The sequence below is a fragment of the Ctenopharyngodon idella genome, chromosome 24 (genome assembly GCF_019924925.1).
Source record: "Ctenopharyngodon idella isolate HZGC_01 chromosome 24, HZGC01, whole genome shotgun sequence".
NCBI classification, from domain to species: domain Eukaryota; kingdom Metazoa; phylum Chordata; class Actinopteri; order Cypriniformes; family Xenocyprididae; genus Ctenopharyngodon; species Ctenopharyngodon idella.
In genome coordinates, this window is record NC_067243.1 from 23,974,181 (window position 1) to 24,046,269 (window position 72,089).

Below are 72,089 nucleotides of genomic sequence, written 5' to 3' on the forward strand. Positions count from 1 at the left end.
GTAGGCTTACTAATTTAATAAAATTAAACAATTTGCACATTATTTAAAACACATAGTCTACTCAGTGACTGATACAATACACTTGTTTGTTCACATAGAAATCACAGTTTGAACGTTCTTAATTCCTTTAGGCTTATTCAAAAGCCTGAGGTGAATTATTCATTGTCCGTTTCATTATAGCTACGAAACTCACTTAAAAATAATACTAAACTAACCAAATTAAAAATTAAATTAAACAAATTTAATTCTGTACAAAACACATCACATGAAATTGAACTGTCAACCGCGACGTCGCAGAAATAGATTTTTTTTTTAAAATAAAATCCCCTGACAATTACAATATATAATTTTGATTTTGTAATTGCCATTATATTAATATTTTAAAATATAATTAATTGTTGAGAAAGATAATCTGCTTTCGAAAATGGATTTTCTTTTCAAAAATTAGGCCTATATTAGCTACATGCTCAAATGCTTTGAAACAATCTGTATTGTATAAAGCGCTTTAACTTGATTTCGAGTTATAAAACTTGATCTAGTTTGTCATCACATTATAAATTAAGCTTTGGCTATTGCATAAAAGTGTTTTGAGCTGTTAAAGTAGCCTAATTAATGATTATAGTCACTGAACTCCAGCAGAGCATGTTTATGGGTTCTGTTCTACCAGTAGAGGGCATAGTAACATCTGTCATCTATTACTGCAACTTGCGACTTTTGCGTTAGCAGCCTAAAACTATAATGTTTAAACTAACACAACCTATATTAATCTATTATTCTACCAATATATTACCAAAATTACAAGGAAATGTGACTGTGACTGATCAAATGCTCATACTGCCCTGCAGTGACACTGTATCATGCAACAAGTTAGTATTAGGCTATACTAACTTAGTTTTAAGTTCAGAATGGAAGATTAATGACCACTGCACTTTTTCTTCAAAAACTGCCATCAGTCAACACCAGCAAAAGAACAGTCTGTGACACTCAGTTGTGGGTGTGACGTAAACAGTGAATGTTTTGTACCCTGCGATTTGCTCTGAGGTACATAGCTGCCCTTGTCATCGCCCAGAGCAATGTGACGTTGAGGTCAAAATTCATAAAATGTTGAACATGCAACAAGAAAAGCTTTGTTATGATTCAAATGTCATCAATACATATTAATCTCAGAATATACAGACATTATCGGACAATCTGTGATTTAGGCTAGATATGTTGTAAATGTGGCGGCTCTTGAGGAAGTTATTGGGTTTGCAGTAGGGTGTGGTAGATGATTGTTCATGTTGAAGCAGAGAGAAAGTATGTAAATAGGGGTGGGTCAACATTAGAGGCGGATAGAAAAGAGCTTTGAAACAGACGCAAAGTGCAAAAGAAAAGGCGGAGTGGGATAAAGACATTTTTAACAATTTTTTGCTGACTTATGAGAAACAAACTGAAATCAGCAGGGATGGGAAATTCTGCTGCAAAACATTGTAAAGGTGTTTTAACAAATTCAAATTAGAATCCCTTAAATATTTTTAGTGCACTGTCCCTTTAACCCTCTGGTGCTCCTTATTTAGGGGGTCATACTCCTTATGGTCAAAAGCAACTAAACACTTCAAATGGAACTTCTGTTTTTTTCAGTAAAATCAATATAATGTATTTTTGTTCAATAATAATTTTTTTATTCAGTATTTTAGACCATTTAACCTTTTCGAATCATGTCCACAATTTGTGTGTGCTCGCATAGCAAGTGCTATGAAAGTCACCAAGTGTCACCATTCTGAAGAAAAAAAAAATAAATTAAATTTAAAAATCTAAACTAAAATGTTTCAGTGACTGAAGAGCATTCTAATACAGGATTTCACAAAATGAGGTTGACAAAAACATGAACTTGCTTTATTTTCTTTTTATTGTTTTACATAAACAACATGATCTATGACACTTACGCACATGCATTTAACAATGAAATTTATGTTGAATTATAAAATATACTAGACATTCAACCATCAAAGGCTTTGGAAAGAGAGCATTCCATGCATTCTTAAAGGTCAGAAAGTCCAAGACCTCTGCAGGATCAACTCTTGATCCAATAAAAGCAAGTCTCAGATATTTAAAGATTGTAAATCACTCATAACAGTCTATTTGACTGTGTTGTATACGGAACAGATTAAATATAAAATGAGAACAGCAACCCAAACCAAAACATTAAACATTTGGCAACCATAATAAAAAAAAAAAAAATTAAAAAAAAAAAAAAACAGTACATGTGAGTAAAGTTGCTTACTGTCAAATTAATGCACATATTGCACCATATACAATTACGAAAACTAAGAAAATTTGTATATGAACAGACGTGATTTATTTGGCATATTTTAATGATCTTAATTTTTTTTTGAAAAACAATCTCTGATCCCTGTGGCATCAACCATTAGTCTATTGATGAAATGCAACATTTCCATTCAAACATTCAGATGGTATTTTACCATGTGTCATCATATCATTATAGTTATTATTAAACCTCCAATCATTTGTACAGGTAATAATGATACACAAATTCTGTACACACATCAGAGTACCAAAAAAAAGAAGAAAACCACTAGAATTGAATTAGCCTAGTAAGAAATAAGCAACTCTATCATGACAAGCAGGCTGATTAACAGCTGGAATCTGTCCAGCCTGTGTTTACAATGTTTATGTGTATTATAAAAAAAAATATGAGTCTTCTCACATCATCTATAATCTTAATTCCAATTTTTTTGCTAAAATGTCTTCCCTACCATCATAATACATGTATATGTTCTACAAATATCTTAAAAAATAAACATTTAAATGCAACTATTTTAAAAAGAGCGATTAAATTCCCAGGATATAATTATTATATCATGGAGAGTCTGCAGTCCTATAATAAACAAAGAATAAAAAAAAAAAAAATACAGGCAAACAGCCAGTAAAAAAGACAAATATTGCAATAAATCCCTGAGGATTTTTGGAAAAAAATAACAATAATACAAGGCTAAATGTGTGTGTTTTACATACATTGTCATGTTTCAAAATATGTTGCAGGCATTCCGGCAGTATTTTGTATTTTCTTTATCCATTGTCCTTATTAAATATCTTCCTATTTCACAATCTGATCAGTTCAGATGCCCATGTCTGAAAAGTCTTCTCTCTGGAACCCTTTCTGTAAAACACGAAGCAGAAAACACCACATGAGTGAGTGACGCTTTGAATCTAACAGGCACATAGTTGTACCAGGTAGCAACACTGGCTACCATCCCAGATTTGAAGTTAGAAGAAAGAACGTGTTTTTGCTTTGTTTTGTTTTTTTTCACCTGTGGAGTTCTATGGTGTGTTTGGACATGTTCACGAGGAAATTACCTGAAATCCACATCTCAGGGTGTGGCTGAACCTCTACCTCCCATATCAACACTTTTTGAGTGTGTAAGTGTGTTTGTGTGTTTTGGAAAAAAGCAACTCCAATATGACTATAAATAAGCAGGCTATTTTGCTTTTGTTTATTCGGTATGATAGGTGTTGTTTGAATGTATTTGTGTATGTTGCTTTTTAAACAGTCTTCAAATAACTGGAAAATGTCTAGAGGGCAGGGAGGAATGACAGTAACTATGATGTACAACTGTACTAATTCCTAATGTGCAAAACACAAACAGACACATTCTGGGGGTGGGTCTTTCTAAGCTGACTGAAAATAAAGAAAGAAATGCTTAAAAGTTTTTTTTGTAAAAGTAATTTTGTAAAGTAAATGCGAGTAGTTCTTGCTATGTAAGTCGCTCCAGACATTGTAAATGGTTTTCCAAGGTGTGGTTGCTAGGGCGATCTGGGTGGTTGCTATGTGGTTTCTAGGCAGTTCTAAGTGGTTGCTAGGGCCTGGCCCACATCAAAAACGTTTGTTCCCCGCCATGTCTATAATATTCTGGTCTCTAGATATTTTTCAATGTAAATTGATGGGATCTTTTCTCTTTTTCAAAAATCATAAGTCTGATCATTTAGAAAACTGCAGTTTTGTCAGTTTGAGCAGCTATGCGCCAAAGTTCAATAATTGAAAATGATGTGGATGAATCATACAAAACCAAACCTTATATTATATTATATTATATTATATTATATATATATATATATATATATATACACATACACAAATATACAAATATACAAATATCTATGTAGTAGAGCTGCACGATTAACTATTAAAAGAGAACGATCTTGATTCAAACACCCACGCAATCTCATTCCTAAATGACAACAATTCGCCTGTGTCTATTAAAACAATTGTATCAATTACATAGTCACGTTGTCGCCACCATGTCACGTAACAGTTAAAAAAAAAAAATCATTAAATCATTCATTCAAGAGGTTCATTCAAAAAACACTGATTTATCCAGTAATGAAACAATTAAGTATTTATGAGTGAGCCATTGAATCATTCATTCAAATTTTAAATAGACTTCAGCAATTAACTTTGTCAGAACCTCTAGTAAATTACATGTTATTTTGTTTAGTTGTCTGTTCACAATCGTGGGAAAATCGTGATCTCTGTTTGAACCAAAAAAATAGTTCTACTCTGTAGAAATGTTTTTTTTTTTCCTGGAATATTTGTCGTCTTGATTAAAAATGATCTGATAATAGCAATAATAGTGAAATAAAGTGATTTGTATTTAGTTGATTGTGTGATGTGATCTCAAAATGGTGATTGACCGCTCCATGTAGAATATCTAAGCCTCATGTAAGTGTACATCAATTTTTAAACAAAATTGTCCAAGTGCTACTAAAGTTTTACTGAGAAAGTAAAAAATTAAAAAAAAAACTTCTACAATTTATTAAGTAAATGTTCATTAATTTTTTACAAACTTTGAAGCAAATTTTTTTGAAAATTGGAAAAAAAAAAAAAATACAAAGATGAAAAAAACTATGTACTTAACAGTTTTAGTGAGGGAAAGATCTACAATCCCATGAAGCCTTGCGAACAAAAAATAAAAACGATGGAGGAATATAAAACTAATTTATGAACGTTGATTATATGTATAAAAACAATATACTTTAAGTTTATTGCAAAATATGCATATTATATATATATATATATATATATATATATATATATATATATATATATATATAGTTATGCATATTATATATATATATATATATATATATTTACAAACATTTAAGTATTTTGAGAGCTCAGAGAGATCAACTTAATTACGTCATACACAGTGCTTCATTGGAGTGGGTGGAGATAAAGCGCTATCTTAAAGCATGTTGCTTTTTTTTACTCTTTTGTAATTTCAGCACGTAATGTAGTTTTTCACCAGGAAATTCACTGTTAAACACGATTATTTTAAAAATGATCTGAAATAATCGATGGTATTTGCTACTGCTGAAGCCGTCAGCCCACATTAACAACGTCGTAGCTCGCAGTAGGTCTGTCTTTAAAGGTTTCTAAGTTACCTTTCAAAATCAATTTCCCAAGTTATCGCAATAAAGTGATTTATATTCTGCTAGTTGTGGAAGCTACTAGTCCCCCCACCCCCCCACCCCCCCCCCCCCCCCCCCGACATGAGGGGACGAACCGCACTATGTAGAACATGTATGTCTCGTGAGTCTTGGCAATTTTGAAAAAGAAAAACTTTTTTTTAAAAATTCCTTTTATGTATATAATTTATATGATCAAAGCACTTACACTCCTGTAATCTTTGTGTAGTTTCTTGTACTGGAACATGTTGCTTAGCACTGTCGCCGCTGCTTTGGCAGCTTTCAGTTTGGCAGGACTGGGTGAAAATTGAAATCGTAACGTTAGTATGGAAATGATATAATTTTTGAGATGTTTGTTGTATAGTTAGATGACTTCTAGTTTTACCTGCTGTCATGGGTGGTCTTGATGCCCACCAGTTTGGGCAGACCATCAAAGAAGGAGATGTCCCGTGCTGCCACCATGCTGCTGGTCACCAGGTTGTTGAGGGCTCCACAGACGTTCACCACTACATCACTTGACGGCTCCTTCTGACGGCCGTCGGAGGGCAGTTTGCCAAGCAAGGGATTTACCACCTTAGTAGCTAAAGTGAAAGAAATTGAGCAATGAGCTTCTCTAATGCTACAGAAGAGTGACTGACTCCAGTTTTGTGGCCAGAGAAGGAAGCCTCACCCATGTCGTTCTTGTCCTTGGCATGACGAGAGAGGTTTCTGAGGAAGCCGGTGAGAGAACGGAGCTCTAGATCGTTGTTGGTCCTGAGGAGATCCAGAATGACAGGCAACATCCTATTCTGCTCTATCACCACACGACTCAAGATCGACGCCCACTGAGATATAAAAAAGAAAAAGAGAAATTTATTCGTTGAAATAAATGTATACAACTAGCCGCAGTTGATAAGGTTTTCTGTGTGATTGTTAATGCGTTGCTAAATGTGCTCACTGTTAAGAGTGGTTTCTAGGGCATTGTCAGACTGTTACTGAAGTATACTCTGTGGTTGCTAGACTGTTATGGAGTGTTGCTAGACAGTTGCTAATGTGTTCTAAGTAATAATTAGGTTAAGAGTTTGTGAATTTAGGCTGATAAAAAAAATAAATAAATAAAAAAAAAATTAAAAACCGAATCGTACCGTTCTTCATCCGCGGTTCGGCCCGCACTTCCACTGTGGTTAATCTCAAATCTGACGAGGCATCTATAATATAATTTGTTGGGGGGAAAAAAAACACTGCGCAAACAGACCGTTAAGGCCCGTTCACACCAAGAACGATAACTATAAATATAACTATAATGATAACTACATTAGCGTCCATACCAGTGGACGATATATTTCTGTTTATCGTAAGCACACTGCAATTTTGTTGTCTGCTGCTTTAAATGCTACAGCTCTTTAAAGCAGAATGGATTCTGATTGGCTGTCAATGTTTTTATCATTTATCAACTGGAAAAAATCATTCTGAAAGTGATTCCAACGATATTGTTCCTCTGTGCCATAATAATTATAGTTGTAGTGTGAACTGCTATTCTTTTACATTTAGAATGATTTTTGGAACTATATATTTATCGTTATCAGCCTTAGTGGGACAAGCCTTTCATGTATGTTTCTGTTGATGGACACGCCCCACATGAGAGTAGCTGTCCTATCATCTGTTAGTATGTAAATCTGTTGCTGACAGCACATTTCTTCACGTGTTGGTGTTCAGCATGGCAAGAGGAGGCAAGCCGCGGATAGAGCCGCTGCCTGCATCATATAAATCTCCTGTCTGGGAACTTGCCATTCAGCTTCCCAATTCCCAATATGTTACAACAGCGTTGGTCCAAAAAAAAAAAAAAATAAAAAAAATAAAAAGCACTTGCACGGACAAATTCACACAAAAATCATGTCGACATGCAACCACAGTTTGTTATGTCTTAAGTGAAAGTAAACAGTCAAGAAAGACAATGCATGTGTACAGTATCAGTGTATTGAATGCATTGTCTTAAAGTGACAGTAGCTGATTACTTTATTCAATTTCTGTACTTCAAAACTTGTTAAACCTGTCTGAAAAACCACTTATTTTTTTTGCTCTATTCTTTGTTATATTGTATTTATTTATGCTTTTTCTTGTAGTTTATTATATTATTATTTGTTATTATTTTCAATATTTATTTTTTTGACAGTAGTCCTTTTTTTTTCTGAACATTGCACATACCGAACCGTACGGAAACAGTGACCCTAAAACCGTTATACAAACCGCACCGTGAATAATGTGCGGTTACACCCCTAGTTGTCAGGCTAAGGTGTTTTAGGTAGTTGCTAATGCATTTCTAGTCAGTTTCTCTGGTGTTCTGAGTAGTTGGAGCCAACATAACTGATGTGATGTAAATCTCTTACCCTCTTCTCTCCGGCAGTGATGTTCTGCAGGGCTCCGGCCGCGGCCTCTCGTGTGGTGGAGTTGATCTCACAACGCTGCAGCACCTGGTTGTACAACTCCACTATCTTAGGGTGCCAGAGCCACTCCATGTCTGCGGGCTGCCGCGACACTTCTGCAAATGTGGTGAGGTCCTGATTTTGTCTCTGGAAGTATAGACAAAATATGAGATTAAGCTGTAATGTGAGAAGGAAATTAGTATATGGAAATAGGTATTTGAAAGCAGCTTCTCCTTACGTCTTTGGCCTTCTTGCTATTAGGGGTGAAGCAACCGATAGCTTCTCCTTTTGAAGAGCTCTGAGCTCGGCTCGGACCCTCCAACCGTGCCAGTGCTGCAGAGGGAATCTCACTGTACAGCTGATAGGACAGATTCCTCAACACACACACTGCGTTCTCCACACCCTGAAAGAGGAACATCAATGGTCATATAAACACAACATTTTCAAGCAGTCAACAACAGAAGCAGAAAGTAAAGTGTGTGTTACACAGTTACCTTCTCCTCCACTTTAGTGTCCAACAAGCATTTCTGAATATAGCCAACCAGAGCATCTATAAGGCCACGGGTCTCTCTCATCTGTTGTCTGGTCTTCTCGTTCACTGAGCTCAAGTTCCTGTACAAGGAAGCAGAAGCATATATGAAAGGCTGAATCTCACGAAAACACACTTTGTTTCACCCAAAATCAAAAAAGGAGTATTACATGTATGTTATATATTCTCACTCCATTCCCATGGCTCTTGGCCCCACCCTGCTTGCCACATACATTTTATTTTTAAAATAAATTTATTTGTACTCACCATTATTCTCAGTGGTGAGTCTCATTACATTTTCTTAACTAAAATATATTTTCAGAAATAATAATAAAAAAAAAATTAATTTGACTGTCATGAAAATAATGCCACAATACAAAAATAGTCCTAATAATAATAAGTCTTAAATAGGATTTATTTTTTAACTTTCTAAAAATAACAGCCCAAAAATATCAGCTTTATTTTCTGTAATTTTCCCAAAAAAAAATAACAATCCTAAAAATAAGCTTCATTTTCTATACACTTCTTTATAGAACATTTATTTTTTAGCACTTTTTTTTAATTTTCTAAAAATGACAGTCCTAAAATATAATTCATGTTCTATAATTTCTTTAAAAAAAAAAAAAATCTATAAACTACAGTCCTAGTGTAAATATAGGCTTCATTTTCTATTATTTTCACAATAAAACAGTCCTAAAAATATAATTAATTTTCTGTAATTTTCTAAAAAATAAAAAATAAAAAAAATAAATAAAAAAACAGTCCTAAATATTTGCTTCATTTTCTATGATTTTCTAAGAATAACAGTCCTAAAATAGATTTTTTTCAAATAATTTTCTAAAAATAACAATCCTAAAAACAGGCTTCATTTTCTATAATTTTCTAAAATATAATTTCTTTTTGGGTTGGGTTTTGGATTGAAACGTGACTCTTAAGTGTTCTTGTTCTCAGGTTTCCTAGCAGTGATGTGCCTGGAGGGCATTATCATTCACTGAAGTTAGATGAAGTTCCTATAGGAACAGGAACAAGTAAAGGGGAACATAAAAAAGTGTGTGTGTGTGTGTGTGTGTGTGTGTGTGTGTGTGTGTGCATGTGTGTATGTGCGTTTTTGTGACATATCAGGACACAAATTTTTATAATGACATGGGTATGACATAGGTATTACAAGGAGAGGGTGACTTATGAGGACATTACCCCATGTCCCCATTTTTCAAAAGGCTTATAAATCATATAGAATGAGTTTTTTTGAGAAAGTAAAATTGTGCAGTTTCCTGTGATGGGTAGGTTTAGAGGTAGGGGTAGTGTAGGGCGATAGAAAATACGTTTTGTACAGTATAAAAACCATTACGGCTACAGAATGTCCCCACAATTCACAAAAACAAACGTGTGTGTGTGTGTGTGTGTGTGTGTGTGTGTGTGTGTGTGTGTGTGTGTGTGTACCTGAGACAGCCAGTGGTGTTGTAGAAGATGTCGGACTCTGAGGGGCTCAGCTCAATGATGTCCTGGTCCCCAGTGCCAGAGAGGGGAATCAGAATCTTCTCCGTCAATTCGGGAAGAGTTTCTCGTGCCAACCTTTCTTTTAGGTTATCCTTAGAGGACAGATTCCACAGAATACCTACAGGGAATGAGAGCAGGAGGGAGAGAGATAAAGAGAATGAGGAAAAGAGCATGGGAAAGTGGCATGGGAAATAGATAAGAATTTGAATAAAGATAAGGAAACAGAGGGGAAAAAGTAAAAGATTTACATCCTCCTTGACTTTCGTTATGATGTCATCCACTTAAATGACCCCATGTTTAGTCGTAGTATTCTTATATGTAGATGTTTATTGGAGTTCCTGCATATCTAGACACGCACAGAGTCGTAAGCGCTGACATAAACCTGACTCACGAACCTTCGCTACAGGAGTCCTCTCATTCCACTGCACATGTTGAGACAATGTTGAGCAATAATTAATGCAGCTTGATGCAATACTGAGAGATCAGTCAACGCCCTACCTGGAGCGCATGCGGATACATATGCACACATCTAGACTGACTTTGAAAACCTATTTTTGTGCTATTTATTCTAATTAGAATATTGAGTCATTAGCTTAGCAACATGCTAACATGTTGTTGATGATGTTTTAATATAGGTCTTACGGGTGTGGAATGACATGAGGGTGAGTAATTAATGACAGAATTTTCATTTTTGGGTGAACTAACCCTTTAAGATGTGAAATTGTGGTAAAACCAGCGGTTTAACCTCATAAAATTGAGGTTAAACCGCTGGAGTCACATGGATTACTTTAATGATGTCTTTACTACCTTTCTGAGGCTTGATAGTAGTAGTTGCGTAGACTGCCAATGGAGGGAGAGAAAACTCTCAGATTTCATCAAAAAGATCTTCATTTGTGTTCCGAAGATGAACGAAAGTCTTACGAGTTTGGAACGACATGAGGGTGAGTAATTAATGACAGAAATTTTTTGGGTAAACTATCCCTTTAAGGCTCAGCTAGAATCTAGAGTATTTTTATGCGGGCCTGTGATAAAAGAGGATGTGAAACAAAAGGCTGATAAACTGAGATCAATCCATGTGATCTACTTGAACCCATTGCGAAATCCGCATGGTGAAATCTTTCGTCCTCAAGCGAAATTCCTGATCACTTGGATTCCTATTGAAATGACTATTTTGCCCACAAAACTTGTCAAACAATGGTAAATGTGACTGCATCTTTAGGCTTCTTGTGTGAAAATTAAGCTTTGTTATGCAACCCAAGAAATTTCTTTCACTTTAAAAGGTTTACGTCAAAATAAACGTAATAAACGTAAATTAAAAACACATGATCCAATGGCAGTAAACTAACTAGAACAACATGACTGAAATGCCCACCTGTGATGTTCTTGCGGAGTTCATCGTCTTGTTCTTTTAGGGCCTGTATGAGCTTGGGGATCCCGCCGGCTTCAATAAGGGCCACTTTGTTCTCCATGTTCTCATAGATGAGGTTCCTGGTGGCTCCGGTCGCGTAGCGCTGCACCTCTTGATTCTCACTGTTGAACAGCTGCACCAGGCGAGGAATTCCCTTCAGCTGGTTCACCTGAAAGAAACACAGACATTCTACTTGAATTGAAAACACACATTTATACACTTCAGTTGAATGTTTCTTCAGATGAAAAGCAACTGCATACCTGTTTCTTTGCATCATTGTTATGGTAACACTCGTGTTGGATGTAAGCAGCTCCCAACATCTGAAGATCAGGATCGGCCTGATCAAGATAGCTAATGGCAGTAGGCATGTCCAAGCTGTTGAGTCTATACAAAAAATGTAACATTTCTTAAGTAAATGTGTCCAGTAAAGATGGTGATATTGCTTAGTTGTATGTTCATGGGTTTTTTCAAGAACATTCAAAATTTTACCCAGCTAACAGGGAAAGTTCTCAAAACTTTAGCTAACATTTTGGCAGGGTTTTCTTAAAGTTATGAACAAATGTTCTTCCAGTAACATTAATAGAAAATTTGTTCAAAGTTATCCGGTCTTTAAAAATGTTCTCAAATCATTAGCACAAAAGGCTGAAATTAGCACAGTGTTCCGAACTCTTCTACCCATAATTTCTTGCCAATGCTCTTCTCAATGTTTCCAAATATTGTAATAAATAAATATAAAAAAAAAACACTTTTAATTTCGATTTGTGCCTAGAGTGGAGCTTGAAGAAAAAGGTTGCTCCTATCTCAAGTAATTGATATACTAGCTTATTTTAGCTTCTTAACTAGTACTACTTCCATTTTAAGAGTCAGCATTATTTGAAAAAAGTTTTTCTTAACAGGACATTCCTGCATGTGTGTTCAATGTGTGCTGGTGCATGTCGCTGGAGTGCTAGGAAGTGTGTGTTTCTTTCCCAGGGTGTGTGAAGTGTGAGGTGGCTGGACTGGTTTGGGTGTGCCTGCACAACAGACTCACTCTTCACTTTTACACACATATAGGCAGGGCTGGGCAACATCATCAAACACACACAAGCACACACGCACTGTTAGTGCAACAAGAATAGATAAGCTACGGGTGGGTGTACCGACAGGCTGTTAAAGCAAAGTATGAATAATTTCTTGCTTCAAAGGTCAGTCCTGACACACTGTTAGCCATACTAGCACAACAAGCTAAGTATTTGAACGAAAATAGCTAACAGGCTAATTTGCAAACAGTAATATGCAGTGTTTGTTGTAAAACATAGTGTGGCTCAAATAGCTATGCTACATAATTCAGGTAAATTTCCACTGACGGTAATAAGGAAGCATTTGGTAAGACGTAATTTGTGGTTAGACACAATATTTGTGCATTTTAAGCAATTAGGCCTACTTTTGAGTGGTGTAATTTTTTTTTTGTTTTTTAAACTATGCAACGACTTTTTTCGAATAATCCAGGAAATTAAATACTTCCGTTTCAATTCGGCAAGTTTTGATGGTGCTCGGCAACTGTAAAAAACTAAACTCTGCTTTGTATTTTGCCTAACAACCCTTAAATTCGGCATTAAAAGCAAATAATCCCTATCCATTTTCTAAATGCATGTTATAGATCTTATATTGAATGATTAATTTATATATATGGTTCTTTTTTTTTTTTTTTAAATACTGTAATTTTGAATCAAAATGTTGTAACATGATCTTCAGGTCAACTGATGGGCTTCTCTCTGGTGACATACACCAGACTTCTCCAATTATTTAGTCCGCTTAGCTCCACCCCTTTCTTACAGTTGACTGCAAGCTTGCATTCAGATCTGCCTCCATCCAATCAACAATCCCGCCCTACATTTTTTTTTTTCCCAAGATAAGCCATTTCACTCGGATGTACCTCACAATACGAAAGAAAAAACTATGTCGCTACTTCCTTCTCATCGCTACTTCAAAAAATTCTTCCTTTTTCTTGTTTAGGATGTTTCGCTCTCTTTTCACACACCTAAGATACATGTTCTTACCCGCTTAGATTGCCCATGCTGCCCGAGAAATCCATGCCATCAAACACATCCTTGCCTCTCCCAACACTATGCATACTCCTCACAGAGCCGGCACGCGACAGCCTTCCCTGCTGCACCATCGCCAGGTTGCCCTGGGAGCCGCTAAATCCTCCGGCACTTCCGTACATGCCAGATGATGAGACGTTGGATGTGCGACTTATTTGCCGATTGTTGATTCGGCTGATGGTGCGGTGGGCGGGGCCTTTGAAGGACTGCCGGCTAACATAGACTTCCTGCTCCATTCCACCACCAGAGGCGAGCGTTCCGCTGAGGGAGCGTTTCATGGCCGGTAGCGTCATGGAACTGACCTGCTGCGGTCCGCATTCAAATCCGTTCACTCTAGAGGTGGAATACATGGACTGGCGTGGGTAGGTGTTGGCAGCATAGCCGTTGCTCATGCTTTGCATGGAAGCCTGTTGTGCATAAGTGGCATCACGTTCTGAAACTATACTGCCATCGCTGTCATCCTGTGCCACCCAAGAAGAAACAACCTGGCGTGGGACGGTTGCCACACGCATGGAATGCATTGACACTGTCTCCGGGTCACCCCCCATTCGGCTGAAAGAACGAGTCATTGCGCCGACCTGCTGCTGTTGAACTTGGCCACCCTGGTAACCGCCACCCACGAACTCTTCCTGGTAATATGCAGCGCCTCCGCCACCACCTCCTGTGTAACTGATTTTGGTTTTTGGTCCGAAATCAATAGCAGAGCGGGATGAGTAACCACTACTAGAGTACTGGGATGGACGCTGGGCCTAGCAGAAACAAGAGAAAATGTATTATTGAATATCTATAATGGTATCAACTATAGCTGTTAATCAATACAACGGATATTAATCACATCGATTTCTGGAGAAAGGCCCCAAATTAAGATAATTCAGATATATGATAAGTGCAAAAATATTAGGGTGATATTTTAAGTTTGAATAATTGATGTTTGACCCTTCCCTTATGCCCTAACCCACTCTTAAACCAACCCGTACCACCAAACCTCTCTCCAACATGACCTGTATCTCACCTTAATAGCAGCAAATGTGTTTTGCAATACAACATGAACACAATAAGTACATTGTAACAAACATTTTTTATGCAAGTACATAGTAGTTAAAGACACCTAATATAATGTGTGACCCATAAATTAAATGCATTTTTAATGCATTAAATAAATAGCCCAACTTTTAACAGAGTATCACTCAACTGGAATGTAACTGAAAGTGATGCTTAGAGATTTGTAAGCTTGTGACATTTCATATGAGGTTGTTGAGTAGAGCTGAATTGTGAAATATCACACCTAACTAACACAATCTCCATTACTCATTTTCAATATTTGGAGAAGATCCATACAGTCACACACGAAAAAGATTTCTTTAACTTAGCTCAATAAGTAATATGTCTTTCAAACAAGTAAAACTACAATAAAATATTTATGTTTAAGAGTGGAAAGAATCTTACCGTCATTGGTCTGCCGGAGGAATAGACGTAGGATTTAGAGCTGAAATTTGGGGTGAAGTTCTGGCTCATTGTTGAATATTTTGTCATGGTTGAATAATCCCCAGATTCTAAGAGAAGAAAAATACAGATAATTAATAGAAATGTACATCTGAATGTGAATTTTTGACTGTGAAAATTAATGAGAAAAATACCATGAACTAGTAATCCTCCCAGTAAACTTCCTCAATGTGCCATCACATTGTACAAGTTTCTGAACACAAGTGTCACACTAAACAGCTAAGCTACAGCGTATTTTAATCAAGAAAATAAGACTCATGATTTAACTGGCAATTAAACTGCCCCCCAGTTAGTGAAGACTGAAACTATTAACTAACCAGCTTAAATAAAACCATGGATCCTCATTCTAAAAAGATGGCCTTTGATTAGCAATTCTTGCCCTTTTAATCTCTAAATGTTTTGCACTTGTTTTTCTTTAGTTAAAATACAACATTTTCTCCAAAACAATATGACCAATCAGGTGGAATTAACAAAGAGAATCAGCTATATTCAACTAACGAAATGCACACAACTATAAACAAAGCTATTGTACGCATCAAGTATTGTAAACATGCATGCAAATTCTTTAATACAATTAAACAAATAACTTTGTTGTTTTGTTTCCCTTTAGCCATGTTTATGATGCCTTTGTACGCAAGTTTGTACACAAACGCATGTTTTTTCTTTGATAGAACAATTAAATCAAACAAATGTGTTTTGATTCACTTTAATCAGGTTTACAATAGCTTAGTTTATTATGTAAACATGCATGTTTGTTCTTTCATTGAGCAAACAAACTGGTTGTTTTGTTTCACTTTAGTCATGTTTATGATAGCTTTTGCACACAAGCTATATGTAAACATGCATGTCTGCAATCCATAAAATTAAACAACTTTGTTTTGTTTCAAGTTTGTGACACCTATGTACATCAGTTTGTATGTCTACTTTGTAAACTTGCACATCAGTTCTTTGATAGTTTGTTTGTTTCCTTGTAGTCAGGTTTATGGCACCACTGTATGTAAGTTCGTATGTCTTGTTTGAATGTAATCAACTTGCTGAATGGATAGCATAACAGTCTGCGTATATTGTTCGCAGTGGGAAATAAGTTACAGACATTCAAATGTAAAGCTGAAGATTTACTGCATCGTAAAGACATCAAGTCTGTAACTTTACAGCTAAGTCAGTATTCTCAGCATATGTCCTTGATGACACTGTAAGTACAGTGTAAGGCAAACTTGTGGAGTTACACAAATTACTACAGTGCAACAGTTTTACAATGTTTTTGTTCTGGCTCAGCAACAGATGGGGATGAATCTATGGGCATGCGTGCACACGTGTTTGAGAATGTGAATGTGAATTAGGGAGTGGTATAAGCGTTTGATAAGTGAATAAGTGTAGAGTGAGTTGTAGACAGCAGCAGAAAAGACAGAACCGGTCTGATGACTGGGGAACACTCCCAATGTCCCTACCCAAAAAAAAACACACACCCTTTTGCTCTGCCTCACCCTGCCCTAGTGCATTGCTTAGCTAAAGTACAAATAGTGTTAAATACAAATAACTATACTTAGTTATTTTCATCAGAAGTCAAATTGTGAATGCTAAAACATGCTAAGTTTTGTTTTAAAACAATCCATTTGACCTACATCTCTAAAAAAATAATTGTTTCTCTCACATACGTTTGGTATTTCACCATTGTCAGATCTAGTTTTCAGACAGGGGAACATTTTCAAGACATGGTATATGTCTCCTCCAGGAAGCCTTGGGCCAGTAACAGGAATATGTAAGGCTGTTTGAACTTGTCAGAATGCAGGTAACCTCATAAACCAGGGGTCAGGTTAACGTATCTAAGCACCAGAGGTTATATCCTGAAAATAGCTGCGGCAGACCCTGATAAAGCCAGGAATTCAACCACTTCTTGCCCACTCAAATCAACCACAACTTCTTAAACGAGTTTTAGTACTTTCAATGGACAATATACACACACAAATGTATAATGAAGTTTGGGTGTATTTACAAGTAGTAAGTTTCACTTGTGAGTGCTTAAGGTTGTGGACTGAAACAAAGAGTTTGGCTTTCTACGACAACATTGCGAAAGTAAAACTCTCAGATTAAATTCTTTGGCTTTTCCTTCACGCCATTATGATTGACTGCACCAAATTACCTTCCTTTTGAGCAATGCTAAGCACTTTTTTGTTTAAAGTGGGTTGGGTTTTTCATAGGAGAGCTTTGAAACTTTCACTCACTTAGTCATGTAACAGGAACTGAGATTACACTTGAACCTTGCTCAACCCACCCCTGTAAATTATTAACACCAAACCAGAAGCTGCATTGTATTTCTGTCTGTTCTGTGAGTGTTCTGCGATATCTATTCTAATTGATGCAGAAAAAATAATTAAATCAAAACGTTCCCACCCTATTTTATTTCCTTCATTTTAATCGCCACTGCTAATGTTCAAGAACAAATGTGAAGACTAAATCTACCATGCCTAGAGGGAATAACCACCATTTATGACACAGTTTTTATTACCACCTGAAACAAAATTCAACTTAGTTTAGGTCATGTCATACTATGTCATGCATTATATACAAATGCCTTGTGATGTTTTGCCTTACAGTATTATATTCAAATAACAGAAATCATGTGACCACAGTTTTGCTACAGGCATTTTGTCTTAAAAATACTTAGTGTTTTGCATACTTAAGTGTAAACAACACAATACAGCCTGTGCCTGTGAATTGAATAAAAATGTACTTGCTTCTGAAATCAAATCAAGTTCAAGGATAAACCAAAAAACTAACTTTCCCAAAAGTTAATAAAGATGAAACTCAACTCAAGATCATTGTTAAATGAAACAGCATACTGTTTAAAAGCACAGCGCAAAGCCTTTTATGTAAAGTCAGATGATGAGCAGATTAATAATTCAAAGGCTGTTGTGTTATTGTAGCTGTAATACAATGAGATCAAAGCGCACGGTGACACACCTGAGGCTGCGTATTGTGACGAGGAGCCGTTATGGCGCGGAAGCGTGGACTTTTCCGCCAGTCTCATGGACACCTGCTGGTGCACGCGCTTAAATCTCGCCTCCTCCTTGTGGTGAGACCCGCCATGCGCAAGCTCGTTTTCGGACGGGACCGCGTAAGTACTTACGGTCGAATTGGGCTGCAAAGCCGTCAGAAAGACGTTCTCCGAGGTCACACTCACACTCATTGCGAAGCGAAGATGGGACCAAGCTGAAACACCAAGACTGAAAATTTACAGTCCCACCAGAAAGAGTGGAAAAAGATAGATTCCCACGATGCAAATCAATAAAGGCGCCTTCAGCTAGTCAGCTTGTGTTTCTCTGCATTGACGCTGGAACTATGAGACGAGACAACACACTACTGACGTTTGATCTGAACTCTGCGGCTTTTTCGCAGGTGGGAGTTAAAGTGGGCGGGGTTTAGGTAGATGAGTCATTGGTTACCTGATCCAGGTAAACTCATGGACGGTCAAAAGGAGACTTCTTTATTTTGTATATAATTGTGTTTTATTTAAGTAAAATGGAAATATATGTCCAAATTATATTTTTTATATATATATATATATAGGCTATAATAGCATAAAATGGGCTGTACAACATATAGGCTACTACCATGATATGTAAATAATGTATTATGTACATAGCATATCAAGAATTTTTTTTTTTTCATTACGCTATTTTGAAATAAAATATACAAATATGTTTAAATCATGAAAGTAATGTAGGCTAATAACTATTTTTAGGTAACCTGACCAACTTTATTTACAGTGTAAATTTGAAAAGTCTATGGTCGCATGAAATTAAATAATACGACACGTTTATCGTAAATACAGCCTATACTTTCATTACAGTTAATGCTAAAATCAGATTCGTTCTTCTTCTAGACATCTTGTCGTCACTGCAGCGATAGTCTGAAGAGAAAGCGCTCTAACATGCAGGTGACGTAGGCCCTATGTCTCCGTTTGAACAGGCTGTTGTGTTTGCTGTTGTTGTATCGTCGCCTAGCAACGGGAGAAACCGGAAAACGCAGGTCATGCTGAATTTGAGCATGATAATCTTTTCACAAGTTTCACCTTCATCTACTAAAACATAATGTGAGCTTTTGCTTTCTATAAAACTCAAGCACTGATATAAACTATCTGATGAAAAATGACAATACTTTCCAAATTAATTTTACCCATGTCACATAAACGCGATTAGCTTTAGATTTGAAATTAGATTTAGATTTAGAAAATAAAATCAATGTAGTTATTTGCAGTTATATATCATTTAACACAAAATTAATTTCAAACCTTGAATTATGTTTAAAATATTTGTTAATGCAGACTGGTCATCACAGGAAATGTCATCATTTATAAAACATGCTTCATTTATAAAATAAGCAAATCAGCATCTTCTTCAGAAAGTTATCAAACCCTTCAGTCACTGAGTCACTGTCTGTGACTGATGCGAGATTTCTGATCAGACAGCATTTCCATGCTTGTTCACAAAACTGAATCATGTTTGTTCATAAGATGACTATAGTCTATATTAAGTGAAAGCCAAAAACAAAATCACCCATCTTTGTACTCACCAATTAGCAGGATTTAGTGAATAGTTCCAGTGCTGAGAAAATTATGTTGGGCTGTATTTAGTGTGCTGTCTCGTAGTTCTGTTGATAAAATCTGACAGATGTCATAGTGAGGCAAGAAGTTATAGAAACTGCAGTGACAACGCCCTTATTACAATTAAAACGCTACATGTGTGTGTATTCATGATCACTTTTCTGGTTACCAATCCCCTGAATTAAGGAAGGTGTGTGTGTGTGTGTGTGTGTGTGTGTGTGTGTGTGTGTTGTGTGTGTGATTACAGACAGTTATAGTGAAGAGAGAGACTAAATGGGTGAGTCTGCAGGTGTAGGTGTGATGCAGACGTCAGGCAGGGAGTGAGCGGGGTAAAACAACCTAAAACCCCACACTGTAAAAAAAATAATAATAATAATAATTTTTACAGAAAGAAAGAAAAAAAAAACTGGCAGTGGTTGCCTGAATAATTATTTAAAAATACAGTAAAAATGTAAACATTTACAGAACAACCTGTACATTTTACAATTTAAAGCTGTAATTTACAAAATAATAGTAATAATGAAACCAGTAAATCAAACAGCCCATTTCTGCTGAATTAGCAAGGCCTCACTGATACTAAAATCTGTTTTGTACCATGTTTTGTATCATACACTGACATCCACCATAATAACACTGACGGTAAAGAGACATGACGAATCAAAGTTCATCCCAAGTAGCTTTTTCCACAAACTGATATAAATACTAATGTATAGACAGTGCACACAGTGTGTCATACACACAAATACAACATATGTAACATAAAACCCTAATGTAACTGACAAGAACAAATAATTATTTGAAATAGAAATCTTTTGTAACATTATAAATGTTTTACTGCCAAATATGTTCAATTTAATGCTTAAAAAAAAAAATTCTACTGACCCCAGACTTTTGACTGGTAATGTAACCTATATATCAATGACCTTACACAACTTCAAAATAACCTTATATTACATATTTCAGACATGGTTCTGTCGAGTCAACGTTCAAAGCTTGATAGTGTGATCGCTGTATTACTAGCATTGGTTAATTTGAACATAGAGTGAAATATTTTTATTAAAATCTTCCAATGGTCATGCCATTATTTAATCACTCTTATAAGTGTTTCAGTGGTGTGGCATAATGATTACAGTATACAGTAAGTACTGAACTGCAGTGCTACATGTGAGTCACATTGAGAAATAACGCAGCATATTTTATAGAGATTTCCTCAGGCCAGGGCAGGTGTCAAAGGTGTCATTCAGTCAAAGACAGAATCACTTGCCCTTCCCTATGAGACAGCATTTTCAACTTTGTACTACCTTAATTCACCTTAGACGTATAGTCTGACAACTCTCAAATATGAATAGCACAAAATGCCCTGTGAAATGTACTGTAGATCCATTATGCTAATATAAACTACTGTCACATAGCATAAAGACACTATTTGAAATGCATAAACTTATATATGGTTTAATAAAATTTGTGTTGTTTTTGTGTTTTGAGTTTTTTTTTTTTTTTTGCTTTTATTTTGTATTACTTTGCTTTTATTTAGTTTTGCTTTGTTTTGTTTTTTTGTGTCTGAATCAACATGCATCACTGCCAGATTTTCTATATATTGTTCTCATTATGATCACAACTTGTAATAACTGCTTGAATGAGCTCATTGATTCTGCCTAAATGAATACATGATGTTAGTTAACTGCATGATTTGTATTATCTTGAACTGTATAGTTCTAAAATATGGACATTACTTGGACACAGTCACTGTCTGATGACAGATTACTGTAAATTATAATGCAGACACTGTAAAGCTGCTTTGAAACTATATGTATTGTGAAAAGTGCTGTACAAATAAATGTGAATTGATTTTTTTTTTTTTTTTTTTTTGCTTTGCTTTGCTTTGTTTTGTTGTGTGTTGTGTTTTGTTTTTTGTTTTTGTGTGTTTTTTGTATTTTGAGTTTTTTTTTGTTGTTGTTGTTGTTGTTGTTGTTGTTGTTGTTGTTGTTGTTGTTGTTGTTGTTGTTGTTTGTTTGTTTGTTTTTGCTTTGTTTTGTGTTGTGTGTTGTTGTAATGACTACTGTAATGCCTAGTTTCTTCAGAACTAACCACAGAATTCCATTATGGCACGTGATTTTTGTGGTTACAATAATCGAAACGTTAGATGTTAGACATTTTGACATTTTAAAGAGAGCTCTCTTTTAAAGTTTTAGTTTTAAGAAATTATGGACAACACAAACAATCTCACAAATGAATAATTAAAAAAAAATCACAATAAATGCAGATGGTCAATTTGTAAAATTATTCACATGTGCACATTTGTAATTATGATATACACATCATTGATTGAAACATCTGAAAAATAGTTTTCAATTTTGCTGTGGTGACAATACTGTATTTGTTTTTGCCAAAGACTTTGAGCACAGATTATATGGCAGTGTCTATACTGTCAAGAAGACCAAACACAAAACTACAAGGCCAGAGATCCAGACCAAGATAACCATTTTATGATCTTGAGTGATGTGAACCATGTGATTAACAATGTGCCGTGAAGACAAAAGCAGTAAAGCTACAGTAAACAAACCATCTGAACAGGCTTAGCAACATTTATATCGACTAATTAAAAACGAATATAGATTGAAGCCAGATTTTTTAGCAATTCTGAAAAGCAGTTCAGAAAGTAATCATTTGGAAACTAAGATAAATATTGGTGAGCATGCACAGTTGCGTCAACATTTTAAAGTTCCCCACACACACACACAAAAAAAAACATTAAGTAGACAAATGAAGCTTCCTAATACTCGCATAACATCTTTTTTTTTTCAGAAAGATTTATTAGATAACAATAATTATCAGAGCACACCTAGCTTGGGGCGTTTAACAGCGATTTAACGTGTAATTAATTCTCAATAACTGTACTTTTACAGTGTGTTCAGAGTGTGTTTAGGTGGTTTACTAAGTTTAACTGGGTGTGGTTCTGTTAAAATCAAATAAAACACAACAAATACATTAAAAAGACATCGCAAAACTTATTACATAATAATTATGTAAAACTGCCAAAATTGTAATTTATCTTTACATTGTAATATTTATCAATTGGTACATTACATAGATGTCGATCAGATATTCCCGCTCATCATTGTGACAGAGAATTTAATGGAAAATTATTAGCATATTAATCACAGTGATAAAATCTCAAAGCCTGAAATATTTTTGGTAAGGGCTTTAATAACACTTGAATGAATCATACTTAGTTATTGTCACTTTACAGTACGGCATTTGACACAGTACAGTGGCATTTCCTGCCAGTGACATTCAGAGAACTGGAACAGGGAGTAGATGACGATTGTGATATCAAGTTCACTTGATTCTGTGAAAAGATGAGCGGTAACACACAGGGAGGGGTTTTCATGGGAAGGGAATGGGAAGGGAGTGTGTGTGTTTTTTTTTTTTGTTTGTTTGTTTGTTTGTTTGTTTGTTTGCTTTTTAATTTTAACCAAGAAGCCTAAATCCATCACAGCACAAACAACCATACAATACTACAATAATGCACTCTTAAAAATAAAGGTTCCAAAGCGGGGTTTCACAGCAATGCCACAGAAGAACCATTTTTGGATCCCCAAAGAAGCTTAAGTAAACTTCTTAAAAGAATGTGAAAGACAATTTAAAATTCTAATGGAATGGAGACATTCCAAAGGTTCTTCATAAACCATAGATGCTAATAAAGTACCTTTATTTGAATAAGTGTACAACATCATTATAATTGGTCTTATTTCATGAAAGTGAATGAGGACCATGATAAAAAGGACAAACAAATAAATAAATAAATAAACATTATAAAGTTTTAGAAATAACATTTTTTGTGTCCAACTGAAGAAAGTCAGTTATAGGCTTTTGAAAGACTTCTAAAATGTGCTAATTAAAGCAAAGCTTTTTAGCACATATTAACCCTGTTTAGATTGGCCACATACAGCAGGCTTTGATATTGATTCTGGATAATGCTGAAAGCAGTTACATAATATTTACTTTCATGGAACAATGGAGTTTTGACTGATAGTAATTTAATCCAGTTAAAATGTCTCATGTTTTCTGTGAGGAGGCACTACAATGACAATGGTACACTCTAAAAAATGCTGGGTTGTTTCAACCCAAATTTGGGTTTGTCCATTTTTGACCCAAATTTGGGTTGAAACAACCCAGCATTTTTTAGAGTGTACCATTGTCATTGTAGTGCCTCCTCACAGAAAATATGAGACATTTTAATTGGATTAAATTACCATCAGTCAAGCATTAAAGCATTAAAGCAGTCAAGCATGGATTAAATTACCATCAGCATTTTTTAGAGTGTATGCTGATAAACTGTTTGTAGATATTCTTTTTGACAAATAGCCTATTATAGGTCAATTTGATTTTAAGCCACATTACAAAACTACCACAGGTTAGCATTAGTTAGGCTGTCTGTTTAGCCCCTTATCTGTTCCAAAAAAAAGTGTGAAGCGAGCGCCACCCTGCGGCTAATGAACTGAGGTCTCGCATATACACAGAAAATAGTCTTTCTTGCCAAGAAAATTGAATTTACAGTTTTTTTCAACTGCTTACACACAAAATCCTTACTTGTCACACAATTTCTGAAACCTGACATTCAAACACCAGAACCACACACCAAATCTGCAAAACCATACACTAATTCTCGGACTTCGACTCAGTTTTTAATTTCATAAAACACTTATTGCAAAACACAAAACACAAAAATCTAACAGGAAGTATCTTGATTTCCTTTTTCAAACACAACCATTGTTTCTGTCCAACTACACATGCTGATGTATTTCTCTTCTTTCGTACTGTGTAATACTGTATTCACAACCACAAATGCTTACAGTAAGAAGTTGTGTGCAATTCTTTGCGTTTAAAGATTTGTGTGTAAAGTTTTGAAAAAAGAGGCAAAATGTGTGTAAAACCAGAATTGCTAATATTTAAAAAAATAAAAAAATAAATAAAAAAAAATTGATTAAATATTTCAAGAGGGTTACCAACGGGTATGTTTAGGCTTAGGGTTTGGTTAGGACAACATATCAGTTAAGCTTAAATACAAATAAACAACTACATCATTCCTAAAACATAATAAAATAAATACAGAATTGAATAGTAAGTGCTATAAAATAATATAAACTGCTAATACATAAAAAAGCTGGTGTCCTAGAGATGCGGTCCTGAAACTGTTTAGCCTCCGGTATTGCAGGAATACCCTACCCTAAAAAATGGCATAATTGCAAAAACTCATACTTCAGATTCAGAACAAAAATGCTCAACTTTAACAGATTTTATTGTCATAATAGTGATTTTATCATATCTAAATATAAATCTAAATGAAAAAACTTGTTAAAAGTTGTTTACCTATATACAAATAGCAAATGAGACAATAAATGATGCTCTGCAGCCATCTAGAGGCTTGCACAAACGTAATAGATCGATTTACAGTTTTTCTCAATCGATTTGACACATTTCTCCAAATGAATGTAATTGCTCTCAAAACAATTAACACAGCAAACTAAAGACACTCTTATATTGGCAAAACAGTTCAGTATTCACTGCATAATGAAGCTCTGCATTTTTCTCTATTAATGAATTTATCAAAAATAAATACTAACAACAAAACTACAAGTGTGTTCTCTGTTGATTTGAAAACAAATTCAGCTGTAATACACAAATACATGAATGAAAATACACGTTTTTCTTGTTCTTTAATCGTGATCTTCAAAGTTCTTTAATGACAAGTTTAGTTGTATAAAAATGAGTTTTAGCAAAAACTAAATGAGTAAGTAAGAAAATAAATAAATAAATGTAGTGTAATCATTGAATCAACAAACTTTATAGATCTTGCCTCTCATTTACATCTGGCCAAAGAATTTGGCAAATCAACATCTCAGCATATATTTTCATGAGTCATGCGTCGTAGGAACAAAAAGCAGTGAATGTTGGATCCATCCTTGTGCCTCAACTTCTCCACAAGCCTCTTCCATCACTTGAAGAAGACTTACTTGGTTGTAAAGGTTGTGATCATATGCTTTCCATCTCCAAGAGAAGAATATGCTGGAAGAAACACCATCCTGAAATGTGGGTGATGCTCAAACCACTCTTGTACCGGTGTTGAATGGTGAACATGGACATTGTCCCACGCAACTACACAATTTTGCTCAGTTTGCGCCTGATCACCCTGTGGAAAGTTGATTTCATTGTAGGGAGTTTACAGTTTTTTTCAATTGCTAACATAGATTTGTCCAACCTGTAGTCACATTTTCAAAACTCTAAACACATTTAGCAGAACATCCATGTGTTGTGACCATGCCATTAACACAATTCATGTCGTTTTCACACAAAATGCAGTCAATTAACACGTTTCTAAAATGTTTAAATTTTCTTTTCATTTGACCAGTAGCTTACCCCATAATAAATCATGGATCTTTCTCATCTTATTTGCAAATGCTTAAACACAGCAAGTCAGAAATGAAGACCCAGTGTTCCAATCATTAAATATAGTATAAAACCTATACTTTTGCAACAACAGCAGCTCAAAAGTATTGAAAAAATATATAAAACAAATACTGAAACAATTTATAAGCATTTTTAATTAGCAGATCACTGAAATATTGAGAAATAGCAGATTCCAATCCCAGTTGGAGGCATAGTCAGGTGTTGAAGTTCTTTCTATTACATGGACATACAGTAAAATAGGACTCTTTGAATCAGATTTGTTCAGTGTGGGTGAAGAACAACACAGAGGAGCAAAAAAAAACAAAATGTCTGGGTAAGGGAGAGGAATAGATGGAGGAGAGGAGAAGTTGGATCAGGACAAGGGAGAAGAAGAGGTATGGGAGAGGAGGAAGAATGTGGGCTGGACTGTGCATCTCTGTTTTTTTTCACTTACACATGTGGAACCTATGAAAGCTTATTTCTACCATGAATAGAAAATAAAAAAAGGTAATTATGTCTTTTTATCTCACAATTCTGACTTTTTTTCTCTCAATTCCTATAGTTTATATATCACAATTCTGAGGAAAAAAGTCAGAATTGTGAGATATAAACCTACAATTGCAAAAAATATATATATATATATTCTGTGGCGAAAAAAAGCTTCAACAGTGTCCTATGTTGGATTTGTTGTTGATCAATGGCAGGAATTTCATGTTTTCATTTCAGTAAAAGCTTCATGTAAAGCTTTTACTATAACGATTCCACTACCACTGTTCCATATATGCAGAACATGTGGTCTGCGTAGGGCACTAACTACCAAGGGGACACCATCCCACCCTCTATGGAGGCACCATCAACACCCCACCCCACCTCCAGAAAGAGATTTCAACCAAGGGGCCAACTGAAGTTCTGCATATGGGGACTCATTTGACCAGTAGCTGCCCTGAGCAATTCTGTTACTTTCTTCTTTTTTCTACTGCACATTCTATAAAGTAATGACTCATTCACTTCTGTTGCCAAGAATGCACACATTTACAGTTTTTTACAATCGCTAGGACACATTTCTCAATACTTAGGTCACTTTTTCAAAACTCTTCACACAGTTCTCCTAACCAACTTTCATCTTGGCACAGAGGTTAACTTCACATTCAAAATGCACCAAATCTACCAAAACACTTCATACATGTCTCAAATCAACTCATTCTTCCAGAACACTAGCAAAGGTTTTCACTGAGCAAACACACTTTGTCACCCATAAAACATCAACCTAAAAACACTAACATCAGTTAGCATTATACAATGTTTTCTTTTTTTAAATTTCTTTACAAAACAAGAATGACACTCTCTACTGCTTATAATTCACTGCAGTTTATGTTACATGGTCCATGTTTACATTACAGAACAAAATTATTCCTAAGTTTCCCCTTTTGAATTGATGGTAATGAAATTGAAAGACTAATGCTTGTGTAGGTGTTCAGTTTCATCTAATTGTTTTGATAGTATTTAATTTTTTAGATTCAGAATATATTTCATAACTATATTACTGTGGAAATGTAGCAAATTTCTGTCTTATTCAGTTTTGTATTATGTTATTGTTTTGAACTTAAGTTTAACAGTTTTGAAAGCAGTATGTAAGCATGTGCAAATTGGCCTGTACGTACAAAGAGTTTTGGCAGTTGTTGTGTCTGAGTGAGAAAAGAAGCATTCTCTTGTAAGCATTCTACTATTACTGCAGTAAAAGGAAACTGAATTATAAAAACAATGGATTTCATATTTTCTGCAGGTAGATCTGAAACATGACAAGTAATGTAGTTTTCATAATGCCATCAACTGTTAGTATTTTGACAGTCATTGCACTTTGATTGACTATTGTAAGAAAAAATGATGAGAACGTTGAAGATCTTGATGAAGAAGTTTATTGCAGCATAGCAGTGACAAAGTACATCAAGCACCTTGGCTTCACCGGCGTCGGAATGAACCCAGAACATCCAAATCTCAAGCCTTTTATCCTGTTTACAGTTTACCACTCGTCATGTAAATGTAGTTTCTCATGTTTTACCAGCTGTGGTCTGTATGTTAATAAGCTGTGACACCTCATTGTCTGAGATGGTTCCCACTGTCCCACACCCATTACCATTCTACAACTGATCACCATTTGTTCAGGATGTGATTATTCCAAATGATGCAGAAACAACATAACTGTTGACTTTCTTCTTCTATGAAAATGAAGCCATTTTGGAGATGAACTCATTCTAAAATATACTTTGGAGTGGAATCTGGGTCGAGGCAGACTACAAATTCTTACACTATATGTTCATGTTGGATAGAAAACTAGTGCTAGTGTTTTGACAGAACAACTCTATTTTGAATCAGGTTTGCTGTGTTTTGATAGAGTTAGTATATGTTGAAAAAGGTTTTTAGCATTTTGAAATGTAGAGTTTGTGTTTATTTAACAAAATATGGTTTGGGGCAGAAAATTAACTATTTGGCTAATTGTATGATGTATGTGTGTTGCTGTGTAAGTTTAGAAAAAGTACTTTCTGTATTGGTAAACTCTTGTTAGCAATTGAAAAAAACTGTAAACAATTTAGAAGCCTTTCTGTGTTGTTGTGCGGCCCCAAGACAGCGTTGTGTGCCACAACACCAGTGGATTGGAGCACTTGTTGTCCAGGGACATAGACTGTGGCACAATGCCTATATTGGGCTGAACTATCTGTCCAGCTTCTCTCAAGGAAAAACCATAATTTATGAAATGGGCAATTAGATTGGCTCTGATTTCATTTGAAACTCGTCTGTACCCTATTCTTCTACCTCTCCTCCTTCCTCTTACACCTTGCTCTTCTCTTTCCCTCTGTCCATGTCTTTTTATATTTTCTTCTCTTGCTCTTTCCACTAACACCATTGCCTTCCACACTACCATATCTTCACCCTCTACTCCGGCCTCTTCTCGTCTTCCTAAATCCTCAGCTCTTCTTGTTTCTCCTACATCCTCAACTCTTCTTGCTCCATCTCCTCATCTATTCCTTTCCCCTCATCTCTTTCTACCTCTTCCACTGTTCCTCTCCCTCTCAGTATTACCCTTCCTCTATCCTCTCCAAAACCTCTCACTCTTACATCTCTTCCTTTTCCATTCTTCTTCTTTTTTTGTTGTTGTTATTTTTCTTTCCCCTTTTATAGTTTTTGTAATTGATATAGCTGTAAACAATAAGGAAATTTGCATTTCCTGTGTTGTGTGTATTACTATATTCAGCAGATATTTATTTGGGGCTAATTGAGAACATTCCAAGTACAACTGAGATTTTAACAAATAACGGAGTTTTGTTTGTTGTTTGAAAAAATGGTGCACAAATGATTGTGATTTTTGTAAAACCAATAAAAAGAGCTGCAATTGTTTTCGCCTGATATATTAAAGTTTTGGTTGGATGTATGAACTACTGTGAAAACATTTGGGAATTTTGTGCACAGTGTTTTGAGAAAATTATGCATATGATTTAAAATTTGCATGAAATTAAGGAAAATTTACAACCTGTTTAGGACAATTACAAAGTGTTGTAAGTATTAGTCACTTGTCGCCACCTAGTGGCGTAACGATGTAATTGATATAATCCTTATTTGAAGCGTCAAGTTATTTTCAAAAGATGATTTACGTTTGATCACTACCGTAGACATCAGTGTTTATATTCCAGCTATAAACTTTTATCCCAGTACTTCTTTGATCATTTGAAATATTGTAACACAGAAATAATGATAATCTATACTGTTGAAAAGACTGTTTCATACCTAAACATGACAATTGCTCTCTGTGGCTCAGCGGCAGTGCCAACGCAGATCTGAATGTTCGCACTTTATAAAGGTTTAATTGGGTGTTTGCCTCAAGATCGCAATCATTTAATGATTAATCGTGCAGCTCTACTATGTGTCTCATTAATGGAAATGCTGTATCTTTTCGGGCCAGACATCATTATTAGACAGAGTTTGCATTAAATCCGATGAAACCTGGACAGTTTCAGATACGTTTCTGTGAGGACCTGCGCTGACAGAAAGCACTGGCTGCCTGCAACCTGCAGCTATTTCGGTCAATCACGAAAGTCGATTGCACAACCAACCATAGAATACTCCGCTGCATTTTTTTTTTTTATTATAGGCCTACAATTTTTTTTTTTTTTTTTTTTTTTTTGCGCTGTGTTTTTGTGCTGAATTCGTATCATTTCATAGGCTATTGAGTGAACAATATATAAAATTCCTTTTCATTTCAAAAAATCTAACCAATTTGAACTGGAACGTCGTCCCCCCACGTTACCCCCCATTTCCAGCCCTACATATATGTATATACACATATACATGCCTTCCAGGCAGTAATCCATATTTAGAAATCTATGAGAATTTAACCCTTGTGCGTCAATTAAAAAAAGTTTCACAAAGGTCCAGGTCCATAAAGGACAAAAATGTCCATGTCAAAAAAAAACTGTCATAAAAATTTGAAGCTTGGGAACACAGTCTTAAGTTTGGTCTCATTTTAAAGAAGACCCTTGGCAGAATCTTGGTGAAGTAAAAAAAAAAAAATGTTTAAAAAGTGAAAGCAAAAAGAGGTTTAAGTACATGATAATGATTTATGAACATTATTTTATATAAAATATATATTTTATGAAACATGTTGAACTCTAAAACTGCTAGAAAATCAAAGCCATAAATCTAAACAAGTTGTGTTCCATATTTGAGTGTTGATATCTCAAAAAAACAAACAAACAAACAAACAAAAAAAAGCTTTCAGTAAGATTTTGTTTGGGCGCAGTACCAAATGTTCCCCATTAGATGCCAGCAAAGCTCCGCTGGTACACAAAGGTTGGATTTGTGATTTGCAGAGGAGTTTTTCTCTCCCAAAAGCACACACACAATTTTTTTTTTTATTACACACATACAAACCACACTCTGACATCCATACCAACACACCCTCGCAATTATTGCTGCATACTTTATCCAGTTGGCATAAGTAGAGAACAGGAATAAAGCCAGTATTTGCTTTATAGGCCAAACCTGAAAAATGGCACCATCTGGTAAAAAAAAAAAAAAAATTGAAGCCTTGCCAACAAAATGAATGCCTATTAAGAAAGATTGCATCATTGTATAGTTAAATGCCCCAGGGATTAAAAATTGCAGTTTTAATGGGTTTCAATGGAGACATTTTTGTCCTTAAAGTCCTGAGAGGAACTATTTTGTGTACCTAGTGCAAAACAGATTTTTAAAGGAAATTGGGGTGAAATATTAAAATTCCTATAAAAATACACACCTATGCCAAAATGTATGCAGTTGGCATTAACACATTAAAAAAAGTTACACATAGGTCCATAGTGGACAAAAATGTCCGTGTCAAAAAACATATATATAAATAGATATTTTATATACATTTTATATATTTTATATATACATACATTATATATATATTTATTTATTTATTTAACGGATTGAGCTCGTTCTTGTATACAATGCAATGAAATAGAGCATAACATATGTGTTATTATTCAATACACAACGAAATATGCAACGCAACAGCATATTTTTGTTATTTGTTATCCCTTCAATGCACAACTGAATGAGTTAGCTCTTTGCAGTTTAATGAAATTAAACGGAATAAGTTAGTTTGTATGCAATGCAATGAAATACAGCATAACGTGTTATTTTTTTTTTATTGCATAACGGAATAAGTAAGCGCTATGCAATGCAGTACAACAGCACCTTATGTGATATCTCTAATGCACAACGAAATGAGTTAGTTCTTGTTTGTATTGTAATGCAATGGATTGAGTTAGTTCTTGTATGCAATGCAATGCAATTAAGCATGTTTTTTCTTCAAAGCACCACGGATGAAGTTAATTAAGGCTTTTATGCATTGCAATGCAACAACACATATGTTGTTTACCTCTTCAATGCACGACGAATTTAGTTAGATCTAGCATGCAATGCAACAACACATGATATATGTTTTCTCTTCAGTGAGCATCAGAATAAGTTCTTGTATGCAATGCGATGAAAAAGGGCATAATCTTTTTTTTCAATGCTCAACGGATTAGGCTAGATCTAGCATTCAACAACACATATTATGTGTTTTTTCTGCAGTGCGCAGCTGTAATGCAGTGCACCAATACACGTTTACGCTATGTCTTCAATGCAAAAACACATGTGTTTTCTCTTCAGTGCGCAACTGAATGTTATACTTAGATGCAATGCAGTGCAACAACACATATGTTATATGTTATGTCTTCAATGCACAATGGAATGAGTTAGTTCTTGTATGCATTGCATTGCAAGAAGCATATATGTGATACTTCAATGCACAATGGAATAATTTAGGTCTTGTGTGCAACTCAATGCAACTGCAGATGTGTTATGTTTTATCCGCTTCAGTGCACAACGTTATGAGTTAGTCCTTGTACGCATTGCAATTGCAACAGCACTCTTCAAATGCACGAATTAATGAGTTAGACCTTGCATGCAATGCAATGAAACCTTGCATAGACCTTGCATGCAATGCAATGAAACCTTGCATATTATTCTTTACTGCACATCGAAATAAGTCAGGTCTTGTATGTAATGCAATGCAACAGGACACATGCGTTAATGTCTTAATTGCCCAACGGATATAATTAGTTATTGTATAAGGAGACTAGGTTATATGTTAATTCTTGTATGCAATGCAGTGGATCAAATCATGTGTTATATATATCTTCAACTGCATAACGGAATTATTTAGGTCTTGCATGCAACGCAACAGAACGGAATAAATTAGTTTTTGTTAGAAGAAAACAGAATAGCTTAATATGTTAATTCTTGAACGCAATGCAATGCATCAACTCATATGTTATATTATCTCTTCAATGCACAGCGGAATAAGTTAGATCATTTATGCAATGCAATGCAACATCGCATATGTTATGTTTCATCTTTTATCTAGTTCTTGTATGCAATGCAATGAAATAAAGCGTAAACTATTTTCTTCATCAGTGCACTACGAAGTAATAAGTTAGATCTTGTAAAAAAAAAAACATAGAATAGCTTATGTTAGTTTTGGTATGCATTGCAATGCAAAACAGAACAAATTTAATGTGAACAAATTTAACAGAACAAATTTAATGTAATCTTTAATACACAAAGGAATTAGTTAGATCCTGTATGTAATGCACTGTAAACGTATGTACGCACATAAACGTATGTGCATCGCATACAAGGTCTAACTCATTCTGTTGTGCATTGAAGAGATATCACATAACATATGTGCAATTTTCATTGCATTGCATACAAGATCTAACTTATTCCGTTGTGCATGTAAGAATAAGATAAGGAATCGAACTAATTCCTTTATGCATTGTACAGCTGACAATGCATAAAGGAATTATGCATTGTCACGTGCTGTTGCATTGCATTTTAATGCATGGCATTTATATGAGAAATCATTTATTCGTTGTGCACTGAAGAGATACATAACATATGCGCTGTTGCATTGCGTACAAGGAATAACTCGTTCCGTTGTGCATTGAGGGGATAAAACATAACATATGTGCTGTTGCGTTGCATTGTTACAAGATCTAACTTATTCCGTTGTGCACTGAAGAGAAAACATATGAGTTGTGGCATTGCATAAAATCTAACTTAATCCGTTTGTGCACTGAAGAATAAAATATAAACTACGCACTGTTTCACTGGTCTAACTCTAAGTTATGTATTAGAAGAGATAAAAATAACATATGTGCTGTTGCATACAAGATTGAACTTATTCCGTTGTGCATTGAAGGACAAGATATGTTATGCACAATGAAATAAGTTAGATGATTGCATCGCATACAAGAACTAACTCATTTCGTTGTGCACTGAAGTGATAACACATTAGATACGTGCTGCTGCAGAGCATTACATACAAGAACTACATACAAGAATGCTGTTGTATTGCATTGTATTCAGTATCTTAACTAACTTATAACTTATTCTGTTGTGCATTAAAGAAGTAACACATATGTGCTGTTGCATTGCAATGCGTAAAAGAATACATATAATATATGGCGCTGTTTAATTTGCATTGTATACAAGAACTAACTCATTCCGTTATGCATTAAAGAGATAACACATTACACATATGTGCATTGCATTAACTTCATCTTTTGTGCATTGAAGAGATTAACACGTGATCAGCGTTGTTGCACTGCATTGCACACAAAAACTAATTCTTACTTTCTGGATTGAAGCGAAAACACAAATCATATATGCATTGCACTGCATTGCATTGCAAGAACTATTTCCTTGCATTGTATACAATAATTTATTACATTGTGCATAGAAGAGATTAATATAACATATGTGCTGTTTCCTTATAAATACAAGAGCTATTCTTTATGCATTGAGGAGATATCACATAACATGTGTAGTGTTGCAATGAATCTCATCCGTGAAGAGATAACATGCGTGGATGCATTGCCATGAAATGCAAGACCTATGTATGCAAATGCAATAAAACAGTTCTTGTATTTGCAATGTCTTCTCTTTAATGCACAAAGAAAATAGTTATTTCCAATTACCATCACTGTGTTAACTCTTTAGTGCACAAATAATTAATTTCTTGCATTCATTGCATTTCTTTGTTCTTTTATACAATATAAGGAAACATTGCATAGTTTGGTATGCATTGCAATGCAATGAAGATATGTCATTTTTGTCACTGTATGTTCATTTTAGTTCATAGCACATAATTTCTACAATGCATGTTATGCGTTGTCTTCTCAATGCAAAACAGAATTAGTTAGTTCTTGTTTGCAATGCTATGAAATAGAGCATAAAATAAGTATTATTCTTCAATGCACAACAGACTAATAAGAGCTCGTATGCAATGCAACAGCACGTGTTATGTGTTTTCTCTTCAATGCGCAAAGGAATAAGTTAGTTCTTGTATAGAATGAAAAGAAACAGTGCATACCTAAAATTTAATTCTTCACTGCACAAAGGATTAAGTTAGATCGTGTATGCAATGGAATGCAAAAGCACATCTTATGTGTTATCTCTTCAATGCACAATGCAGTAACTTTTATTCATTGCAATGCAACACAGCACACGTGTTACATTTTTAATGCACAACAGAATGTTATACATTAGTTAAGATACTGAATGCAGTGTAACAGCATATAATGATGTGTTATCTCTTTACCGCGTAACGGATTAAGTTAGTTATTGTATACAATGCAATGCACCAGGACTTGTGTTTATCTCTTCAATGCAGAATGAATTCATTGCATCACCTGTGTTTCTCTTCTAGAAGTTAGATCGTGTAGAAATATGTTTTATCACTTCAGTGCACAAATTATTAATTTCTTACATTCATTGCATTTCGATGTTCTTTTATACAATACACTTAATCAGTGCATATCTTATACGTAGTTCTTTGTATGCATCGCAATGCAACAGAACATATGTGTTACCTGCACAACAATGCACAACGAATGTCATTTTAGTTCTTGTGTGTAACATTTTAGTTCATAACAGCAACCGAGTTATGTGTTATCTGTTCATTGTACAACGGAATTAGTTAGTTTTGTATTCAATGCAAGGAAAAAGTGCATACTGTTATATTATATGCATGTTATTTTGTATTCATGGCAATGCATCCACGGCTGTTATCTATGCACTATGCACTATGTTATTATGCACAGCGGATGAGTCAGTTCATTCATTGTAACACCACAAATAACATTATCTAACAGATAAATAACAGATAAAATATCTTCTGTTATCTCTTCTATGCACAAATAAAATAAGTTAGCCATATTTATTGCAATGCAACAGCACATATGTTGTGTGTTCTTTCATGCATTGCAATGCAACAGTACATATGGTACATATCTCTTCAATGTACAAATTATGAGTTAGCTCATTCTTTGCAACACCACATTGTTATGTGTTATCTCTTCAGTGCGTAAGAAATGAAATAGTTCTTGTATACAATGCAAGGAAACAGTGCATAACTTACATGATATTTCTTGTATGCATTGCAATGCAACAGCACATATGTTATATTACACTCTTCTATGCACTACGTAATAAGTTACTTATTGATTGGAATGTCATAAAACAGTTCACGTATGTATTGCAATGTAACAACATATATGATTTGTGTTTTCTCTTCAGTGCACAAAGGAAAGAGGTCTTGTATGCAATGCAGCAACAGCGCCTGTGTCATTTTTTAACTACACAACGGAATAAGTTCTTGTATGAAATGCAGCAACAATATTGTATGTATTATCTCATTAATGCACAACGGAATAAGTTAGTTATTGTATACAATGCAAAGAAAGAGCGCATACCTTATATATATATTCTTTTATAAATTATAATTATATTTTGTACTTATAATTGTTATACATATAATAATTACATTTTATAATTATAATTATATTACTTATGAACTATAATGCTACATCACATATATATGTTACGTCTTTGCAAAACAGAATAAGTTAAATCTTATGTTATGAAATAGAACTGTTATCTCTTTAATGCACATAAGAAATTACTTTGTTAATTGTATTTATTGCAATGCAACAGCAGGTATATGTGTTTTTTCTTCACTGTACAACGGATTAAGATAGAACATAAGTTGTGTTTTCTCTTCAATACACAAAGTTAGTTTTTGTATGCATTGCAATGATACCTCTTTAATACACAACAGAATACTTTAGGTATAATACATGCATGTATTTCAGTCATACATAAGTCCATATTAGACCTACTTAATTTTTTTCTGTCCCAAGAAGAAACTTCAGCCATATATAAACCCATTTTTGACCTATTGAACACATTTCTAGCAAATTCTCTATCATGAACATTCTATACAGACTTATTGACTCCTCTTGTCCATATTTAACATAAGAAACATATTTCTGGCCCAAGACTGCTTGAAGTTTCTATACATGCTCATTGACTACTTTTATTTCTGCCATACAGAAATCCATATTAGACCTACATAATTTTTTTCTGTCCCAACAGTCCTCGATCATAACCTTTCTACATACTCATTGCCACACTCTGATGTTACTTCAGCCATACATGAGTCCATATTTGACCTACTGAACTTTTTATACAACTAACATAACTTATTCCATTATGCATTAAAAAGTAACACATATTGCCCTGCAATGCATAAAATAACTAATTTATAGTTCTTATTGTGCACTGAAGAGATGACACATAATATGTGCTTTTGCATTGCATTGCTTACACTATCTCACTTAATTCGTTGGGCAGTGAGTAATATATAAGGTATGCACTGTTTCATTGCATTGCAATAAATATAGCTAACTTGTTTTATTTGTGCATAGAAGAGATAACACAACATTTGTGCAACGAACGAACTGACTTATCCTGTGCATTGAGTCAGCATTGAGGAGATAACAGGCGTGGATGCATTGCCATGAATATTAGACCTGACAGTATGCGTTTTTTCCTTGCATTGTATACAGAACAGATAACACATAAAACGGGTGCTAAAATGTTACATACAAGAACTAAAATGGCATTCGGTTGTGCATTAAAGGGTTAATACATATGTTGTGTATAATATATGCTGTATAATTGTAACACTGCTGTAACACTGTACAATTGTATTGTTTAAAAGAAAAACGAAATGCAATGAATGTAATGTAGTGAATCTAACTTAACCCCGATGTGCAGTGAAGAGATACACAACACAGGTGATGGTGCATTATATTGTATTACAAGAACTAACTAATACGTCGTGCACAAAAGTACTACAGTTGGGCATTGAAGAGATAACATGTAAGATATGTGCTTTTGCATTTCAAACATGATCTAACCTATTCCGTTGTGCAGTGAAGAGAAAACACGTAACATGTACTGTTGCATTGCATACAAGCACTTAATTATTCCGTTGTGCATTTAAGAATATAACATTATGTTATGCTCTATTTCATTACATTGCAAACAAGAACTAACTCATTCCGTTATACATTGACGAGACAACGCAAAACATATGTGGAATGAATTGACTTAATCCGTTGTGCAGTGGAGATAACATAGTGATAATGATAGGTGCTGTTGCACTGCATTGCATACAAGAAATAACTCTTTCCTTCGTGCATCAAAGAGACACAAATTATATCGCAATAAATACAAAAATTGTTTCATTTCATTGAATTAAAATGTTAAATACACTAATTAAAATGACATTCGTTGTGCATTAAAAGGGAACACATAAGTTCCGTTGCATTGCAATGCATACAAAACCTATGCACTGTTTCCTTGTAGTGTACAAATAGAAAACAAATATATGCTGCTGCATTGCAATACATACAAGAACTGTTTCATTGCATTGCATTCAATAATTAACTTATTAACGTTGTGCATAAAAAATAATATATGTGCTGTTGCATTGCAATGCATACAAGAACTAAAATGCAAGTTACGCACTGTTTCATTGTTTTGTATGCAAGAACTAACTTACTCCTTATCCACTGAAGAGATAACACAAAACATATGTGGTTTTGCAATTAATGAAACTAACTCATCCGTTGTGCATTGAAGAGATAACAAGCGTGGTTACATTGCCATGAATACAAGACCTAACAGTATATGCACTATTTTCTTGCATTGTATACAAAAACTAAATTATTCCGTTGTGCAATGAACAGACAACAGGGGTGCTTGTTGCACTGCATTACAAACAAGAACTAAAGTGACATATATTATGTTGTGCATTAAAGAGGTAACACATACCGAATGTCCTGTTGCGTTGCAATGAATGTAAGAACTAACTAATTTCATTGAAGAAGATAACATACGTGCATTGTATTTCATACACGACCTAATTCAATCCATTATGCGGTGAAGAGATAACACATAAAATATTATGTTATATTGCATTGCATTCAATATCCTAACTTTTAACTTATTCCGTTGTGCATTAAAGGGGTAAAACATTCCTGAGTTGTTACATTCCAATGCATAAAAGAATACATATAAGGTATGCGCTGTACATTGCATTGTATACAAGAACTAACTTATACTGTTGTGCATTAAAGAGATAGCACATAAGACTTGTGCTTTATTGCATTTGCACATACGATCTAACTTAATCTGTTGTGCAGTGAAGAGATAACACATGAAAGGTACTTGTTGCACTGCATTACCTACAAGAACTAACTCTTTCTTTTGTGCGTTGAAGGGAAATAAATCATATATGCTGTTGCATTGCAATAAATACAAAAACTAACTCATTGCATTCAGTAATTAACTTGTTCTTGTATACAATGCAAGGAAATGATCTAACACGATCTAACTTGTTCTTGTATAAAATGCAAGGAACAGGTCATAACTTACATTGCAATGCAACAGCACATATGTTATATTAACTAAATAATGTTAATTATTGTGCATAGAAATTAATATATGTTCTGTTTGCATTGCAATGCATACAGTAACTAAAATGTTATGCACTGTTTCCTTGTATTTTATAAAAGAACAACGAAATGCTAAAAAAAAAAATGTAAAAAATTAATCCTTTGTGCACTGAAGATTGTGCGTTGCATTGCAATGAATGTAAGAACTAACTCATTTCGTTTGTGCATTTAAGAGATATGAACATATGTGTAGTATGTGCAATGTGCATTGCATTTCATACACGATCTAACTCAATACATTATGCGGTGATGAATGACATATAATTGTATTGTATACAAGAACTAACTTATTTTGTGGTGCATTGTTCAGTTAACACATAACACAGGCGCTGCTGTGAACTGCAATGCAAACAAAAATGAATACCTACTGAAGAGAAAACAAAACATGTGCTGTTGCATTGCAATAAGACAATATTTCATTTCGTATCTGTATTAAATAAGTAAAACACAAGTTCTTTGTATTGCAATGCATACAAGAAGTAACATATACACCTTACATTTTAGACAAGAACTATGCCAGGAAGAGAAAACATAATATTGCTGCTGTTGCATTGCAATGCATGTAAGAACTAACCCATTTCTTGTACACTGATATACAATATGTGCATTGCATCAACTTAATCCGTTATGCAGTGAAGAGACAAACATGTTTCGTTGCTTTGCCAAGAACACAAGAAATAAAGCATTGTTATGCAAGTACATTAAAGAGATAACACGTAACATACATAACAACAAAATATTGCATTTAATATCTAAATTATTCTGTTGTGTATTAATTATGTGCTGTTGCCTTGCAGTGTATACAAGATCTATCTTAATCGGTTGTGCAGTGAAGAGAAAAAACATAACATTGCATTGCAATAAATACAACAACTAACTAATTTCGTCTGTGCATAGAAGAGATAAAAGTGTTGTTGCATTGCATATAAGATTTAACTTATTCTGTTGTACAATAAAGAGGTAACATATATGTGCTGTTGCATTGCAATGCATAAAAGAGTACACATGTTTTATTATATTGTATACAAGAACCAACTTATTACGTTGTGCATTGAACAGATAACTCATACCATTTGTGCTGTTGCATTACAATAAATATAATAAATAACTAATTTCATTTGAACATTGAAGAGATAACACATAATATATCGTATGACAATTGCATTCAAAATCTGAAATATTCCGCACAGTGAAAAATGACATATAAGGCATGAGCTGTTTCATTGCAATGTACACAAGAACTATCATATTCTAAAAAGTGCTCGATTTGGAACTTTCAAACATTATTATTGACTCCTTCTGATGTTAATTAACCCATACAGAAGTCCACTTTAGACCTACTGAACATAATCTGGCAAATTAGTCCTCGATCATGAGCTTTCTTTATCTTAAACTATCTATTCATACTCATTGCATCACTCTGATGTTAATTCAGACATACATAAACCCATTTTGACATACATACTCATTTACTCCATCTGATGACATGTCAGCCATAGAGTATAGCATATACTCTCGATCTATAGAGTATTGATCTATTGAACATATTGCTGTTCGATCATGAACTTTCAATAAAGACTCATTGACTCCTTCCTGATCTTAGATCTGCCAGACAGTGGTCCATATTTGACCTACTAAACATATTTCTGAACAAGGAATATTCGATATTGAAGTTTTTATATGCAATCCTTGACTCCTGATGTCACATCAGACATACAATGATCCATATTTGACATAGTGAACATATTTCTAGCCAAAGAGTACTCAATCCTGAACATTGACTCCTTCTGAACTTAGATCTGCCAGACAGTGGTCCATATTTGACCTACTGAACATATTTCTGACCCAATTGTCCTCAATCATGAACTTTCTATACAGACTCATTGACTCATGACATTACATCAGAAATAAAATAGTCCATATTTGAAATTGTGAACATATTTCTCACCAAAGAGTACTTGATCTTGAACTTTCTATAAAGATTCGTGACTCCTGATATTAGATCTTCCAGACGGTAGTCCATATTTGACCTAATGAACATATTTCTGGCAAATTAGTCTTCGATCTTGAACTTTCCATACAGACTCATTGATTCCTTCTGATGTTAGATGAGCCAGACAGTAGTCCATATTTGACCTACTGAACAAATTTCTGAGCAAAGAGTATTCGATATTGAAGTTTTTATATACACTCATTGACTCCTGATGTCACATCAGACATACAATTAGTCCATATTTGACAAAGTGAGCATATTTCTCGCCAAAGAGTACTCGATGCTTAACTTTCTATGTATACTCATTGACTCAATCTGATGTTACTTCAGCCATACATGAGCTCTTTTTTGATCTACTGAACATATTTCTGGCCCGAGAACTCAAACTTGATCTTTCTATAAAGATTCGTTGACTCCTTCTGAACTTAGATCTGCCAGACAGTAGACCATATTTGACCAACTGCACATATTTCTGAGCAAAGATTATTCGATATTAAGTATTTATATATACTCATTAACTCCCGATGTCACATCAGACATACAATAGTCCATATTTGACATAGTGAACATATTTCTAGCCAAGGACTCAATCCTGAACTTTCTATTTATATTCATTGACCCCTTCTGATGTTACTTCAGCCATATATGAGCCCTCTTTTAAACTGCTGAACATATTTCTGGCCCGAGTACTCAAACTTGATCTTTCTATAAAGATTCATTGACTCCTGAACTTAGATCTGCCAGACAGTAGAGCATATTTGACATACTGAACATATTTCTGACCCAATAGTCCTCAATCATGAACTCACCGAAGAGTACTTGATTTTGAACTTTGAACTTTCAGACATACAATAGTCCATATTTGACACAGTGAACATATTTCTCGCCAAGGAGTACTCGATCCTGAACTTTCTATATATACTCATAGACTCCTTCCGATGTTACTTCAGCCATACATGAGCCCTTTTTTGAACTACTGAACATATTTCTGGCCCAAGAGTACTCATACTTGATCTTTCTATAAAGATTCGTTGACTCCTTCTGATGTTAGATCTGCCAGACGCTAGACCATATTTGACTTACTGAACATATTTCTTGCAAATTAGGCCTTAATGATTAACTTTCTATAAAGACTCATTGACTCCTTCTGAACATGGATCTGCCAGACAGTAGAGCATATTTGATATACTGAACATATTTTTGACCCAAGAGTCCTCGATCATGAACTTTCTATATAGAATCATTGACTCCTTTTGAACAGATCTGCCAGACAGTGGTCCATATTTGACCTACTGAACATATTTCAGACCCAATAGTCCTCAATCATGAACTTTCTATACAGACTCACTGACTCCTTATGATGTTATATCAGAAACAACGTAGTCCAAATTTTAAAGTTGTGAACATACTTCTCGTCGAAGAGTACTTGATCTTGAACTTTATATAAAGACTCATTGACTCCTTCATATGTTACTTCAGCGATATAGAAGTCCATATTTGACCAATTGAACATATCTCTGACCCAAGAGTCCTTGATGATGAACTTTCTATACAGACTCATTGACTCCTTCTGATGTGAATTCAGACATACAGTAGTCCATATTTGACATAGTAAAAATATTTCTGGCCCAAGAGAACTCGATCTTGAATTGCCTATACATACTCAATGACTCCTTCCTATGTTACTTCAGCCATACATAAGACCTTTTTTGATCTACTGAACATATTTCTGGCCCAAGAGTACTCAAACTTGATCTTTCTATAAAGATTCGTGACTCCTTCTGATATTAGATCTGCCAGACGGTTGTCCATATTTGACCTACTGAACATATTTCTGGCAAATTAGTCTTCGATCATTAACTTTCTATACAGACTCATTGATTCCTTCTGATGTTAGATGAGCCAGACAGTAGTCCATTTTTGACATGGCGAACATATTTCTTGCCTAAGAGTACTCGATCTTGAACTTTCGATACAGATTCATTGATTCCTTCTGATCTTAGATTTCCCAGACAGTGGTCTATATTTGACCTACTGAACAAATTTCTGAGCAAAGAGTATTCGATATTGAAGTTTTTATATACACTCATTGACTCCTGATGTCACATCAGACATACAATTAGTCCATATTTGACAAAGTGAGCATATTTCTCGCCAAAGAGTACTCGATGCTTAACTTTCTATGTATACTCATTGACTAAATCTGATGTTACTTCAGCCATACATGAGCTCTTTTTTGATCTGCTGAATATATTTTTGGCCTGAGTACTCAAACTTGATATTTCTAATAAGATTCGTTGACTGCTTCTGAACTTAGATCTGCCAGACAGTAGTCCATATTTGACCTACTGAACATATTTCTGACCCAATAGTCCTCAATCATGAACTTTCTATACAGACTTATTGACTCCTTATGATGTTATATCAGAAATAAAGTAGTCCATATTTGACATTGTGAACATATTTCTCACCAAAGAGTACTTGATCTTAAACTTTCTATACATACTCATTGCCTACTTCATATGTCATATGACTGAGCATATTTCTCGCCAAAGAGTATTCGACATTGAACTTATATATTGTCATTGATTCCTTCTGATTTCACATCAGCCTTATAGAAGTCTATATTTGACCAATTGAACATATTTCTGACCCAAAAGTCCTTGATCATAAACTTTCTATACAGACTCATTGACTCCTTTTGATGACACATCAGTCATTGAGTATTGCATGTTTGATCTAAATGACATATTTCTGTCCAAAGAGTACTCGATCTTGAACATTCTTTACATAGTAATTGTCTCTCTCTGATGTGAACTCAGCCTTTCGTGAGCCCATTTTTGACATTGTGAACATATTTCTGGCCAAAGAGTACTCGATCTTGAACTTTCTGTACAGTCTCATTGACTCCTTTGACTCATTTACTTCAGCCATGCATGAGCCCTTTTTTGAACTACTGAACATATTTCTCGCCCGAGTACTCAAACTTGATCTTTCTATAAAGATTCGTTGACTCCTTCTAAAAAGTTAGATCTGCCAGACAGTAGAGCATATTTGACATACTGAACATATTTCTGACCCACCAGTCCTGGAGCATGAAATTTTTGTAAAGGCTCATTGACTCCTTCTGAACTTAGATCTGCCAGACAGTGGTCCTTATTTGACCTATTGAACATATCTCTGACCCAAGAGTCCTTGACAAATGAACTTTCTATACAGACTCATTGACTCCTTCTGATGTGAATTCAGACATACAGTAGTCCATATTTGACGTAGTAAACATATTTCTGGCCCAAGAGAACTCAATCTTGAATATTCTATGCGTACTCAATGACTCCATCCATTGATACGTCAGCAATAAAGTATAGCATATTTGACCTATTGAACTTATTATATATTGTCATTGGCTCCATATTTGAGGACTCTTCTGCCAGAAATATGTTCATTATTTAAATATGGCCTACTCTCTGTCTAATGTAACATCAAAGGGATCAATGATTATGTATAGAAAGTTCATGATCGAGGACTTTTGTGTCAGAAATATGTTCAGTAGGTCAAATATGGAATACTGTCTGGATGATCTAATATCAGAAGGAGTCAATGAGTCTGTTTAGAAAGATCAAGTGCGAGTACTCTTTGGCCATAAATATTTTCAGTAGGCAAAATGGGCTCATGTATGGCTGAAGTAACATCAGAGTGAGGCAATGAGAAACTTTAGAAAGTTCATGATCGAGAACTCTTTGGTCAGAGATATATTCAGTAGGTCAGATATGGAAAGAACAAGATCGCGTACTACTCGGCAACAAATATGTTCATTATGTCAAAATATGGACTATTGTATGTCTGATCAGAAGGAGTCAATGAGTCTCTATAGAATGTTTATGATCGAGGACTGTTGGGTCAAAAATATTTTCAATGGGTCAAATAGGCAATAGTCATTAGAAGGAGACAATGATTATGTATAGAAAGTTCATGATCGAGGACTTTTGGGTCAGAAATATATTAGTAGGGCAATATGGACTTTTGTAAGGCTGAAACAAAAATAGTAGTCAATGAGTATTTTCAGAAAATTCTAGGTCAAGTACTAATAGGCCAGACATATGTTAATTAGGTCAAATATGGACTACTCTATGACTGATGTGACATCAGGAGTCAAGGACAATGTATAATAAGTTCAATGTCGTATACTCTTTGGCCAGAAATATGTTCAGTCGTTCAAATATGGACTTCTGTCTGGCTCATCTAACATCAGAAGGAGTTAATGAGTCTGAATAGAAAGTTCATGACTGAGGACGTAATTTGACAGAAATTCATTCAGTAGGTGAACAATGGGCTCTTGGATGGCTCAAGACACATCAGAGTGAGGCAATGTTTCTGTATAGAAACTTCATGATCGAGGACTCTTGTGTCAGAAATTTGTTCAGTAGGTCAAATATGAATAACTGTCTGTCAGATCTAACATTAGAAGGAGTCAATTAATCTGATTAGAAAGTTCATGATTAAGGACTAATTTGCCAGAAATTCGTTCAGTTGGGCTCATGAACGGCTGGTCACGTCAGAGTGAGGCATTGTGTATTTATAGAAAGTTCAAGTTCAAGTACTCTTGGGCCAGAAATATGTTCATTAGGTCATATATGATTTCATTTATGGCTGAAGTAACTTTTTGATTGAGGCAATGAGTCTGTATAGGAAGTTCAAGATCGACTACTGTTCGGCGAGAAATAAATTCACTATGTCAAATATGGACTACTGTATGTCTGATGTAACATCAGAATGAGTCAATGAGTCTGTAGAGAAAGTTCATGATCGAGGACTCTTGGGTCAGAAATATGTTCAGTAGGTCAAATAGGCAATACTCTATGGCTGAAATCAGAATGAGTCAAATGAGTACGTTCACTGTGAGTACACAATGAGTACTGTTTGTCTGATGTAACACCAAAATGATTTAATGAATCTGTTTAAAAAAGTTCATGATTAAGTACTCTTTTTGTCGGATATATGTTCATTAGGTAAAATTTGGACTTCTACATGGCTGATGTGACATCAGAAGTGGATGATTTTATATATTTTATACATATATAAATCAACATCAAATACTCTTTTTTCAGATATATGTTCAGGCTGTCAAATATGGACTACTATCTGGCTTATCACATTAATTCGATGGAGTTAATGAGAATGTATGAAAAGTTTATGATCGATGACTAACACTAAAAATATGTGTAGTAGGTCAAACATGGGCTCATATATATATATATATATATATATATATATATATATATATATATAGAATGTTTAAGATCGAGAACTCTTCGGCGAGATGTATGTTCACTATGTCTAATATGGTTTACTGTATGTCTGACGTAACATCAGGAGTCAACGAGTTTTTATAGAAACTTCATGATCGAGAACTAATTTGCCAGAAATATGTTAAAAATGGGTTTATATATGGCTGAAGCAACAACAGATTGAAGCAAGGACTGTATAAGAATGTTCATGATCGAGGATTCTTTGAACAATAAAAAGGTCTAATATTGACTTCTGTAAGATATTACTTACAGTATTATGTTGTGTTTTAAAGAGGTATATGTGGTTTCATTTAATGCATTCAAGAACTAACTTTGTGCATTGAAGAGAAAACACAATTTATGTGCTATCTTAATCCGTTGCATTGCATTGCATACAAGATCTATCTTAATCCCTTGTTCAGTGAAGAGAAAACATAATTTACATGCTGTTGTATTTCAATAAATACAATAACAAATTCATGTCTTTTGTGCATTGTAAATAAATCATAGTTCTATTTGCATAATATATAAACTCTAACTTATTCCGTTGTGCACTAAAGACGTAACATTAATCTACATAAATCCTGTAGTATTCTAATTCATAAAAGAATACATATAAGGTATTTCATTGTAATGTATACAAAGAGTAACTTATCTCGTTATGAATAGAAAAGATACTGGTTACAAAAAAAGATGCTGTTGCAATTAAAAAAACTAACTCATTTCGTTTTTTGTATTTAAGAGATAACCTATGTGCATTTCATACACTATTTAACTTAATCCCGCATGCGGTGAAGAGACAACACAACATATATGCACTGCATTGCGTTACAACTAACATAACTTATTCCGTTCTGCATTAAAAAGTAACACATATGTGCATTGCAACGCATAAAAGAATTAACTTATACCGTTGTGCGTTGAAAATATGACACAACACGATCACTTAATCCGTTGGGCAGTGACTAATATATAAGGTATGCACTGTTTCATTGCATTGCAATAAATATAGTTAACTTGTTTATTTGTACAATGCCATGAATATAAGCCCTAACAGTATGCCCTTGCATTGTATACAGAACTAACTTATTCCTTGTGCAATGAACAGATAACACATAAAACGGGTGCTAAAATGTTACATACAAGAACTAAAATGACATTCGTTGTGCATTAAATTGTATTGTATAAAGGAACAATGAATGTGCAATGCAATGAATGTGAGAAATTAATCATTTGTGCTCTGAAGAGATAACATATACTCAATCTAACTTAACCGCGATGTGCAGTGAAGTGATACACAACACAGGTGATGGTGCATTGCATTGTGTTACAAGAACTATAGAAGAGATAACACGTAAAGATATGGGCTTTTTGCATTGCATTGCATACATAATCTAACTTAATCCGTTGTGCAGTGAAGAACTACATATTAGCTATGCACGATTTATTTTCATTCTGTACAAGAACTAACTTATTCCTTTGTGTATTGAAGAGAAAACACATAACACATGTGCTGTTGCATTGCAGACAAGCTCCTAATTATTCCGTTGTGCACTGAGGAATATTACATATGTTATGCACTATTTCACTGCATTGCAAACAAGAACTAAATCTGTTAAGAACTAAGTTATTACAGTCGTAAATTGAATAGATAACACAAAGGATATGTGCTTCTGCATTGCATTGCACACATGATCTAACTTGTTCAGTGAAGAACTACATATTAGCTCTGTACTATTTCTTTTCATTCTATACAAGAAATAACATTCCATTGTGCATTGAAGAATAATACATATGTTATGCTCTATTTCATTGCATTGCAAACAAGAATTAACTCATTCCGTTATACATTGAAGAGACAACGCATAACATATGTTCATTGCATTGCGTTAACTTAATCCGTTTTGCAGTGGAGATAACACATGACAGTTGCTGATGCACTCCATTGCATACAAGAAATAGCTCTTTCCTGTGTGCATCAAAGAGAAAACACAAATCATATATGCAACATGTAAGTTATGCACTGTTTCCTTGCATTGTATACAAGAACTAACTTATTCCTCATGCATTGAAGAATACATAGCATATGTGGTGTTGCGACGAATGAACTAACTCATCTATATATTGAAGAGATATAAACGTACATTACATTGCAGTAACTTAATCCGTTGTGCAGTGAAGAGATAACACATGACAGGTGCTTGTTGCACTGCATTCAAGAACTATTTGTGCATTGAAGAGAAAACAAATCATATATGCTGCTGCATTGCAATACATACAAACTAATTTTAAACTGTTTCATTGCATTGCATCCAATAATTAACTTATTACGCATAGAAATTAATATATGTGCTTTTGCACTGCAATGCATACAAGATCTAAAATGCAAGTCTTGCACTGTTTTATTGTATTGTTTACAAGAACTAACATATGTGGTTTTGCAATGAATTAACTAACTCATCCGTTGTGCATTGAAGAGATAACAAGCGATAACAAGCGTGGTTACATTGCCATGAATACAAGACCTAACAGTATATGCATTATTTCCTTGCATTGTATACAAAAACTTAATTATTCCGTTGTGCAATGAACAGATAACACAGGGGTGCTGTTGTACTGCATTACATACAAGAACTAAACATATATTTCGCTGTGCATTAAAGAGGTAACACATATGTTCTGTTGAATGACAGAGATGCACTGTTTCATTGTATTTTATAAAAGGACAATGAAACGCTATAAATGTAAGAAATTAATCCTTTGTGCACTGAAGATATAACTTATATCTGACTTATCCCGATGAGCAGTGAAGAGATACAACAAAGGTGCTTGTGGATTGCATTGTATACAAGAACTAACTTATCTTGTTATGAATAGAAAAGATAACATAACACATGCCCTGTTGCATTGCAATAGATACAATAACAAAATCATTTCGTTTTTGCATTGAAGAGGAAACATATGTGCATAGCATTTCATACACGATCTAACTTAATCCGTTGTGCAGTGATGAATAACATATAAAGTATGCACTGTTTCATTGCACTGTATGATATAAGAACTAACTTATTTTGTTGTGCATTGTACAGTTAACACATTACATTGCTGTTGAACTGCATTGCCTACAAGAACTAACTTATCCCGTTATATGCACTGAAGAGATAACACGTACCAAAGTCCTGTTACGCTGCAATGAATGTAAGAAGTAACTTATTTCGTATGTGCATTGAAGAGATTACAAATGTGCATTTCATACACGATCTATAACTCAATCCAGTATGCGGTGAAGTGATAACACATAAAATATTAAGTTGCATTGCATTCAATATCCTATCTAATTTATAACTTATTCCGTTGTGTATTAAAGAGGTAACACATGTGAGCTTTTGCATTCCAAATCATAAAAGAAAACATGTAAGGTATGCGCTGTTTCATTGCATTGTATACAAGAACTAACTTATGCCGTTGTGCATTAAAAAGATAACTCATAAGATATGTGCTTTTGCATGCATAAACTATCTAACTTAATCAGTTGTGCAGTGAAGAGATAGCACATGAAAGGTGCTTGATGCACTGCATTGCATACAAGAATGAACTCTTTCTTTTGTGCATTGAAGAGAAAATCAATATGCTGTTGCATTGCAATAAATACAAAAAATGTTTAATTGCATTCAATAATTAACCTGTTCTTGTATAAAATGCAAGGAAACAGTTCCTAACTTACATTAATCAACGTATATTAATTAACTTATGTTAATTATTGTGCATAGAAATTAATATAGGTACCGTTTGCATTGCAATGCATATAAGAACAAAAATGTTTGCTTGTATTATATACAAAAACTAACATTCCAATGAATGAACTAACTCATCCGCATTGACATGAATTAAAAGAACTAACAGTGTATGCACTATTTCCTTGCACTGTATACGAAAACTAATTTATTCCTTTGTGCAATGAACAGATAACACATAACAGGGGTGCTGTTGTATTGCATTGGACAAATACAAGAACTAAAGTGACATATATTTCGTTGTGTGCACATATGTAACAAATATGTTCTGTTGCATTGCAGATAAGCTACGCACTGTTTCCTTGTATTTCATAAAAGAACAACGAAATGCTATGGAATGTAAGAAATTAATCCTTCTTTGTGCGCTGAAGAGACTGACTTAAACCGATGTGCAGTGAAGAGATACAACACTGTACTGGTGCATTACATTGCATATAAGAACTAACTTATCCCGTTATGCGTTGAAGATATAACACATACCAAATGTCCTGTTGCATTGCAGTGAATGTAAGAACTAACTCATTTTGTTTGTGCATAGAAGAGATAACATATGTGCATTGCGTTTCAAACAAGATCTTGTGCAGTGATGAATGATGCATTGTTCAGTTAACACAAAACACAGGTGCTGCTGAAATGCATTGCATATAAAAACGAATTTCGTTGTGTACTGAAAACATAACGTGCTGTTGCATTGCAATAAAACGGTATTACTATTTAATTTCTGTTGCATCGCAATGCGTACAAGTAACATATACACTTTACATTGTAGACAAGAACTAACTTATACTTATGCAATGAAGAGACAACACATAACATTGCTGCTGTTGCATTGCATGTAAGAACTAACCCATTTCTTGTACACTGACTTCCAGTATGCGCATTGCATCAACTTAATCCGTTATGCAGTGAAGAGATAAAAATGTTTCTTTGCTTGGCCATGAACACAATAATTAAAGCATTCCTTTGTACATTAAAGCGATAACACAACATATGTAACATAACAACATTGCATTTAATATCTACCTTATTCTGTTGTGTATTAAAAAGGTATTTATCGTAATCGGTTGTGCAGTGAAAAGAAAACACATAAGTTACGTGCTGTTGCGTTGCAATAAATACAATAACTAACTCATTCCGTCTGTGCATAGAAGAGATAAAAGTTTTAGTGCATTGCATATAAGATATAACTTATTCGGTTGTACAATAAAGAGATAACCTATATGTGCCGTTGCATTGCAATGCACAAAAGAGTACATATAAGGCATGCGCTTTCATTACATTGCATACAAGAAGCAAATTGTTACGTTGTGCATGAACAGATAACATACCATATGTGCTATTGCATTGCAATAAATACAATAAATAATTCATTTCATTTGTACATTGAAGAGATAACACATAACATATCCTATGATATTGCATTCAAAATCTGAATAATTGAATTTGAACTTTATATTTTCATTGACTACTTCTGATGTTACTTCAGCCATATAAAAATCCGTATACGGACTACTTGAACATATTTCAGCCCAAAGAGTGAACTTATACATACTTATTGACGGCTTCTGATATCATATCAGCAATACAGTAGTCCATATGTGAGCTAATGAACATATCTCTTGCAAATTAGTCCTTGATCATGAGCTTTTTATACATACTCATTGACTTCTTCTGATGATACATCAGCCTTAGATATATTGCAAATTTCACTGAATGGACATATATAAGAACATATTTCTGGCCCAAGAGTACTCGATCTTTGACTTTCTATACAGACTTATTGCCGCACTGAAATGTTACGTCAGCCATACATGAGCCCATTTTTGACATACTGAACATATTTCTGGCAAATTAGTCGTCGATCATGAACTTTCTGTAGAGACTCAATGACACCTTCTTACGTTAGATGAGCCAGACAGTAGTCCATATCTGACATAGTGAACATATCTGGACCAAAAGTACTTGAAATTGAACTTTCTTATACCTGGGCCCATATTTGACCTACATCACATATCTCTGGCAAATTATTCCTCGATCATGAACTTTTTATACATATTAATTGACTCCTTGTGATAACATGTCATCCACAGAGTGTTGCATATCTCACCTATTGAACATATTTCTGGCCAAAGAGTCCTCGACCTTGATCGTTCTATACAGACTCGTTGACTCCATCTGATCTTTGATCTGCCAGACAGTACTCCATTTTTGACCTACTGAACATATTTCTGGCCCAAGAGTACTCAATCTTGAACATTCTATACATACTAATTGCCTCAATCTAATTTTACTTCTGCCATTCATAAGCTCATTTTTACTTACTGAACATATTTCTGGCAAATTATTCCTTGATCATGAACTTTTTATACATACTCTTTGAATTCCTTTAATGACACTTCAGCTAAAGATTATTGCATATTTGACATGAAGGACATATTTCTGGCCCAAGAGTACTCATTGACTCCTGCTGATGTTACATCAGACATACAATAGTTCATATTTGACAGTAAACATATTTCTCACCAAAGACTACTCAATCTTCTGAAAATTCTGTATACACTAATTGCCTCAATCTAATGTTACTTCAGCCATTCGTGAGCCCATTTTTGACCCACTGAACATATTTCTGGCAAATTAGTCATCGATCTTGAACTTTTTATACAGCCTCATTGACTCCTTTGGTAGTCCATATTTGACCAACTGAACATATTTCTGACCAAAGAGTATTCGATATTGAACTGTTCGATATTTCGACATTGATATTTGACATTGTCATTGATTCCTTCTGATGTTACATCAGCCATACATGACCCATATTTGACCTAAATGATATATTTCTGGCAAATTAATCCTCGATCATAAACTTTTTATACATTATCATTGACTACTTTTGTTGACACGTCAGACAAAGATTATTGCATATTTGACCTAAAAGACATAGTTCTGGCCAAAGAGTACTCAATCTTCAACATTCTATACATACTAATTGCCTCAATCTGTTGTTACTTCTGCCATTCATAAGCTCATTTTTTACCTACAGAACATATTTCTGGCAAATTATTCCTCGATCATGAACTTTTTATACATACTCTTCAGCCACTTCAGCCAACGAGTACTGCAAATTTGACCTAAAGGACAAATTTCTGACCCAAGAATCCTCAATCTTGAACTTTGTATACAGACTCATTGACTCCTTCCGATATTTGATGAGCCAGACAGTAGTCCATATTTAACACAGTGAACATATTTCTAACACAAGAGTACTCGATATTGAACTTTCTGTACAGACTCATTGCCTCACTCTAATATGACTTCAGCTATACATGAGCTTAAATTTGACCTACGTAACATATCTCTGGCAAATTAGTCCTAGATAACGAACTTTTTAGACATACTAATTGACTCCTTGTGATAACACGTCATCCACAGAGTGTTGCATATCTGACTTATTGAACATATTTCTGGCCCAAGAGTACTTGATCTTGATCTTTCAATACAGACTCGTTCACACCTTCTGATCTTAGATCTGCAAGACAATAGTCCGCATTTGACCTAATGAACATATTTCTGACCCAAGAATCCCTGATCATGAACTTTCTATACAGACTCATTGTCTCACTCAAAAGTTACTTCAGACATTCATGAGCCCATTTTTGACCTACTTAACATATTTCTGGCAAATTAGTCCTCGATCTTGAACTTTCTATACAGACTCATTGATTCCTTACGTTAGATGAGCCAGACAGTAGTCCATATTTGACATAGTGAACATATCTGGACCAAAAGTACTTGAAATTGAACTTTCTATACCGACTCATTGCCTCACTCTAATGTGACTTTAGCCAAACGTGAGCCCATTTTTGACATACTGAACATATTTCTGGCAAGTTAGTCCTCATTGACTCCTCTGATACTCAATATTTGACCAACTAACCAAAGAGTATTCAACATTAAACATATTATATATTGTCATTGACTCCTTCATATGTTACTTCAGCCATACATGAGCCATTTTTTGAAAGAATTTCTGGCCAAAGAGTACTCATACTTGATGTTTCTGTAAAGAATTATTGACTCCTGATGTTAGATGAGCCAGATAGTAGTCCATATTTGACATAGTGAACATATTTCTGACCTAAAAGAACTTGATCTTGAACTTTCAATACAGTCTCATTGAATCCTTCTGATGTTACATCAGACATACAATAGTCCATATTTCACATAGTAAACACATTTCTCACCAAAGAGTACTCGAAGTAACTGTTCTTACTTCAGTCATACATGATCCTATTTTTGACCTACTGAGCTGGCTGAAGAGTACTCGATTTTGAACTTATACATACTCAATACTGCCAGACAGTGGAGAATATTTGACGTACTGAACATATTTCTGACCCAACAGTCCTCGATCATGAACTTTCTATATAGACTCATTGACTTCTTCTGATGTTACATCAGACAAACAGTAGTCCATATTTAACGTAGTGAACATATTTCTCACCGAAGAGTACTCGATCCTGAACTTTCTATATATATATATATTGACTCCTTTGACATTGACTCTTTCTGATATTACTTCAGCCATACATGAGCCCATTTTAGACCTTCTGAACAGATTTCTGGCCCATGAGTACTCGATCTTGAACTTTGAGTACAAACTCATTGCCTCAATCAAATGTTTAGTCAAACATGCACCCATATTTGACGTATATAACATAGGTCTGGCAAATGTAACATCAGAATGAGTCAATGAGTCTGTAGAGAAAGTTCATGATCGAGGACTCTTGGGTCAGAAATATGTTCAGTAGGTCAAATAGGCAATACTCTATGGCTGAAATCAGAATGAGTCAAATGAGTACGTTCACTGTGAGTACACAATGAGTACTGTTTGTCTGATGTAACACCAAAATGATTTAATGAATCTGTTTAAAAAAGTTCATGATTAAGTACTCTTTTTGTCGGATATATGTTCATTAGGTAAAATTTGGACTTCTACATGGCTGATGTGACATCAGAAGTGGATGATTTTATATATTTTATACATATATAAATCAACATCAAATACTCTTTTTTCAGATATATGTTCAGGCTGTCAAATATGGACTACTATCTGGCTTATCACATTAATTCGATGGAGTTAATGAGAATGTATGAAAAGTTTATGATCGATGACTAACACTAAAAATATGTGTAGTAGGTCAAACATGGGCTCATATATATATATATATATATATATATATATATAGAATGTTTAAGATCGAGAACTCTTCGGCGAGATGTATGTTCACTATGTCAAATATGGTTTACTGTATGTCTGACGTAACATCAGGAGTCAACGAGTTTTTATAGAAACTTCATGATCGAGAACTAATTTGCCAGAAATATGTTAAAAATGGGTTTATATATGGCTGAAGCAACAACAGATTGAAGCAAGGACTGTATAAGAATGTTCATGATCGAGGATTCTTTGAACAATAAAAAGGTCTAATATTGACTTCTGTAAGATATTACTTACAGTATTATGTTGTGTTTTAAAGAGGTATATGTGGTTTCATTTAATGCATTCAAGAACTAACTTTGTGCATTGAAGAGAAAACACAATTTATGTGCTATCTTAATCCGTTGCATTGCATTGCATACAAGATCTATCTTAATCCCTTGTTCAGTGAAGAGAAAACATAATTTACATGCTGTTGTATTTCAATAAATACAATAACAAATTCATGTCTTTTGTGCATTGTAAATAAATCATAGTTCTATTTGCATAATATATAAACTCTAACTTATTCCGTTGTGCACTAAAGACGTAACATTAATCTACATAAATCCTGTAGTATTCTAATTCATAAAAGAATACATATAAGGTATTTCATTGTAATGTATACAAAGAGTAACTTATCTCGTTATGAATAGAAAAGATACTGGTTACAAAAAAAGATGCTGTTGCAATTAAAAAAACTAACTCATTTCGTTTTTTGTATTTAAGAGATAACCTATGTGCATTTCATACACTATTTAACTTAATCCCGCATGCGGTGAAGAGACAACACAACATATATGCACTGCATTGCGTTACAACTAACATAACTTATTCCGTTCTGCATTAAAAAGTAACACATATGTGCATTGCAACGCATAAAAGAACTAACTTATACCGTTGTGCGTTGAAAATATGACACATAACACGATCACAATCCGTTGGGCAGTGACTAATATATAAGGTATGCACTGTTTCATTGCATTGCAATAAATATAGTTAACTTGTTTATTTGTACAATGCCATGAATATAAGCCCTAACAGTATGCCCTTGCATTGTATACAGAACTAATTTATTCCTTGTGCAATGAACAGATAACACATAAAACGGGTGCTAAAATGTTACATACAAGAACTAAAATGACATTCGTTGTGCATTAAATTGTATTGTATAAAGGAACAATGAATGTGCAATGCAATGAATGTGAGAAATTAATCATTTGTGCTCTGAAGAGATAACATATACTCAATCTAACTTAACCGCGATGTGCAGTGAAGTGATACACAACACAGGTGATGGTGCATTGCATTGTGTTACAAGAACTATAGAAGAGATAACACGTAAAGATATGGGCTTTTTGCATTGCATTGCATACATAATCTAACTTAATCCGTTGTGCAGTGAAGAACTACATATTAGCTATGCACGATTTATTTTCATTCTGTACAAGAACTAACTTATTCCTTTGTGTATTGAAGAGAAAACACATAACACATGTGCTGTTGCATTGCAGACAAGCTCCTAATTATTCCGTTGTGCACTGAGGAATATTACATATGTTATGCACTATTTCACTGCATTGCAAACAAGAACTAAATCTGTTAAGAACTAAGTTATTACAGTCGTAAATTGAATAGATAACACAAAGGATATGTGCTTCTGCATTGCATTGCACACATGATCTAACTTGTTCAGTGAAGAACTACATATTAGCTCTGTACTATTTCTTTTCATTCTATACAAGAAATAACATTCCATTGTGCATTGAAGAATAATACATATGTTATGCTCTATTTCATTGCATTGCAAACAAGAATTAACTCATTCCGTTATACATTGAAGAGACAACGCATAACATATGTTCATTGCATTGCGTTAACTTAATCCGTTTTGCAGTGGAGATAACACATGACAGTTGCTGATGCACTCCATTGCATACAAGAAATAGCTCTTTCCTGTGTGCATCAAAGAGAAAACACAAATCATATATGCAACATGTAAGTTATGCACTGTTTCCTTGCATTGTATACAAGAACTAACTTATTCCTCATGCATTGAAGAATACATAGCATATGTGGTGTTGCGACGAATGAACTAACTCATCTATATATTGAAGAGATATAAACGTACATTACATTGCAGTAACTTAATCCGTTGTGCAGTGAAGAGATAACACATGACAGGTGCTTGTTGCACTGCATTCAAGAACTATTTGTGCATTGAAGAGAAAACAAATCATATATGCTGCTGCATTGCAATACATACAAACTAATTTTAAACTGTTTCATTGCATTGCATCCAATAATTAACTTATTACGCATAGAAATTAATATATGTGCTTTTGCACTGCAATGCATACAAGATCTAAAATGCAAGTCTTGCACTGTTTTATTGTATTGTTTACAAGAACTAACATATGTGGTTTTGCAATGAATTAACTAACTCATCCGTTGTGCATTGAAGAGATAACAAGCGATAACAAGCGTGGTTACATTGCCATGAATACAAGACCTAACAGTATATGCATTATTTCCTTGCATTGTATACAAAAACTTAATTATTCCGTTGTGCAATGAACAGATAACACAGGGGTGCTGTTGTACTGCATTACATACAAGAACTAAACATATATTTCGCTGTGCATTAAAGAGGTAACACATATGTTCTGTTGAATGACAGAGATGCACTGTTTCATTGTATTTTATAAAAGGACAATGAAACGCTATAAATGTAAGAAATTAATCCTTTGTGCACTGAAGATATAACTTATATCTGACTTATCCCGATGAGCAGTGAAGAGATACAACAAAGGTGCTTGTGGATTGCATTGTATACAAGAACTAACTTATCTTGTTATGAATAGAAAAGATAACATAACACATGCCCTGTTGCATTGCAATAGATACAATAACAAAATCATTTCGTTTTTGCATTGAAGAGGAAACATATGTGCATAGCATTTCATACACGATCTAACTTAATCCGTTGTGCAGTGATGAATAACATATAAAGTATGCACTGTTTCATTGCACTGTATGATATAAGAACTAACTTATTTTGTTGTGCATTGTACAGTTAACACATTACATTGCTGTTGAACTGCATTGCCTACAAGAACTAACTTATCCCGTTATATGCACTGAAGAGATAACACGTACCAAAGTCCTGTTACGCTGCAATGAATGTAAGAAGTAACTTATTTCGTATGTGCATTGAAGAGATTACAAATGTGCATTTCATACACGATCTATAACTCAATCCAGTATGCGGTGAAGTGATAACACATAAAATATTAAGTTGCATTGCATTCAATATCCTATCTAATTTATAACTTATTCCGTTGTGTATTAAAGAGGTAACACATGTGAGCTTTTGCATTCCAAATCATAAAAGAAAACATGTAAGGTATGCGCTGTTTCATTGCATTGTATACAAGAACTAACTTATGCCGTTGTGCATTAAAAAGATAACTCATAAGATATGTGCTTTTGCATGCATAAACTATCTAACTTAATCAGTTGTGCAGTGAAGAGATAGCACATGAAAGGTGCTTGATGCACTGCATTGCATACAAGAATGAACTCTTTCTTTTGTGCATTGAAGAGAAAATCAATATGCTGTTGCATTGCAATAAATACAAAAAATGTTTAATTGCATTCAATAATTAACCTGTTCTTGTATAAAATGCAAGGAAACAGTTCCTAACTTACATTAATCAACGTATATTAATTAACTTATGTTAATTATTGTGCATAGAAATTAATATAGGTACCGTTTGCATTGCAATGCATATAAGAACAAAAATGTTTGCTTGTATTATATACAAAAACTAACATTCCAATGAATGAACTAACTCATCCGCATTGACATGAATTAAAAGAACTAACAGTGTATGCACTATTTCCTTGCACTGTATACGAAAACTAATTTATTCCTTTGTGCAATGAACAGATAACACATAACAGGGGTGCTGTTGTATTGCATTGGACAAATACAAGAACTAAAGTGACATATATTTCGTTGTGTGCACATATGTAACAAATATGTTCTGTTGCATTGCAGATAAGCTACGCACTGTTTCCTTGTATTTCATAAAAGAACAACGAAATGCTATGGAATGTAAGAAATTAATCCTTCTTTGTGCGCTGAAGAGACTGACTTAAACCGATGTGCAGTGAAGAGATACAACACTGTACTGGTGCATTACATTGCATATAAGAACTAACTTATCCCGTTATGCGTTGAAGATATAACACATACCAAATGTCCTGTTGCATTGCAGTGAATGTAAGAACTAACTCATTTTGTTTGTGCATAGAAGAGATAACATATGTGCATTGCGTTTCAAACAAGATCTTGTGCAGTGATGAATGATGCATTGTTCAGTTAACACAAAACACAGGTGCTGCTGAAATGCATTGCATATAAAAACGAATTTCGTTGTGTACTGAAAACATAACGTGCTGTTGCATTGCAATAAAACGGTATTACTATTTAATTTCTGTTGCATCGCAATGCGTACAAGTAACATATACACTTTACATTGTAGACAAGAACTAACTTATACTTATGCAATGAAGAGACAACACATAACATTGCTGCTGTTGCATTGCATGTAAGAACTAACCCATTTCTTGTACACTGACTTCCAGTATGCGCATTGCATCAACTTAATCCGTTATGCAGTGAAGAGATAAAAATGTTTCTTTGCTTGGCCATGAACACAATAATTAAAGCATTCCTTTGTACATTAAAGCGATAACACAACATATGTAACATAACAACATTGCATTTAATATCTACCTTATTCTGTTGTGTATTAAAAAGGTATTTATCGTAATCGGTTGTGCAGTGAAAAGAAAACACATAAGTTACGTGCTGTTGCGTTGCAATAAATACAATAACTAACTCATTCCGTCTGTGCATAGAAGAGATAAAAGTTTTAGTGCATTGCATATAAGATATAACTTATTCGGTTGTACAATAAAGAGATAACCTATATGTGCCGTTGCATTGCAATGCACAAAAGAGTACATATAAGGCATGCGCTTTCATTACATTGCATACAAGAAGCAAATTGTTACGTTGTGCATGAACAGATAACATACCATATGTGCTATTGCATTGCAATAAATACAATAAATAATTCATTTCATTTGTACATTGAAGAGATAACACATAACATATCCTATGATATTGCATTCAAAATCTGAATAATTGAATTTGAACTTTATATTTTCATTGACTACTTCTGATGTTACTTCAGCCATATAAAAATCCGTATACGGACTACTTGAACATATTTCAGCCCAAAGAGTGAACTTATACATACTTATTGACGGCTTCTGATATCATATCAGCAATACAGTAGTCCATATGTGAGCTAATGAACATATCTCTTGCAAATTAGTCCTTGATCATGAGCTTTTTATACATACTCATTGACTTCTTCTGATGATACATCAGCCTTAGATATATTGCAAATTTCACTGAATGGACATATATAAGAACATATTTCTGGCCCAAGAGTACTCGATCTTTGACTTTCTATACAGACTTATTGCCGCACTGAAATGTTACGTCAGCCATACATGAGCCCATTTTTGACATACTGAACATATTTCTGGCAAATTAGTCGTCGATCATGAACTTTCTGTAGAGACTCAATGACACCTTCTTACGTTAGATGAGCCAGACAGTAGTCCATATCTGACATAGTGAACATATCTGGACCAAAAGTACTTGAAATTGAACTTTCTTATACCTGGGCCCATATTTGACCTACATCACATATCTCTGGCAAATTATTCCTCGATCATGAACTTTTTATACATATTAATTGACTCCTTGTGATAACATGTCATCCACAGAGTGTTGCATATCTCACCTATTGAACATATTTCTGGCCAAAGAGTCCTCGACCTTGATCGTTCTATACAGACTCGTTGACTCCATCTGATCTTTGATCTGCCAGACAGTACTCCATTTTTGACCTACTGAACATATTTCTGGCCCAAGAGTACTCAATCTTGAACATTCTATACATACTAATTGCCTCAATCTAATTTTACTTCTGCCATTCATAAGCTCATTTTTACTTACTGAACATATTTCTGGCAAATTATTCCTTGATCATGAACTTTTTATACATACTCTTTGAATTCCTTTAATGACACTTCAGCTAAAGATTATTGCATATTTGACATGAAGGACATATTTCTGGCCCAAGAGTACTCATTGACTCCTGCTGATGTTACATCAGACATACAATAGTTCATATTTGACAGTAAACATATTTCTCACCAAAGACTACTCAATCTTCTGAAAATTCTGTATACACTAATTGCCTCAATCTAATGTTACTTCAGCCATTCGTGAGCCCATTTTTGACCCACTGAACATATTTCTGGCAAATTAGTCATCGATCTTGAACTTTTTATACAGCCTCATTGACTCCTTTGGTAGTCCATATTTGACCAACTGAACATATTTCTGACCAAAGAGTATTCGATATTGAACTGTTCGATATTTCGACATTGATATTTGACATTGTCATTGATTCCTTCTGATGTTACATCAGCCATACATGACCCATATTTGACCTAAATGATATATTTCTGGCAAATTAATCCTCGATCATAAACTTTTTATACATTATCATTGACTACTTTTGTTGACACGTCAGACAAAGATTATTGCATATTTGACCTAAAAGACATAGTTCTGGCCAAAGAGTACTCAATCTTCAACATTCTATACATACTAATTGCCTCAATCTGTTGTTACTTCTGCCATTCATAAGCTCATTTTTTACCTACAGAACATATTTCTGGCAAATTATTCCTCGATCATGAACTTTTTATACATACTCTTCAGCCACTTCAGCCAACGAGTACTGCAAATTTGACCTAAAGGACAAATTTCTGACCCAAGAATCCTCAATCTTGAACTTTGTATACAGACTCATTGACTCCTTCCGATATTTGATGAGCCAGACAGTAGTCCATATTTAACACAGTGAACATATTTCTAACACAAGAGTACTCGATATTGAACTTTCTGTACAGACTCATTGCCTCACTCTAATATGACTTCAGCTATACATGAGCTTAAATTTGACCTACGTAACATATCTCTGGCAAATTAGTCCTAGATAACGAACTTTTTAGACATACTAATTGACTCCTTGTGATAACACGTCATCCACAGAGTGTTGCATATCTGACTTATTGAACATATTTCTGGCCCAAGAGTACTTGATCTTGATCTTTCAATACAGACTCGTTCACACCTTCTGATCTTAGATCTGCAAGACAATAGTCCGCATTTGACCTAATGAACATATTTCTGACCCAAGAATCCCTGATCATGAACTTTCTATACAGACTCATTGTCTCACTCAAAAGTTACTTCAGACATTCATGAGCCCATTTTTGACCTACTTAACATATTTCTGGCAAATTAGTCCTCGATCTTGAACTTTCTATACAGACTCATTGATTCCTTACGTTAGATGAGCCAGACAGTAGTCCATATTTGACATAGTGAACATATCTGGACCAAAAGTACTTGAAATTGAACTTTCTATACCGACTCATTGCCTCACTCTAATGTGACTTTAGCCAAACGTGAGCCCATTTTTGACATACTGAACATATTTCTGGCAAGTTAGTCCTCATTGACTCCTCTGATACTCAATATTTGACCAACTAACCAAAGAGTATTCAACATTAAACATATTATATATTGTCATTGACTCCTTCATATGTTACTTCAGCCATACATGAGCCATTTTTTGAAAGAATTTCTGGCCAAAGAGTACTCATACTTGATGTTTCTGTAAAGAATTATTGACTCCTGATGTTAGATGAGCCAGATAGTAGTCCATATTTGACATAGTGAACATATTTCTGACCTAAAAGAACTTGATCTTGAACTTTCAATACAGTCTCATTGAATCCTTCTGATGTTACATCAGACATACAATAGTCCATATTTCACATAGTAAACACATTTCTCACCAAAGAGTACTCGAAGTAACTGTTCTTACTTCAGTCATACATGATCCTATTTTTGACCTACTGAGCTGGCTGAAGAGTACTCGATTTTGAACTTATACATACTCAATACTGCCAGACAGTGGAGAATATTTGACGTACTGAACATATTTCTGACCCAACAGTCCTCGATCATGAACTTTCTATATAGACTCATTGACTTCTTCTGATGTTACATCAGACAAACAGTAGTCCATATTTAACGTAGTGAACATATTTCTCACCGAAGAGTACTCGATCCTGAACTTTCTATATATATATATATTGACTCCTTTGACATTGACTCTTTCTGATATTACTTCAGCCATACATGAGCCCATTTTAGACCTTCTGAACAGATTTCTGGCCCATGAGTACTCGATCTTGAACTTTGAGTACAAACTCATTGCCTCAATCAAATGTTTAGTCAAACATGCACCCATATTTGACGTATATAACATAGGTCTGGCAAATTAATTGATCATGAAATTTTTATGCATAACCATTGACTCCTTCTGATGACACTTCAGCCATAGTGTATTGCATATTTGATATAAAGGACATATTTCTGGCCCAAGAGTACTCGATCTTTCTATACTGATTCGTTGACTCCTTCTGATGTTAGATCTGCCAGACAGTTGTCCATATTTGACCTACTGAACATATTTCTGGCAAATTAGTCCTCGCTCATGAACTTTCTATACAGACTCATTGACTCCTTCTGATGTTACATCAGACATACAGTGGTCCATATTTGAGGACTCTTCTGCCAGAAATATGTTCAGTAGGTCAAATATGGTAACATCACATTAAAATCGAACATAATGTAACATCAAAAGGCATCAGTGAGTGTGAATGGAGAGTTCATGATTGAGGACTAATTGGCCAGAAATTCGTTCAGTGGGTCAAAAATGGCCTCTTGAATTGCTGAAGTCATATTAGAGAAAGGCAATGAGTATATATATAAAGTTCATGATCGAGGACTCCTGAGTCAGAAATATGTTCAGCAGGTCAAATATGGACTACTTGTCTGGATGATCTAATATCAGAAGGAGTCAATGAGTCTGCATAGGAAGTTCAAGATCGAGTACTCTTGCACCAGAAATATTTCCTTTTGGTCAAATATGCAACACATGACTCATTGACTAACATCAGAAGGAGTTAATGAGTCTGTATAAAAAGTTCAAGATCGAGTACTTTTTAGATTGAGCCAGAAAAATGTCCTTTAGATTAAATATGCAATACTCTATGGCTGATGTGTCATTAGAAGGAGTCAAAGATTGCATAAAAAGTTCATGATCGAGGACTAATTGGCCAGACATATGTTCAGTAGGTCAAAAATGGGCTCATGTATGGCTGAAGTAACATCAGAGTGAGAATATGAGTCTGTATAGAAAGATCAAGATCGAATACTCTTGCGCCAGAAATATGTCCATTAGGTCAAATATGCCACAGTGTATGATTCATTGCCTAAAGTCAGAAGGAGTCAATAAATCTGTATAGAAATTTCATGATCAAGGACTCTTGGGCCAGAAATATGTTCAGTAGGTCAAAAATGGGCTCATGAATGGTTGAGGTAACATCAGAGAGAGGGAATTACTATTTAAAAGAATGTTAAGATCGAGTAGTCCTTTGCCAGAAATATTTTCCTTTAGATAAAATATGCAATGAGTCTGTAAAGAAAATTCAAGATTAAGTACTCTTGGGCCAGAAATATGTTTACTATGTCAATAATGGACTATTATATGTCTGATGTAACATCAGAAGGAGTCAATGAGTCTGTATAGAAAGTTCATGTTCGAGGACTCTTGGGTCAGGAATATGTTCAGTAGCTCTAATTTGCAATACTCTATGGCTGACGTATCATCAGAAGGAGTATGTATAGAAAGTTCAAGATCAAGTACTCTTTTGCCAGAAATATGTTAACTATGTCAAATATGGACTACTGTATGGCTCAACTATCATCAGAAGTAGTCAAAGAGTCTGTACAGAAAGTTAATCATCGAGGACTAATTTGCCAGAAATATGTTCAGTAGGTCAAAAATGGTCTCATGTTTGGCTGAGGTGACATCAGAGAGAGGCAATGAGTCTGTGTAGAAAGTTCCTGATCTGGGAATCTTGGATCATAAATATGTTCAGTAGGTCAAAAATGGAGTACTGAATGGCAGATCTAAGATCTAAGAGTCAACGAGTCTGTATAGAAAGACTAAGGTCGAAGACTCTTGGTCCAGAAACATGTTCAGTAGGTCAAAAATGGGCTCATTAATGGCTGAGTTAACATCAGAGAGTGGCAATTACTATGTAAAGAATGTTCAAGATCAAGAACTCTTTGGCCAGAAATATGTCATTTAGATCAAATATGCAATACTCAATGACTGATGTGTCATCAGAAGGAGTTAATGAGTATGTACAAAAAGTTCATGATTGAGAACTCTTGGGTCAGAAATATGTTCAGAATATGTTCAAAAAAGGGCTCATGTATGGCTGAAGTAACACTTGTTTGAGGCAATGAGTCTGTATAGAAAGATCAAGATCGAGTACTCTTGGGCCAGAAATATGTTCCCTATGTCAAAAATGGACACCTGTATGTCTGATGTAACATCAGCAGGAGTCAATGACTCTGTATAGAAAGATCATGATCATGACTCTTGGGTCAGAAATATGTTCAGTAGGTCAAATATGCAATACTCTATGGCTGGCTTATCATCAGTCAATTAGTATGTATAGAAAGTTCATGATCGAAGACTCTTGGGACAGAAAAAATTTAAGTAGCTCTAATATTGATTACTGTCTGTCTGATATAACATCAGAAGGAGTCAGTATGTATTTATGAAAAGTTAAAAATCGTGGACTCTTGGGCCAGACATATGTTCATTATGTCAAATATGGACTACTGTCTGGCTCATCTAACAGCAGAAAGAGTCAATGAGTCTGTGTAGAAAGTTCAAGATCGAGTATGCTTGGGCCAGAAATATGTTAAGTAGGTCAAATATGCAACACTCTATGGATGACATGTCAACACAAGGAGTCAATGAGTATATATAAAAAGTTCATCATCGAGGAATAATTTGCCAGATATAAGTGATGTAGGTCAAATATGGGCCCATGTATGGCTGAAGTCACATTAGAGTGAGGCAATGAGTCTGTACAGAAAGTTCAATATCGAGTACTCTTGTGTCAGACACATGTTCCCTGTGTTAAATATGGACTAAATATGGAAGAGTCAATGAGTCTGTGTAGAAAGACCATGATCAAGGACTCTTGGGCCAGAAATATGTTCAGTAGGTCAAAAATGAAGTACTGTCTGGCAGATCTAAGATCAGAAGGAGTCAATGAGTCTGTATAGAAAGTTCAAAATTGAGGACTCTTGGGTCAGAAATGTGTGCTTTAGGTCAAATATGCAATACTGTATAGCTGAAGTATCATCAAAAGATTTCAATGAGTATGTATAAAAAGTTCATGATCAAGATCTATTATGCCAGAAATATGTTCAGTAGGTCAAAAATGGGTTCATGAATGGCTGAGGTAACATGAAAGACAGGCAATTACTATGTAAGGAATGTTCAAGATTGATTACTCTTTGTCCCGAACTATGTTTTTAGATGAAATATGCAATACTCATTGGCTGATGTGTCATCAGAAGGAGTCAATGAGCATGTATAAAAAGTTCATGAACGAGGATTGATTTGCCAGAAATATGTTAAATAGGTATAATATGCGCTCATGTATGGCTGAAGCAACACTTGAGTGAGACAATGAGTCTGTGTAGAAAGTTCTTGATCTGGGACTCTTGGGTCATAAATATGTTCAGTAGGTCAAATATTGAGTACTTTCTGGCAGAGCTAAGATTAGATGGAGTCAACGAGCCTGTATAGAAAGATCAAGGTTGAGGACTCTTTGGCCAGAAATATGTTCAATAGGTCAAAAATGGGCTCATGAATGGCTGAGTTTAAATCAGAGAGAGGCAATTAATATATAAAAAATGTTCAAGATTGAGTACTCTTTGGCCAGAAATATGTCCTTTAGATCAAATATACAATACTCAATGACTGATGTGTCATCAGAAAGAGTAAATGAGTATGTAAAAAAAAAAGTTCACGACTGATGACTCTTGGGTCAGAAAAATGTTCAGTAGGTCAAATATTGAGTACTTTCTGGCAGTGCAAAGATCAGAGGGAGTCAACGAGTCTGTATGGAACGATCAAGGTCGAGGACTCTTGGGCCAGAAAAGTGTCATTTTGGTCAAATATGCAACACTCTATAGATGACATATCATCACAAGGAGTCATTGAGTATATATATAAAAAGTTCAGGATAGAGGAATAATTTGCCAGAGATATGTTATGTAGGTCAAATATGGGCCCATGTATGGCTGAAGTCAAATTAGAGTGAGGCAATCAGTCTGTACAGAAAGTTCAATATCGAGTACTCTTGTGTCAGAAACATGTTCCCTGTGTTAAATATGGACGAATGTCTGGCTCATCCAACATCAGAAGGAGTCAATGAGTCTGTATAGAAAGTTCAAGATCAAGTCCTCTTGGCCAGAAAAATGTTCATGTCAAAAATGGACAATAGTATGTCTAATGTAACATCAGAAGGAGTCACTGAGTCTGTTTAGAAAGATCATGATCAAAGACTCTTGGGTCAGAAATATGTTCAGTAGGTCAAATATGCAATACTCTATGGCTGAAGTGTCATCAAAAGGAGTCAATTAGTATGTACAAAAAGTTCATGATCGAGGAATAATTTGCCAGAGATATTTGATGTACGTCAAATATGGGCCCATGTATGGCTGAAGTCACATTAGAGTGAGGCAATCAGTCTGTACAGAAAGTTCAATATCGAGTACTCTTGTGTCAGAAACATGTTCCCTGTATTAAATATGGACTATTGTCTGGCTCATATAACATCAGAAAGAGTCAATGAGTTTATATAGAAAGTTCAAGATCGAGTACTCCAGTTTGTAAAGTTTGTAATCGTGGACTCTTGGGTCAGAAATGAGTTCAATCAGTCAAATATGGACTAATCTCTTGCTCGTCTAACATCAGAAGTAGTCAATGAGACTGTACAGAAAGTTCAAGATCGAGTACTCTTTTGCCAGAAATATGTTCACTATGTCAAAAATGGGCTCACGAAAGGCTGAGTTCACATCAGAGAGAGACAATTACTATGTAAAGAATGTTCAAGATCGAGTACTCTTTGGACAGAAATATGTCATTTAGATCAAACATGCAATACTCAATGACTGATGTGTCATCAAAAGGAGTGAATGAGTCTGTATAGAAAGTTCAAGATCGAGTACTCTGGGGCCAGAAATATGTTCACTATGTCAAAAATCGTCTACAGTATGTCTGAAGTAACATCAGAAGGAGTCAATAAGTCTATACAGAAAGTTCATGATAAAGGACTCTTGGGTAAGAAATGTGTTAAGTAGGTCAAATATGGACTATTCTCTTGCAGATCTAAGATCTGATGGAGTCAATGAGACTGTATAGAAAGAACAAGATTGAGTACTCTTGGGCCAGAAATATGTTCAGTAGTTCAACAATGGGCTCACGAAAGGCTGAGTTCACATCAGAGAGAGGCAATTACTATGTAAAGAATGTTCAAGATCGAGTACTCTTTGGACAGAAATATGTCATTTAGATCAAACATGCAATACTCAATGACTGATGTGTCATCAAAAGGAGTGAATGAGTCTGTATAGAAAGTTCAAGATCGAGTACTCTGGACCAGAAATATGTTCACTATCTCAAAAATGGACTACTGTATGTCTGAAGTAACATCAGAAAGAGTCAATAAGTCTATACAGAAAGTTCATGTTAAAGGACTCTTGGGTAAGAAATGTGTTAAGTAGGTCAAATATGGACTATTCTCTTGCAGATCTAAGATCTGATGGAGTCAATGAGACTGTATAGAAAGAACAAGATTGAGTACTCTTGGGCCAGAAATATGTTCAGTAGGTCAAAAATGGAGTACTGTCTGGCAGATCAAAGATCAGATGGAGTCAACGAGTCTGTATAGAACGATCAAGGTCGAGGACTCTTGGGCCAGAAATATGTTCAATAGGTCAGATATGCAACACTCTGTGGATGACGTGTTATCACAAGGAGTCAATTAGTATGTATAAAATGTTCATGATCGAGGAATAATTTGCCAGAGATATGTGATGTAGGTCAAATATGGGCCCATGTATGGCTGAAGTCACATTAGAGTGAGGCAATGAGTCTGTACAGAAAGTTCAATATCGAGTACTCTTGTGTCAGAAACATGTTCCCTGTATTAAATATGGACTATTGTCTGGCTCATATGACATCAGAAAGAGTCAATGAGTCTGTATAGAAAGTTCAAGATCAAGTCCTCTTGGGCCAGAAATATGTTCATTATGTCAAAAATGGACTATATAGTATGTCTAATGTAACATCAGAAGGAGTCACTGAGTCTGTTTAGAAAGATCATGATCAAGGACTCTTGGGTCAGAAATATGTTCAGTAGGTCAAATATGCAATACTCTATGGCTGAAGTGTCATCAAAAGATTTCACTGAGTATGTATGAAAAGTTCATGATCGAGTACTAATTTGCCTGAAACATGTTCAGTAGGTTTAAAAATGAGATCATGAATGGCTGAGGTAACATCAGACAGAGGCCATGACTATGTAAAGAATGTTCAAGATCGAGTACTCTTTGGCCTGAAATATGTTCAGTAGGTCAAATATGCAATACTCTATGGCTGGCGTATCATTAGAAGCAGTCAATTAGTATGTATAGAAAGTTCATGATGGAAGACTCTTGGGATAGAAAAAAATGATGAATTTCTAATATTGACTACTGTCTGTCTGATATAACATAAGAAGGAGTCAATATGTATGTATAAAAAGTTAAAAATCGTGGACTCTTGGGCCAGACATATATTCATTATGTCAAATATCGACTACTCTCTGGCTCGTCTAACATCAGAAGGAGTCAATGAGTCTGTATAGAAAGTCAAAAATTGAGGACTCTTGGGTCAGAAATGTGTCCCTTAGGTCAAATATGCAATACTCTATGGCTGAATTGTCATCAAAAGATTTCAATGAGTATGTATGAAAAGTTCATGATCGAGGACTAACTTTCAGGAAATATGTTCAGTAGGTCAATTATGGACTACAGTCTGGCTCATCTAACATCAGAAAGCGTCAATAAGTCTATACAGAAAGTTCATGATAAAGGACTCTTGGTTTAAGAAATATGTTAAGTAGGTCAAATAGGGACTATTGTCTTGCAGATCTAAGATCCGAAGGAGTCAACGAGTCTGTATAGAAAGATCAAGATCGAGTACTCTTTGGCCAGAAATATTTTCAATAGTTCGAAAATGGGCTCACGAAAGGCTGAGTTCACATCAGAGAGAGGCAATTACTATGTAAAGAATGTTCAAGATCTAGTACTCTTTGGACAGAAATATGTCATTTAGATCAAACATGCAATACTCAATGACTGATGTGTCATCAAAAGGAGTGAATGAGTCTGTATAGAAAGTTCAAGATCGAGTACTCTGGGGCCAGAAACATGTTCACTATCTCAAAAATGGTCTACTGTATGTCTGAAGTAACATCAGAAGGAGTCAATAAGTCTATACAGAAAGTTCATGTTAAAGGACTCTTGGGTAAGAAATGTGTTAAGTAGGTCAAATATGCACTATTCTCTTGCAGATCTAAGATCTGATGGAGTCAATGAGACTGTATAGAAAGAACAATATTGAGTACTCTTGGGACAGAAATATGTTCAGTAGGTCAAAAATGGAGTACTGTCTGGCAGATCAAAGGTCAGATGGAGTCAACGAGTCTGTATAGAACGATCAAGGTCGAGGACTCTTGGGCCAGAAATATGTTCAATAGGTCAGATATGCAACACTCTGTGGATGACGTGTTATCACAAGGAGTCAATTAGTATGTATAAAAAGTTCATGATCGAGGAATAATTTGCCAGAGATATGTGATGTAGGTCAAATATGGGCCCATGTATGGCTGAAGTCACATTAGTGTGAGACAATGAGTCTGTACAGAAAGTTCAATATCGAGTACTCTTGTGTCAGAAACATGTTCCCTGTATTAAATATGGACTATTGTCTGGCTCATATAACATCAGAAAGAGTCAATGAGTTTATATAGAAAGTTCAAGATCGAGTACTCCAGTTTGTAAAGTTTGTAATCGTGCACTCTTGGGTCAGAAATGAGTTCAATCAGTCAAATATGGACTACTCTCTGGCTCGTCTAACATCAGAAGTAGTCAATGAGACTGTACAGAAAGTTCAAGATCGAGTACTCTTGGACCAGAAATATGTTCAGTA

The 72,089-nt window shown here is 34.7% G+C and overlaps 1 protein-coding gene across 3 annotated transcripts; it reads right to left on the bottom strand.

Moving 5' to 3' along the window:
* Positions 1-1,870: 1,870 nt before the first annotated feature.
* On the bottom strand, positions 1,871-19,613 carry pkp3a (plakophilin 3a). Of its 3 annotated transcripts, none has more exons than XM_051884717.1 (13): positions 19,462-19,613; positions 14,833-14,939; positions 13,342-14,135; positions 11,563-11,686; positions 11,267-11,471; positions 9,838-10,012; positions 8,363-8,480; positions 8,107-8,271; positions 7,833-8,015; positions 6,137-6,290; positions 5,852-6,047; positions 5,675-5,762; positions 1,871-3,160 (listed from the first exon to the last, which is right to left on the bottom strand). In XM_051884717.1, the coding sequence occupies exons 2-13, from the start codon at positions 14,917-14,919 to the stop codon at positions 3,119-3,121; spliced, it is 2,331 nt and encodes a 776-aa protein (XP_051740677.1). In that variant the 5' UTR covers positions 14,920-14,939; positions 19,462-19,613; the 3' UTR covers positions 1,871-3,118. The 3 variants fall into 3 exon arrangements, with proteins under 3 accessions (XP_051740677.1, XP_051740676.1, XP_051740678.1); XM_051884716.1 differs by lacking the exon at positions 19,462-19,613 and adding an exon at positions 17,851-18,260; XM_051884718.1 differs by lacking the exon at positions 19,462-19,613 and adding an exon at positions 18,017-18,259.
* Positions 19,614-72,089: the final 52,476 nt, after the last annotated feature.

Bases quoted from the DNA above. Each gene is read 5' to 3' on its own strand.
- pkp3a (XM_051884716.1), bottom strand. From the start codon at position 18,076: ATGAGTGTGAGTGTGACCTCGGAGAACGTCTTTCTGACGGCTTTGCAG. The intron at 8,016-8,106 runs GTAAGGAGAAGC...CTATACTTCCAG, and splicing joins ATAGCAAGAAGGCCAAAGAC to AGACAAAATCAGGACCTCAC. The intron at 6,291-7,832 runs GTAAGAGATTTA...TTTATATCTCAG, and splicing joins TCACTGCCGGAGAGAAGAGG to TGGGCGTCGATCTTGAGTCG.